Consider the following 72089-nt stretch of genomic DNA (forward strand, 5'->3'; position numbering starts at 1 on the left):
TAGGATCGAAAAGTGGCGTTTTAGCACGTCGGAAAGCCCAGGAAATCGAGTTTCCCAGGGCTGTGCACGACTGGTGCACGACCGTGCACCAAGTGCACGATCGTGCACTAGCCTGGGTGCACGAACGTGCACCCAAGGTGCACGAACGTGCACCAGGCAGCACGACCGTGCACAGGGTTGCACGATCGTGCTGCCATGGCTCGAAGGGGGGAGTGTTTTGGGGCTTTTTGCCCTAACTTTCGACGGAAGTAATCGTCGAACTATGGATGATTTAAATGGACTTTAAACCTTAAACCTGGACGTTTAAAGGATTAAAAGAACTAGGACAATTAAGGGAGTTCGATTAATTAAAACATAGAGATGTTTTAATTGAGTCCTCTATTAATCAAAGTGATTAATAGTTAGAGGACTATGAGTTGATATCGAAAATGAGTATAGAATAGATATGTTACATGTTAGTAATCTCAATAGAAAGTCTACTCTTTAGAGTTAGAATTCTTGTTTCAATTGTGTTTAACAATTGTTTTCTAACTAGATCCAACGAGCAAGCAAGCTACTGGACCAGGAGAGTAGAGGGTGAACGAGAACTGTTTTGTGGATAACGGTTTTGTGAGTTCGCATATTTACTTTTGAATATTGATGCCAAAACATTTATAACTAAAAATGTGTTTGAAATTGCATTGCATAGAGTCGATTTGAAACCAATATATAGATCCACTGGAACGTGCTATCTATTGGGCAACAATAGAACTGTGTGATCACCAGTATTAATAAAACATTGCATTGCATACTAGTTGGGTTCTTTGGCCAGATGCTTGCAAAGCGACCAAGACCTAACAGGTTATCCTGGGGAGCCAGTAATTTGATTTACGGCCCAGCAAACCTTACACAGAGATAAGATGATTGTGATAACGTGAGTTCACATTTCATCCTGTGTTAAACAAGAGAGCACGAACTGTGACATTAATCACAGTTAACCAAATGGGGTTTCTCTTAGGGTTTCATTTGGATCGGTTATTTGGCTGCACAAAGTGTGTTTACATGTGATTTCTGCTTTTATTAATATGCTTGAGTAACTATGTGAATTCACTCATATTTGACCCCCGTTGATTTCCCTTTTTACAGGTAAATGATATTTTGACGTGACAAGACTTCCAATTCTTTCTCTGGAAGTTGTAACCAAATAAAGGTCACTCTAGAGCTGCAGAGTAGTTCTAGCTCCGAACAGTAGTTCAATTGTAAATGCTTAAACTCTGATATGAAACTACTGTTAGTATCATTTTGGGACAAAAAGCATGTTTTTATAAAAAGGGCTTTTGCCAGTTGTTTATAAGAAACTTGGTTTTGATAAAAGTTTTGTGATTAATTAAATGGCATGCTTAAACCAGTTACTTGACGCGATAACTGGTTTGCACCGCTGGCATTGTTTTTGGACAGGGTTGTGTCAAGGTGTGTGCAGTATACATGTATCACCCTGAGTCCAGAAATGCGATTGCATGGTTTTATTACACGTTTATTTGAAGGTTTCAAATACTTGCGAAAAGAAATTGAGACCTTTTATGTTTTCAAAACGCGAAAAGTTTTTACTGTTTTTCCTAGGCTTGCTACGGGTTTCGGAACAACCATTCTCATTCCCTAGCGCCGGTCTCGACACGAGTTTCTAAGCGGAAATCGGGTCGTGACAAAGTTGCAGAAATGAGAAGTTAAAAATAATTGCTTAAAAGAAAAAGAGATTCAATATATACCTTTTTATAGTGATGAAATGAAAATGGAAACTTTTTTCTTATATAGCAAGTTGGAAATTAATTTGGAAAAATCGTGGGACTACAATTAATACCTACTATAGTAATCATTATATGTGAGAAAGTTGAAAGCCACTAAGAAAGTGGGAGGTCATTGGAGAAGCAAGTTCACCAGGTCTGGACCAAAATTAAATAAGCCCAAAGTTTCACTATTAGACTTGTTGGAGGTATTATATACATCGGCCCATAAAAAAGCCCACAAGATATAAGTAAAAGAGAGAGAAAATTAGAGTAGTTACGGGCTTTGACCATTTTAATTAGAATAATACAGCCTCAAAAATGAGAATTGAGATTTACGGGGCCCTTTTAATTTATTTTAGTTAGCAATTATAGGTTTTCAAATTAGAAAAAAGCCATTATCATAAATGGTAACCTCCCTCTTCTAATTGTCGATTGCATGTTTACATTTGAAATAGATTCTTCCAAGAATATCTCCGAAAATTACTGCATAAATAACTCCACAAACAACTCCCCAATCCCACTTTCCAAATCTTTCCCATTTCTTTGATTTTAGGTAGACACAAATTATGGAATGGTGAAAATTAGGGCGTCTTCAACAAATAATTCTGATATGAAATCATCTTCATCAAAGACACCCGCAATGGAAAAATCGAAGAGGGTATCTAGCAAACGGAAAGTTGATTTTGATTATGCTCAAACTTCGAGTAAGAACCCTACAGTTCTTAGTAATCAAGAAGATAGTGATAGTGATTTCGAGACATTCACTCTCACTGATAATCAAAAGAAGAAAAAAATTGTTCCTTCTCCTCATACTTCTATTAAGGTAATTTTTATTAAAATTCTTTATTTTTTTTATCTTTAATTGATTTTTGTATTTTGTTTTCTGTGATTCAATAATGTATTTTAGGGTGTGTAACTAAATGTTGTCTATTTGGTTATTTTGTTTAGATGTGTTTAAATTATGTATTTGTTTTCTTAATTTTTCAATTTTTTTAATGCATGTTAGATGTTTTTAATCTGTTTATGGTTAATATTTAGTTGTCTGTTGGTTATCTATGGGTGAATTGAGATTAGAATGTATTTATGTGTTAGACCCTTTTTATGAACTCTGTATTGTGTTAGTTATGTTAGTTTTTATTTTTTTATGCATTTTATTTGTTTGTTAATTGTGTAAGGGTTCTTATGGAGTTATCTGATGGTTAACTATATGTGAACTGAAAGCAGTCGTTGGAGTGGGACGAAGATAGGCGAACGATGAACGAAAGCGAACGATGAACGAAGGCGCGGTGGCTGGCAGCTGTTGTATTTTTTATTGTAATTTGGATATTAGCAATGATGTAAAAATAATTAAGGTTAACTATATGTTTTCTAATGGTTAATTAATAGTTAACTAACTTTGTATGATTTTTTTTATATAAAACATGAATATATATTGATAATTTTTTTTAATTACAGTTAATTAATATGTGACTAATAGTTAACTAACAGTTATTTTTATACGTATGCTTATTTTTAAAATAATTGAAATTTGATGTTCAGTTGTTTTTTTGTTATATTTGAATAATTTTAAAAATAATTAGAGGGTAATTGTATGTTTCCTAACGGTTAACTATTAATTAACTATACTTATGTTGGTTATCTAAAACATAAATACATGATGTTAACTTTTTTTTTTATTAGTTAAAGTTAACTAATAAGTGACTACTGGTTAACTGGCAGTTAACTAATTTGGTGTACTGTTAATTTTATGATATATTATTGTTAGATTTATCTAAAAATGATTTTATGATGTTAATAGTTTTTTTTTATTAAATTTAATTTATTAATGGTTAACTACATGTAAACTGACAATTATATCAGTTTTTTTTTACAAATAAATGAATTTATATTGTGTATTCATATTTGTTGATTGTTTATGATGAGTTGATGAATTTCTCGTTTTGCTGGATTATTTTTGTTTTTCAAATGCTTGTTGTTTTCATTTTTTTAATCATTTTATTTTTTTGTTTACCCTTTTGCCGTTTATGGCATATAATTCAAATTACCGGTAACTATAATTAAGGATTATTAAAGATTCTTAAATATTAATTGTTATATATTTATGTTTTGAGATTTTGTAGAAGATTTTGATTCTTATAACCACTCCTTCCTTTTTTATAGTTGACAGTAATTCTCAAATATCATAAAGTTATTTGTGCAATTTAAAAACTTAAAAAGTATGTCATTAACTTTTTTTTGGTCAACAGTAAAAATCTAATTAATTATAGTCATGTATGGCATTTGTCAATTTTTCTCTAAAAGAGAGCATGAGCTGAGTTTGGGCGTTTAGCCAGTTTAGCCAATTAGATTAGGATTTCATTATTATTCTTATATAAAAGTTTATGTCTTATTAGAATAGGATTTTCTATTTTAGAGGGAGTTTTGTCTCTATGAATAACTTAGTAATTTTTATTAATAAAGACACAGTCATTCATCAAACAAAAAGCTGATTTTTTTTTATCTTAATATTCGGATTAAACCTTAATTTAGGAGTAGTTATGCTTAGACTTAATAGTTTCCGAATTAATACCGTAAATTTTGATAGTGATCCCGCTCGGATTCTCAAGTCCCTGGATTAGTACGGTACTTGATGTATTTATGTGACGTTATTTTAACTGAACTGATTAAAACATCAAACCTTAACGGTACCCATTATAAATTTAAAGATTCGAGCTGCTAGATATTTTCCACGCAAATAAATAATCAAATAGTAAACCTTTTAAAGTTTAATTTTATGAGCGTAATCTTTTTTTTTTGAGGGGAAGATTGTCACTTTATAAAACTCAAGGAAACAGAGTTACAAGCTCATTGACTGGAAACAGAATATTTCCATCAAAAACACAATCTTTGCCTATAAACATACCCCATTTTGCTAAAGCATGAGCTACCCCATTACCCTCTCTTCGCAGGAAATTAAAAGCAACTTCCCTTCCGTGACACTCTGCAATACAGTCTTCAACTAAGAGCTGATTTGAATCCAATGTATTGTGAGGAAAGCGAAACCTATTAATCACATTTAGAGAGTCTGATTCGCAAACCAACTTGGAGAAAGGTAACCCAACTGATAATCGCAGCCTTAAACCGATAGCCTCAGTTTCAGCAGCTTCTACGTCAAACATTCCATGCAGCACAGCAGTACCACAGCGAAGAACAGCACCGGACGAGTCTCTGCAGACTGCACTGATCGCAGCCATCTTCTTTTCAACTGAAATGGCAGCGTCGGTATTGATCTTAAGAATACCAGCTAGAGGAGGCTTCCAGACACGAACCGTAGCAGGGCCTATTCTTTGTTCATTTGTTGGGGCCGGAATAATCATATCATGGAGTCTACTAAACAAGAACTGGGGAGGGGCGCGGCGATTCTCGAAAACTATATTATTCCTATCGTTCCAAATAGCCCATAGGCTAAGGATAAAATAGTTTGCCTCGTCTCTTTTCAGCGCCCCAATCATAAACGCTACCCAATCACTTATCGATCTATGAAAAACCCGATCAACCCTCAGGTTAAGTGGCGATAACAGCCACAGACCACGCACTTCTTCACACTCTTTCAGACAATGGAGCAACGATTCCTCGTGGTTATTACATCTAGGACATGTATCTGCCATTGGAAGTTTTCGTTTTGCCAAGTTTGAGTTACAAGGAAGCGAATTATGACAAACCCTCCACAGAAAATGCTTCACCTTAGGCGGCACAATAAAACTCCAGATCTTACTCCAATTCCCATTCTCAGAATTGACACTTGACGAACTAGCTTGATCTTGTTGCAGCAGACTTATAGCTTTAAAGTATCCTGACTTCACTGAAAAAAACCTGACTTATTGAGAGGCCAAAATAACTTATCTGGTGGGAGTCTACGGCTGATGGGAATTCTCACGATGTCGTCCACCACCTGAGAAGAGAAAGCTCCATTTAACTTAGCTTTATCCCAGCATTTCAATTCGGTATCTATGAAATAATTCACAGAGAGGTCTTCATCTGCGTTAACGGTACCGACTGGTTTCATATTATGAGAGGTCGCGATCCAGTTATAATTCCTAACGTTGACAGAGCATCCATCCCCTATCCGCCATGCTATACCTGCATCTAGGACCCTTTTTCCAGCTAGCAAACTCTGCCATACGAAAGAGGACTTGCGAGAAGATTTGACGTGCATGAACTCTTGGTTTGCGAAATATTTCTCTTTAAACACCCTACTACAAAGCGAATCTGGAAATTGAAGCAATCGCCACGCTTTCTTAGCTAACATGGCTAAGTTGAATGCCCTCATGTTACGAAACCCCAAACCACCATACTTCTTCGCTTTACAGATATTAGCCCAACTAACCCAAGGGATTTTGCGTTTCTCATCCGCACCACTCCAGAAAAAACGAGATATAGAACTACGCATCTCATTACAGAAGGAGATAGGTAATTCAAAGCAACTCATTATATAAGTGGGTATCGATTGTGCTATCGATTTAATCAGGACCTCTTTCCCCGCTTTCGACAGAAATTTCTCCTTCCACCCAGCGATTCTCTTTTGAAGTCTATCGCAAATGAACGAGAAAATGGGTTTTCTAGCTCTACCCACAAGAGTTGGCATTCCCAAATACTTTTTAAATTTCTCCACCAGCCGAACACCAAGGACCTGCTGAATAGAATCCTGAATAGTCTGCAAAACACCTGAACTAAACATAACTTCAGACTTATCAAAGTTTACATTCTGGCCCGAAGCTATCTCAAATTCCCTTATCGTATCCCTGAGGCTTTGGCATTCTGCTACGGTGGCTCTAGCAAATAGGATACTGTCGTCGGCGAAGAATAGGTGGTCCACTGTCGGTCCTCCTCTACTTGCCCTATACCCTGAAATACTTCCTCTCTGACTCTCTCTCCGAAGAACCGCTGACAAGCCTTCCATACAAATGAGGAACAAGTAAGGCGATAGGGGATCTCCTTGACGAAGTCCTCTTTGAGGTTTAATGAAACCACATGGAACCCTATTAATCAAAAAAGAGAAAGACACTGAAGTGATACAAGCCATGATAACCTTAATGAACCCCGCTGGAAACCCCATGTGACTCATGGCCTTCTCGATAAAACTCCACTCTACGCGATCATATGCTTTGCTCATATCCAGCTTGAGAGCTACTGTACCCCTTCTGCTTTTAGAACGTTTAGTCATCGAATGGAACATCTCAAAGGCAACAAGAGCATCATCCGTAATAAGTCTGCCCGGAACAAAAGCGCTTGGCGACTCATGGATGATAGACGGGACAACAGATTTTAGTCTATTTGCAATGACTTAGAAATTAACTTGTAAGCCACGTTACACAGACTAATCGGACGAAGGTCCTTCATAGACTCAGGAGAAGTGACCTTAGGGATTAACGCAACAAAAGTATGATTCATATTATCTGGCATAACCCCCGTCTCAAAAAAATGTAGGATGCATTTTACCACGTCGTCTCTCACAATTTCCCAATAAGTGCTGTAAAAAATTGCAGGCATCCCATCTGGACCTGGCGCTTTAGTTGGACCCATCTGGCTCAGAGCGTGCCGAATTTCATCCTCAGTATACGGCATATTTAAAAACTCAGCCTGCTCTACTGAGATAAACGAATTAATGCTTGAGATAACCGCCTCCTGGTTCTGGGGATTGGTTGTGGAAAAGAGATTCTGAAAGTACTTAATCACAACACCTTGAACAACATCTCCTTTCTGCCAATTACCCTCCTCGTCTCTTAGCTGATCAATAGTATTGTTTTTCTTTCGATTAGACGCTTTCTGATGGAAAAACTTGGTATTTCTATCCCCAGACTTCAACCAGTCAGCCCTCGACCTTTTCTTCCACATAATTTCCTCTCGGTGAAGAAGAACATCAAGTTCGGCCTGAATCTCCACTTCCTTTCTACCGTCACCCTCCTGCCCATTCTCGGATTTCAGCAATTTAAGCTCATGATTCTTCTCTTTTAATTGCTTCCGGATACTCTCCACATTCATTTGAGCCCAATCTTTCATTTTTTCTCCACAAGTAGCAAGCTTCCTCATCAAACTGTCATCATTTGAAGAGCAGTCAGCCCAAGCTTCAACAACTGCCTCCCTACTTCCCTCATGATCCATCCAAAACTGCTCAAACCGGAAAGGTTTGGCTGCCTTAGATCGATGACTGGGCTCCGCACAAAAGTTGTCCAAAAAACTAATATGAATGGGACAATGGTCTGATCTGTAACGCGCTAGATGAGACACACTCCAGGACTTGAATAATTCTTGCCACTCCAAATTAGCTAGGAATCTATCCAACCTGATTTGGATTTTTTTATCATCACCACGTCGGTTTGTCCAGGTGAAACGAGGACCCGAGAAGCCAAGATCATTAACATTGCTGGAATCGACCGCTTCTCTGAACATATTCATCTCTCTCTCATCACTATTCCGACCACCAAGTTTTTCACTGTCTGCCAAGTGGAGATTGAAATCTCCAAACACAATCAGCGGATGTTCTGCATTTCCACAAAGACGCTGCATCAACTCCCCAGTCAGATGTTTATTCGTCGCTTCCGGCCACCCATACATACCAATGCCATTCCATTTAACACCCCTCACACTGGCATCAACTATGAATTCAATATGGTTCCGAGAATGACCATAAACCTGAACTTTTAAACTCTTAAGCCAAAATAAAGCAAGACCCCCTCTACGACTATCGGGATCAACAATAAAAGAATCAAATAAAGGAAAACAACTACGAATAGAATCAAACTCACTACTAGCTACTTTAGTCTCCATCAAGAAAAAAATGCTCGAGGAATTATTATTGATAACAAATTTAAGCGCTCGCACCTTCCAAGGATTCCCCGCACCTTGGAGGTTCCAACTTAGAAGATTCATAACTTCCGGCGAGACTGCTTAACAGTCTCCGCCGATATCTCCAAAGTTTCAAAGTGACCAGTTAATCCATCTCCAACATTCTGAGAGAAAAAATTAGCTGAATCTGTTGCGTCCTGGACAGCCTCGAAGCCTCTCTTCATCGCTACTGAGCCTTCTCCTCCCTCATAGCTTGAAAATTTCCCATGCTTTTGTGCTTTGCTCCTAGTCCATGACCCTTTCTTGCTTGCTTTACCTCCCGCATTCTCTGAAGCCCCATTACTTTTCAGAAACCCCACTGGGTCCGTGACCAGATTGAGTCGGGATACTTGCTCCACATTAATTTCCACGAAAGCTTCCTCAATCTGAAGTTCATTAGACTGAACAGTTCCTCCTCTTGTTGGAATACTTCCTCCTTCCTGCACACCTGTATCACCCACCTTTTTGGATTGTTTGTTACTCCCACTGACAGGTACAAAATCCTCCATCTGCTCCTCTTGTAGGTTTAAGTGACGCCTGGTGGGCAAGTTTAAACCTCCCTCAAATACTGGTGGATTTGTATAAGATTGTTCAGCTGAGCTTTTGCTCTTCTGACTAGAGCTATCTCTTGCTCCCATCAAATGTCGTTTTTTTGGTGTAACCCGCAAATTAGGGCCATATGGCCATTCAGAGACGTCTGTATTCTCGGGTTTAACTTCACAGTCCACCACCGTGTGATCAAGCATTCCACACCAATAGCAGTAATTTTGGATTCGTTCATATTTAAAGTAAATCCAGCTGAGCTCACCCAAGGAATTTGCTATTTTGGTACCTCTCACCATAGGCTTGGTCACATCCAGAAGGACTCGAACCCTACCATACCTACCCCATTTACCTTCTTCCTCCTCTTTCCATTCAACAACTTTCCCAATCTTTGACCCAATCTTAGTGATCGCCCCTCTTCCCCTACAATTTAAGGGCAGATCATATATTCGGACCCAGAATGGACAACTAGGGAGCAACATATTATTGGGTTGCATGTTTCCATTCAAAGGTTCGAATAAGATCAGTTGCTTGTCAAAATTCCAAGGCGATTCATCAAGGATTCTAGCTTTATCCAACTTCGAATAAAATTCACAAACGAATAGGTTATCGCCAATATCCCTAATCTCAAATCCTCTCGCTAATCTCCATGCACTAGCAAGCGCATTCCTCATATGAGCAAGATTGTATGGTTTCTTCGTCAGCAATTTACCAATCAAGCTCAGGTCTGCTTTGGTATTTATCTCATCATCAACAACATCCTCAAGCGAGACTACATATTGTTCTTTATCTGTAAGCCTGAGTTGTGCGTACAGGTCATTCAACTCTCCATCCACCTCTCCCATCTTTCACAGCACAGAAAACCAATATCAATTAGTCGCAAAAACAGGCCCCAACAATCTCAAACGAGATAAGGGGAGAAAAACGGATGAAAAACCGTAGAAAATCTTCACGCGGAAGAGGAAACCCTAACCCTAGGAAGCCCTAGCGTAGAGAGAGAAAACTCGACGAGCGAGAGGTTTTTTACTTATGTTTTGACATTGAACATATTTATGAGCATAATCTTGAACGAGATATTTATGTTTAGTTTCAATAAAACATTTTACTGAAATCATTTTTAAATAAAAAAAAAGTAAAAGTAATTTTCACAATATTTACTATTGATATCGCTATTATAAAAGTTGAATTTTCACATGTTTATATAGATGATAATGGCTTAACTTATTTCGCGACTAGTTGGGGTTTGCAAAATAAAAGAGAGATTATTTCTAATAATATTCTTATTAATGCTATGCTTGCTAAATATAATGACTAATAATTTTCTTCAATGAAGATCCCTTTTTTTTTTTGAAAATATGAAGAACCTTTTTGTTTCTAAAAAAAGTTTAAATTACTACTAAAAGAAGGCCTAATGCCTTAAAACCTCCTGACCTTTTAACTTCTTTTCAATCCTATACTGACGTTGAAAACTTGTCAATTTTACCCTATTTTGTGTTTTTGTGTTTCAATTGTAACCTAAAATATTAAATTAACGTCTTTTTCATTTGAAAAAAATTTAAAAACATTCTCCATATTTAGCATATATTAATTAAATATTTTTAAAATTTATTTAAATTTAGTTAAATTAACAAAAATTTAAATTAGTGTTAATTTGATTATGGTTTTTAGTTAGTTTTTTAAAAATAAAGAATTTATTTATATTTTTTTAAACAAAAAAGAATTTAATTTCATCTTTAAATTTAGTTAATTGAATGATTTCATCATTTAAGTAAAAACATTAACAAAATTTAAAAAATGAAGGTACAATTGAAAATGGAAATTTTAAAAGTGGATAAAATTGATAACTTTTCAATGTCCGGGTGGAATTAAAAAAAGTCTAAAAGTGAATTTTTTTTGAGTGATTAGGCCTAAAAGAAAGGCAACTTAAATGGATTCATTTGTACTCGAGTTGTGCATCATCTCGATAGAATGAACATTTTATTCAATTTGATTAATAACTATGAAATAAAATATCAGTTGAAACAATAAAACAAAATAAAATAGATATTAATAATTATTTGTTTGATATAAGTCACTTGTGATAGCAAAACTAGTATGTAAATGAGTACGTAGTTGGACTTTTTTTATTATTTTAAGAGCAAGTTACTATAAAACCCTCCATATATATCATAAATGATAAGTATTTGTTAAATATCTCTTTAAAAAAACCCTGGCCGCCTTCTCTTCTTTTTTCTCTCTAACAAACCCTAACTGCTTAGAGCTTTTTTCTTAATTTTACTTTGGCAGCCGTCAATAGCTTAATTTTTCTATTGACAATAGCCACCCCTTTTGTTTATGTTATTTTAATTTTATAGAACATAATAAATAGCCAATTTTTTTTTTTATTTTTCTGACGGATTAAAATTTATCACGAAGCGCAATTCAATTATAAAGAAACGACGATAGATTGAAAATCTTTCAGTAATAAAATGGATTCGTCTATGAGCTATACTAGTTTTATTTATTTTTTATTGTTTGTCTTTTTTATGAATGTTTTACTTTGTCCTTTCTTTATGAAATGTTTGTTGTCCTTTCTCTGTGAAAGGTTTGTTGTCTCCTTTTTAGAGGAGTTGTTGTCTCTTTTTTAGAAGGAGTTATATCAAGTGTTGATTGAATCGTATGCTGTGAGTTTGCGGGTGTTTGAAGAAGTTTGAACGAAGAGTGATTGAAGACTGCACTTAATTCGCGAAACAGTTAGTAATTTATTTTTATTTTTGTAAGTAAGGTCTGCGAATCAGGCAGCATGTTGTCTGTTCCATGTCAGGTCATCGGATTTAGTTTTCAAATTATCCCGAGTTTCTTACAAATATAACTGTTTCATATTCAATTTAATGAGATCCGATGAATTCAAAAAAAAAATTAACAGTCTGATAACTATTATTTTAAAATTCTACTTAATGGTCCCTCACTTACAATTATGTTGACTATTAGGCCCTTCTATTTTATTTGGGGTACCAAATTATTAACAAAATTAAAAGTGAGATACCAAATCGTTTGAAAGTGAAGTAACAAGTCATTTAACAAAATTAAAAAATGAGGGAACAAATTGTTAACAGAATTAAAAGTAGGGTACCAAATCGTTTGAAAGTAAGTGCCGAATTAACAGAGAGGCCTAATAGTTAACAGAATTGAAAGTGAGAGACCATTAAGTAAAATTTTGAAATAAGAGATAACAAACTGTTAATTATAATATAAATAGAGGGTTTTAGAGTAATTTTCTTTTATCTTATAAAATTCTCTAACTGTTTTTTTTTTATATAATTGGAGAGGAGAAAGCGCTTGTGGGAGAATTTGAACTCACCACCTAGCAATTTGCTCTCTAGCACTTATATCATTTGAGGAATGAAGGATCACTTTACCCCTGAACTTGGCACAAAGTATCAAAAATGTCCAAATTGAGAAAAGTGGGTCACTTTTACACTGAACTTGGAAAAATTAGTAAAAAACCCTTCCTCCACACTCTCACCCAAGAGAGTGAAACACACTCTCCGGTTTTGATGGTGGTTTTTCTTCCTTATGTAGTGTTTGATGACAAAAAATTTAAAATGATCCTAATTTTTTTACATTATATAAATTAATCCATAATAATTAAAAAAATAATTTAATTTTAAAACTTTACATATTAAATTTATATTAACTAAAAATATAAAGGATCTTTTTGTATTTTTTGTAAAAAAATCAATTTTTTGAGTTCTGATGAACAGCTGCAGAAAATCTTTTCTGGCAGCTGCTCATCGTCTTCTCTTATAGAGACTACAAGCTCGCTCTGTGAGAGACGAAGCGCATCGTCTCTGTGAGAAACGAAGCACATCGTATCTGTGAGAGACGAGCTTCGTCTCTGACTTCGACAGAGATGAATTGTCTCTTAGTTCGTCTGAGAGACGAATTCAGTTCGTCTCTCAACACTCTCAAACCCAGATATGGGTTCCCAGATTTGGGATCGTCAGAGAGACGAACTCAGGAGAGACGAACTCCGTCAACGGAGACGAATCGATGGCGGCTGGTGTTTTGTGCGATTGTTGATGGGTTTGGGCTGTGGTTGATGGGTTTTGGGTGGTGGTTGATGAAGGTGGAGGAAGAGGGACAATGGTGGTGGTGTAAAAAAAACCCGATGAATTTATTGTTTTTAAAATTAGATTAAATATTTAATTAAATTAGATTAATTAAGGTTAAATGTTTAATTAGATTAAGTTAATTAGAGTTAATTAAAGGCAATTAGAGTTAATTATTTAAAGTTTAGAATCTCACTCTCAAATTAAGATGTCACATCAACATAGGGGTGTTTTTAAACTGATTTTGTCAAGTTCAGGGTAAAAGTGATATGATTTTATTAATTTGAACGTTTTTGATACTTTGTGCCAAGTTCAGGGGGTAAAGTAATTCTGCGTTCTATGATTTGAGATATAACTCATTGGTAAATATGGGTAGATAAATAAATAAAGAGTACCATCAATATTTATAATTAAATTCATCAAAAAATACTTTATTAATAAATTAATATCAAGAGAAATTTCAAAATGAATCTACTACAAATGAGCAAAACTCACCATTTTCCTTTAAAAAAGGGAGGTAATCTGCAAGGAAAGGGAGAAAGAAAAGTCTCTGGCCAAACTCTATGCTTATTTCATACTCTATTTTCTATCAATTTTTTATTTATTTTCTTCTCTCCCAAAAACACAAAGAAGAGTTCATGGTTTGTAATTTTCTTCATCAAAGAACTGGTGTTGATAAAATGTTCTCCAATCTATCCTTAGGTTTGTTAGATCTGAATGTTTGCAGCTGAACATTAAATTTCTTGTTTAAAGCATTATTTTTGTTATTCAATAAATCTAAGAATATGAAAATATTATAATGTATCAGCTAAGTTATACTTGTCAACTATTATTCCCATAATCTAGAACTTCATTCTTTTCACACCATTAATATTAAGAAAGAAAACATACCTTGATCCATGCTTAATAGAATATGGTTTCTCTCCCTTTCTCCTTATCATGATGGATACTCTAATCTTTAATAAATATAGTGTTTGCTATAATTTTGTGATTAAGGATAGAGAGAGTACCAACTCTTATTTATAAACTAATGGTGGCTTCCATCAAAGCACCAATAATTACAACCCTTTAGAGTCAGAACCTTTACCAATAGTCATAACTATTCAATTTATAACCTTTCATTAACCAATAGAATTTAATCATTAATATCTTACTATAATTATATGAGTCATTAATTTCTTACATTCTCCCACTTGGCTCATATGATTTTAATAAGAACATAAGGTGCCCAAAGTGGTATTAAATTCTCTCTTGCATTGGCTATAACATAATATTATTATTAAGTAGAAATATTAATACGGGTCATGGCGGTCATATGCTATTTTATCGGCATAGTCCCTTCCATGTACCACAACACCAATTCCCAACTTAACATGATCTTTAATAAGGATAACATTAATGGTCCAACATTAGTGTCTTTATTTCAAGACTATTCCTGTCAACATTACTCTATATCATTATGTATACAAATAGAAAACAGGAAAATCAGAAACACATTATATTAAGCTCAAAATGCCAATTGTATAAGCTTAACATAAACATTAATACAATACTAGTAATGATGTCCAATAATACACATTCTTAAAACATGTTCATTAAATGTTTTGGGCGCTAATCCTTTTGTTAAAGGATCTGCAATCATAAGATGTGTGCTAATATGTTCAATTGACACTCTTTGTTTCTGAACTTCTTCTTTAACGGCAAAGTATTTTATTTCCATATGCTTAGCACCTTTAGAATACTTGTTGTTTTTAGAGAAGAAAACTGCTGCAAAATTATCACAATAAATTTTCAGCGGCCTGGCTATACTGTCGACAATTCCAAGTCCTGAAATAAAATTCCGCAACCATAATCCATGAACTGTAGCCTCGAAGCAAGCTACAAACTCGGCCTCCATAGTGGATGCAGCAATGACGGACTGCTTCGCACTTTTCCATGAAATTGCTCATTCGGCTAAAAGGAAAAAGTAGCCAAATGTTGATTTTCTTGTATCAACACATCCAGCAAAATCGGAATCACAATATCCAATCACCTCAAGGTGCTTAGATTTTCGATAAGTGAGCATGTGATCCTTTATTCCTTGCAAGTATCTCAGAATTTTCTTTGCAGCTTTCCAATGATCTAACCCCAGATTACTTTGATATTTATCCAGAATTCCGACAACAAAACTGATGTTCGGTCTGGTGCAAGTTTGAGCATACATCAAACTCCCAACGACAGATGTATAAGGAATGTTCTTCATTTGTTCCCATTCCAATTCATTCTTAGGACATTGCATAAGGTAAAATTTATCCCCCTTCTGAATTGGAACTATGCCAGCTGAGCATTTATCCATTTTAAATCTCTGTAAAATTTTATTAATATAAGCCTTTTGAGATAAGCCCAATAATTCTTGTGATCTATTATGAAATATTTCTATTCCTATTACATAGGTGGCTTCTCCCATATCCTTCATTTCAAAATTATTAGAGAGATATTTCTTGGTTTCATGTAGTAAACCAAGATCATTAGCAGCAAGTAAAATATCATCAACATGCAGAATAAGAAAAATAAACTTGCTCCCACTGATTTTCATGTATATACACCGATCAACGATGTTTTCTTGAAAACCAAAAGAAGTAATGGTATCATTAAACTTAATATACCACTGACGGGAAGCTTGTTTAAGTCCGTAAGTTTACACACCATATGACCCTTTTCTTTAATGGAAAAACCCTCGGGTTGATTCATATAAACTTCTTCTTCCAAATTTCCATTAAGAAATGCGGTTTTGACATCCATTTGATGTAGTTTTAAATCATAATGAGCCACTAAAGCCATAATGATTCTAAGAGAATCCTTTTTAGATACTGGTGAAAAGGTCTCTTTGTAATCAATGCCACTTTTCTGAGTAAAACCTTTGGCAACAAGTCTGACTTTGTGTCTTTCGATATTGCCTTTTGAATCGCGTTTGGTTTTGAAAACCCATTTGCATCCAATTCTTTTACATCCTTCAGGCAACTCAACAAGATCTCAAACTTGATTTTGATCCATAGATTTTAACTCTTCTTTCATAGCATCAATCCATTTAACTGAATCATCACAATTCATGGCTTCTGAATATGAAACTGAATCGTTATTAATTCCTAAGTCCATTTCTGACTCTTGTAGATAAACTACATAAACATTAGGAATAGCAGATCTCTTTTCTCTTTGAGACCTTCTTACTGTTACTTCTTGTTGTTCATTTACTATGGTTTCATTATTGACATTTTCATCATGAAGCATTTCATCATTTATTTGTTCTTCTTGAATGTTATTGGGTTGAGCAACAATATTAGGAATAACAATTGCAGAAGTTTTGGATATTGGAATTTCCACCCTCACTTCTTGAATACTAACATCATGTATTCTTTCGCTCCCACTAATGTCACCATTTTCAATGAACCTTGCATTTCCAGATTCAACAATTCGTGTACTATGATTATGACAGTAAAATCTATACCCTTTAGACTTTTCTGGATAGCCAATAAAATAGCCACTAGTTGTTTTAAAATCCAATTTCTTTTCATGTGGATTTTAAATTCTTACTTCTGCTGGACAACCCCAAAGATGTAAGTGCCTCAAACTAGGTTTCCTTCCTGACCATAGTTCAAAAGGTGTACTTTGAACTGCTTTACTTGGAACCCTGTTTAGCAAATACATGGCAGTTTTTAATGCATACATCCACAATGATAACGGTAAAGAAGAATGATTCATCATACTCCTAACCATTTCCATTAAAGTACGATTACGCTTTTCCGCAACACCATTTTGTTGCGGTGTTCCTGGCATTGTGTATTGAGCACAAATACCATTTCTTTCAAGAAATTTGGCAAATGGACCTTGACATTGTCCAGATTCATCATTTTTCCATAAAATTCACTACCTCTATCAGACCTTATGATTTTTACCTTTTTATCTAATTATCTCTCAACCTCTTTAATATAAATTTCAAGTGAATTTATTGATTGAGATTTGTCATGCAATAGATAAATATGACCATAACGAGAAAAATCATCGATAAAGGTAATGAAATATTTTTCTCCAACAAAACTTGGAGCGTCAAAAGGACCACAAATATCAATGTGTATAATTTCAAGAAGCTGTGTGCTTCTTGTGGCTCCTTTCTTAGTATGTTTTGTTTGTTTTCCTTTAATACAATCAATACATACTTCAAGATCAGCAAAATCCAAACTTGGAAGTATTTCATTCTTTACTAATCTTTGTATCCTTTCTTTGAATATATGCCCCAAACGTTTATGCCACAAGTAAGCAGAACTTTCATTGACTAAACTACGTTTAGTACCAACGTTATGATGCAAAGTCATTAATGTCTCAACAAAAGAACTATCAAGTTAAACCTTGTAGAGACCATCACATAACAATCCAGAACCAATAATATTATTATTCTTCATTAAAGTTAAACATCCAGAACCAAACTTAAAATAAAATCCCGCTACATCAAGTTTCGATAACGAAATTAAGTTGCGGGAAAATGTGGGTACATAAAGAGTTTGGAATAAATCCAAATAATGTCATGTATCTAACTTTAAACGATAAGTGCCAATGTCTTCAATAGAAGCTTTCTTTCGATTGCCCATGAAGACGAAACTTTCATTTGTCTTTATAGTTTGGATCGTAAGAAATCCCTGCATTGTATTAGAAAGATGAGCAGTGGAACCAGAATCAGTCCACAAAGTATTATGCGAACTTCAATAAAATTTGATTCGAAACATACTAAAGCATAATGCTTACCTTTCTTTTCGAACCAAGTTTTACGTTTCAGGCAATCCTTCTTTAAGTGCCCGATTTTATCACAGAAGTGACATTTAACACTTCCATGTTCCTTCTTGTGAGCGATCTTAGAAGATTCATTCATGTTGTGTAAATCTTTCTTCTTGCTCTTTCCACCTTTCTTTTTATAACTCTTTCCAGCTTTTTGATTACTTAAGAGATGAACTCAATGAGATCTTTGACTCTTTAACATTGTCTCCTCTTGAACAAGCATACCGGTCAAACAGACCCTTTTTCCCTTAAAACTGAATTAAAATGAAGAGTCGCGCTCTTCTATGCGCGCAGGTTTCTTATTTCTTCAGGGTATTGCTATTCGCCGCCCCCTTTTGCTTACCACCGCACAGGCAAAAGACATTTTCTGCCCTTTTAGAAAAATTTGCAAAAAAAAAAAACCAAGATTCTCTCAACTTATTCGAACACATTCGGAAAAATATGTAAAAAGCCGAGTAAAATGACGGATAACGAGTATAATTCGTCGGGAAACGAGTATCGGCATTCGGAAACAAGTTTTTCCGGCTTTTCTGGGGTAATAATTAAATTTTTTAAATATTTTTTTAAATTTTTTCAAGGGGGACGATTGGATTTCACGTTCCCTCCGTTCGTCCTCTCCGGAAGGGGGGACGCCGAAAACGGCGTCCTCCCTTCCGGAGGGGACGCCAGCGTCCCCTGTCCCCTCCGGAAGGGGGGACGCCGTTTCCGGCGTCCCCCCTTCCGGAGGGGACGAACGGCGTCCCCTCCGGAAGGGGGGACGCCGTTTTCGGCGTCCCCCCTTCCGGAGGGGACGCCGCACGTTCCCTCCGGAAGAGGGAACGTGGGAAATCCACGTTCCCTCTTCCGGAGGGAACGTGGGATTTCACGTCCCCTCCGGAAGAGGGGACGCCGGTTTCCGGCGTCCCCTCCTCCGGAGGGGACGTGAAATCCCGTTTTCTATTTTTTAAATTGTTTTTTTAAAAAAAAAAACCGAAATTAATAAAAAAAAATACTTACCGGAGGTTGTCGATTTCTATCTCGTTCCAAATCCGACATTTTCGTAAAATATGAATTTGTGAAAAGTTGAATGAGTTGAGAGGATTTAGTTTTTTTTTTATGAATTGGTTATCTATTGAAAATGTGAAAAGGGTAAAATTGTCCTTCGCCTGTGCGGTGGTAAGCAAAAGGGGGCGGCGAATAGCAATCCAGTTTCTTCAGCACATTTTGTTTTTACGACAGTATAATATCAAGTATTAAACTAATCTTTTAACCAAACAATCATCACTATATATTTTACTGGAAAGCGTGAATGCAACAAAATGAATTCCAAAAACTGAATTCCATAAATAATTACAGAGACTTATAATTTATTAAAATTATAATTAACTTAATTATATAAGTCAAACACCGAAAGATTTTACACAAAAATTTATCAAAAACTGTCATCAATAAATTTTAAACTTAGTAAAAATAAGGCTTAATGTCTTAAAAAATCCTGACCTTTCATCCCCTTTTCAATCCTACCCTAACGTTGCAAATCTATCAATTTTACACTATTTTGCATTTTTTTCATTTCAATTGTACCCTAAAGCATAAAATTGACATTATTTTATTTGGTAAAAATTTTCTAAATTGACCCTTTTACATTAGATTAACTTTTTATATTAAATTGACCATTTTTAAAAAAAACTTATTGAACTTTTGTCAAATAAATAAAGGTCAATTTTATGCTTCAGGGTACAATTGAAATGAAAAAAATGCAAATTGGGATAAAATTGACAATTTTTCAACGTCAGGGTACTATTGAAAAGAGGATGAAAGGTCGGGGTTTTTTAAGACATTAAGCCTAAAATTAAACCGTGCAAAATTATTACTTTGATTAATATGTTCTTGCATGCATTTATAAGAACAATAATTATGAAAAAACATGATTTCTTAAACCTTTGCTTCGATACCACATGTCAACTATTATTTCCATAATCTAGAACTTCATACTTTTCACACCATTAATATTAAGAAAGAAGACATACCTTGATACATGCTTAATAGAGTATGGTTTCTCTCCCCTTCTCCTTATCGTAATGATGGATACTCTAATCTTTAATAAATATAGTGTTTGCTATAATTTTGTGATTAAAGGTAGAGAGAGGACAAACTCTTATTTATAGACTAATGGTGGCTTTCCATCAAAGCACCAATGGTTACAACGCTTTAGAGTCATAACCTTTACCAATAGTCAACTATTCAATTCATAACCTTTCATTAACCAATAGAATTTAATCATTAATATCTTATTATAATTATATGAGTCATTAATTTCTTACAATACTTTTGTATTGTTGTTGCAGTTGCAGGCACCACGGCGTGAGTTGGTTGTGGCACGGCAGCCAGCCAGCATATTTCAGAACATAAGTGAAGGCCTTGTTAATAACAGAGATGAACTCTATCCAGTTCATCAAAGATTTGCAGGACTCCATGCTTCTCAGTGCGGCTTTTTTGTATCAACGCTTGTGTGATTGCAAGTGTGATCACCGTGTTTGCGTATTTAGGGTTAAAAGACTATATAACGGCTATGAACTGAGACTCGATGATCGTCCATATTCTAATACTTGTTGTACTAACTCTGAAAATGGCAAGGGATATAGATGCTCATGCATACTGGAATTCACAGGAAAGGCTCAGCCAAGGTAAGATACACATGTTAAATCTATTTAATTCTATCCTTATTAATATGTTCTGGATCAACACTTTTTTTTCACTCAGAAGCCTTGTACTGTTTTTGATTGTCTAACAGACATTGATGAGGGCAAGGAGCCAGTTAAGTTGAAGTGAATTTGGTACGTTTGCTTGGATTTGGTGACAATAAATCTCGCAACCATCCAATTTACGGCTTCATATATATAAATAACGGGTCTTTAGACAAATGAATGTTCCATCAAACCCGAGTTCTTGATTGGCAGCAGAGAAAGAAGTTTATTCTTGATATCGCAAAAGGACTAGCTTATCTTGTTCCCTTTGTTATACTTCGGAATTGTGCTCTTCAGCCGACAACAACGAGTGGATTTATTGGTTTATTGTCTTCTTTACGTAATTTTTAGAACGTTACGGCTGATTTATGATCATAAGAAAGATTATAAACACATTAAAAATGCACTCTTACAATGATCTATAAATTCAATTTGTATTATTTATTTTTGGCAAAAAGGCTCAAAAACTACTCACCTTTCATTTTTTTTTCAATAGCACCCTAACCTTGCAAAATGTTCAATAGCACCCTATTTCGTATTTTTACGTTTTAATAGCACCCTAAATTAAAAAAATTAAACAATTTCATTATTATAAGGATGATTGCAAGTCCATGGAAGGCGAGCAAATCAGCTCGTCTTCCATGGAAGACGATTCCCGACAACGGGTCCGACGTGATTCCGGAAAAACGGGGTCGGAAGTATTTTATTTATTTAATTTATATGAAATAATTTATTTTATTTTTTTTAGTTTTAGAAAAAAGATGGTCTTTTTGTATAATTTATAACATTAAGTAATATTTAAAATATTTGATAAATTTGAAGGATATTTTCTGAATATTATCCAAGTGAAAAGAGTTTAATTTGATACTTTAGGTGCTATTGAAATGTAAAAATACAAAATAGGGTGCCATTGAACATTTTACAAGGTCAGGGTGCTATTGAAAAAAAATTGAAAGGTGGGTAGTTTTTGAGCCTTTTTGCCTTTATTTTTTTTATGAATAAGTTGTAAATCTATTTAACATTGCAATTATAATATTCGTTGCATTCTTGCATATATTTTTTTGTTATTGTAATGAAGAAGAAAAGAAAATTTGGAGTAGTTTCCATCGAGTTTGATTTTTGACTCAATCCAATGCCTATTGCTTTTATTTAAGCCACTATAAATACAAATAAGTGATCTAACCCATCACTATAACATAAAACATTTCTCATACCATATTTAGTATGATATAAAAAAATTTAAGCTGGCTTTCCATTTCGTTTCATTGATTGAAATTATTTATCAACGGCTACTTCTTATTCTTATTTAAATAAGAACTAAAAAAAGAAGCATTCTCTTCATTCTTATCACTGTGCAGTATTTAAAGGCAATGCATGGGACCATTTTTTTGCTTTTGTGATTCCCACCAACTTTAGCTCATTCGGAGCGCTACTGTTATTTACATATAAATCCTTAAATTTATAAATTATTTATTTAATTTTTGAAAAATTGGTTATAATTATTCATTATTTAATTTAATTTAATTTTTGACCTATTTACAGTAAAATAGAACATTGCTAATGGAAACTATGGAGAAAATAGAAATTTTACGTTAATTGCGTGTATATATTTTTAATTGGTTTACACTAATTTCATGACAACTAGATCCATACTCTTATGTTGAAAGATATGGGAATTATATCCTCCACCTCCATACTCTTATGTTGAAAGATCTTTTTATTTCTGTAATACCAAATCTCTCAAACCATATTAATACACATCAATTCCCAGAGCTTTGCATAACTACCTCTTGGTATAATATGCAAACATAGACGATAGAAATCTTCCATCGAGTTCGGCATAACCTAAGACACACCCATCCTACAAAGAACTTCATTCCAAACCAAACGAGCAGAAACACAGTGCATGAAAAGATGATCCTGCGTTTCTATACAATCACAAAAACAACAACTTGCATTTTCCACGCTTACAATACCACATATAACTAAAAACTCTTTTGACATAACTCTTCCATGCAAAGCCGTCCACAAAAAAATTTAACTCTTAGAGGAGCTAATGATTTCTAGAGTTTAGAAAACATACCCATTGAAACCAAAGAAATCAAATTGGACTACTCTAAACCGGCCAGACCTGCAGCTGAAACTAAGGCCTGAAGCTGCCCAGTTGTGGTCGCCGCTGCAAAAAACTATCTTACCAAAACCGGCTGCTGGACCTGCTGAACCGGCTCAACAGATGACTGCCGAACAACTCCTCCACTCCCCACATGAGCTACTACAACAGTACGAATAAATGAGGCAGTTGAATAAATTTTAAAGCTGAATTCTACCTCATAGTATCAATGATTTCTTATTCAAAGATTAGCTTATTAAATTTTGCCAAAAAGATGTTAAACACCTCCTTTACTCCACACATAAATCTACGCCTCCATCGCCACCCCTCTATAGCAATTTGCATAAGAGTGGCATTCTTTTGATTTGAAAGATTAAAAAGATCAGGAAAAAGGGAGAGAATTGTTTTCAATCCTAGCCAATTATCATTCCACAAAGCGATTAAGGAGCCATCTTATATCTTGAACCGAGTATTAGAGATAAACACATTCCAAAGGAAAATATCACCACTACAAGCTTTTTTAATGGCTTTCCAAATAAAAGAAAGTGAATTTCCATCTCCAGGAGAAAGAGCCCTCTAATTTGAAATCCCATAACACTTCGAGATGACCTGAAAGCAAAGAGAATTTGAATCAGAAAATCTCAATTTCCAAATCCATTTAAATAACAAACTTTGATTCCGGGTTTGAAGGTTGACTATTCCCAAACCACCCAAGTCAAAATCATGACAAATCACCTTCCAAGAAATCCTACATAAAGCCCTAAACGATGCATCACCATTCCAAAGAAAACGTATCATACAAGACTCCAAATTCTTGTGGATGGATACAAGCATGCGGAATATGGAGGGTTTTTGCTTGATCTGTGCCTATGGGGCTTTTCAAATTACAAATTTGTGCCTATTTCAAAATTATTCCCAATTTAGTGCCTGAGACCACGCAATCCGCGATATAAAATCGCGGATTGCGTGGTGATCCGCGATTTTAAATCGCAGATGGGGTTAATTATGTTGATTAAGTTGTTAATCAGCGACTGTAATCCGCAATTGTATATTGCGGATTACTTATAAATAAAAACAGATGCAGAAGGTGATTGAAACTATAGTTGGTTTGGTGGTTGAATGCCTTGTATGATTTTTTGTCTTGGAAGGGTCACAAGTTCGAGTCCACTATATAACAAATTAACAATCATTTATTTTTTTAATTTTTTTTTTAATAAAAGCTAAAATACTTGCTTTTGTATTAAATACGTTTTTTTTCCTAATGAAAACTAAAACTAACTATTTTTCACTTTTTTTAAGTAATATATAAATAAAAACTATTTATGTTATATTAATAATTTTTTTAATTAAAGAAAAAAATTATAAAAAATCAAACTAAATTCATTTCACGGTCCTAATTTTAAATTAAAAATTAATTTTATAAAAACATCAAATTGATTTTAAATGTCAAATATTAAATTTATAATTTTATATCAATTTTATAAAAGCATCAAATTGAATTTAGATGTCAAAAATTAATTTTTTAATTTTATATCAATTTTAGAAAAACAACAAGTTGATTTTAAATGTCAAATATTAATTTTTTCAATTTTATATTAATTATATAGAAACATCAATTAAATTGAGGTTAGATTAGGGCATAAACTAAATTAAAATTAATAGATTGTATATATTTTTATTTAAAATTAGGAGCGTAAAATAAATTTAATTTGATTTTTTTATAATCTTTTAAAGAAAGTGAAAAACAGTTAGTTTTAATTTTTTTCCGAAAAAAAGTGATTAATACAATAGCAAGTATAACTTTTTGTTATTATTAAAGAAACAGGACTAAAAAAATAAATGGTTATTAATTTGTTATCAAGTGGAGTTGAACCTATGACCCTTTCAACTTTAAAGGCAAAATAGATAGCAAGTCAGTATACCGCCAAACCAAGGATAATTTCTGTTATAATTTTGCAACCAATTCGCAATATACAATCGCGGATTGCACTAAAACGGGTTAATTTCTGATTAACCCCAGCGGATCACCATGCAATCCGCGATTTTGTATCGCGGATTGCGTGGTCCCAGACACTAAATTGGAAATAATTTTGAAATAGGCACAAATTTGTAATTTGAAAAGCCTCGTAGGCACAGATCAAGCAAAAACCCGAATATGGACATGTAATAAACTGGTACACTAAAGAGCACAGATTTCAGAAGAACTAATCTGCATGCAGGAGACAGAAGAGAACCTTTCCGTAAAGCAAATTTTGAATTAAATCACTCCATTACATGATCCCAATTGCCTTTATGTAAACAACGCCTAGCAAGAGGAAGCCCCAGATAATTAATCAGAAGAGAACCAATCTTGCAGCCAACAATCTGAGAAGCTAAAAGCAAGTCAGAATTAATCACATTAATTTCTAAAATAGAGCTCTTATGGAAATTAATCTTAAACCCGAAATAAGCTCAAAGCATCGAAGAATCCTGATCAAGTTTTGAAGGTGAGCTAAATCAAAAGGCAGGTAAATCAGAGTGGAATACGCAAATTGAAGCAACGAGATCAGATTAGAGTTAGGATCAAAAGAGTAACCCAAAAATAGACCCATGGTTTCCTCTTTCCCAGCAAACATTTCAAACCCTCCACAACAATAACAAACAAGTACGGAGAAATAGGATCTCCCTGACGAACACCTCTCTCAAACTTGATAGGATCTACATGGCTACCATTCACCAAACCGACATGCTGGCAGAAGAAAGACAACAGGACATCTGATCATTCCAGTTTTACGGAAAACCCATGCCACGCACAACCGAAAAAAGATAACTCCAATCAATACAATCAAAATCTTTATGAAAATCAAGCTTTAAGATGAGCAGCTTATCTTTCCTTCTAATGGCATTATGAATCAGCTCATTAGCTATCAGAGAGCACTTCATGACACTTCTTCCTTTAAGAAAAGCATGTTGATTTTCAGAAATCAAATTGGAGAGTAAAGGCGCCAACCTTAAAGAGAGAACCTTCAAAAGTAGCTTGTATTGACCATTCACCAAGCTAATAGGACGGTAGTCTTTGATATTCGATGATCCTGGAACTTTAGGAATAAGAACCATAAAACATAAGTTAAGCCCCAGACGCAATGAATTACTGCTACAAAAAACAGAAAAAGATCCAATGTATCTTTTTTCATAATGTTGGCGCAGCGGGACGCGAGGGTCTGGTTCGTATATTTCAATTCAAAATCAAAATTCCAACAATTCGGATCCAGAAATTGATCATATCAATAACAATCTGATCATCGTACCATTTAGTAATTAAAGCACGCATCTAGAAATCGTAAGAACAATACTAATTTCGATTCTCCAACGATTCTTGTAGTCCCGACAGTATGGCGACCTAAAGCTCGTCCATACAGGTATGCGTCTGATTGAATTCTCACCTTGAAGTAATCTACAAGAGTTACTTTTGCCAAGCAACCCTAACCTCAAACTCTCGCCGTGATTATGTCTTTGCCCTGATGTATGAAAAATATCGCCGAGTTTTCCCGTGATTGATGACTATATGAACTCCTTCAAGTATTTTCTCTTAAGTGTGGTGTCTTTTGAATGAGCAAAGGCAATCTCTATTTACAGGCAAGAGTTTGTAGGAAACTCCAACATCGCACGTGCTAGGTGTCACACACCAAGAAAAGTCAAAATTTTGGTGGCTCCTGTCAAAACTCTTTCTAAAAAGATCGAATCCCTTAAGGCTTCGTCATCTTCAGTTATCTCTGTAATACCCCGTATTATTTTACGTTCCGCCGTATTTGTTGTGTAATAATAATAATAATAATAATAATAATAATAATAATAATAATAATAATAATAATAAGAATAAGAATAATGAATATGAATAAAGGAAAGTAAAACATTAAACCTTTAGGCCCATGCTATTGTTTTAAATTTTGGCCCAAGAAATAATTTATTTTGACCATGCATTTGTTTTTCACTTAGCAGCAATGCTGTATTTTTTCTTTTTCCCTTTCTTTTGGTGCGTCAGCCTTTCTGTTCCTACATTAACGCTTAAGAGTTAATCAAGTTTCTATCAGCCCTATATATAACTTTTCTATTCTTTTCTTTCATCAACGTATTACAAAACCTAGCCATCTCTCAAACTCAGAAACGCTTTGAGATCAACACATCCTTCTCTTTGTTCATCAAGCACGCTAGCATTGGTAAGAGTTCACGTTTCTTATCGTTTTAGTCGATATCGTATGTATCGTTCTTAACTCACGTCTTTTTCGTTTTAGCACCAATCTTAGGTTTGTCACTTCGGTTCAACAATACACATCGTCTTCTATTATCATACGCGTTGGAAACGAATTTGGTACGTAAAAATCTATTTGTCCTTCGTCGTTTTGTTTCGACGTTGCTGAACATGTTTACTGCCGTATTCTTGTTCCTATTTGCTGCTGTTCTTGCTTATTTTGATAGCTTGGGTTGCTTGTGTAAACTGTCATGGGCTAACCGTGTTGCGAGAGTTGTGTTCAGTCGCCTTACGGTTCATCGTCGCTTTGAAATTGCTCACTGTCGTTTCCTTCTTATTGTTGCTTCGGTTTTCTGAGTTTTACTAGGTGATTAGGGTTGTTCTTTATTCATGAATAATGTTGAGTTTGGTTAGTATAGGTTGTTATTGAATCATTGTTGTTTGAATGCTTAAGGTCGGGTTGCTTCTGTGTTTAATGGCAGTGTATATAAATTTGTGTATATGTTGAAGATGATGAGGTGGCAGTAAGTTATTAGCTGTTTTGATTTGTGTTTGGATAAAGGTCCTTTTTAATCACTAAATTGTTGTGGGATTCAATTTAGCTGGAGGGAATTTGTTTGATTGAATATAAAGGATGGCCAATTTGCTAATATAATCACTTATTGTTTTTGTTGCAATTAATTTAATCCTTCAAGTTAAATATTACTTATCATTTTGGTAATAACTTTGAATTTCACATCAATTTATAAATACGTGAATTATGAACGATAAATATTTTACAACTTAAGTTAATATAATTACTCGGGTAATTATAATTGTTTTCGAATAGTAAAAAATGGCTAAATTACAATTTAGCCCCTGAACGTTTTTAAAACTTATTTGATTAAGTTGTTGGTTAGTAGCTTTATATTTCATTTTGAATTATAATAATTATATTTATTTCGAATATCAATTTGGCATTGAAATTGGCTAAATTACAATTTAGCCCTTGAACGTATTAAAAACTTATTTAATTAAGTTTTTGATTTGTAACTTGGGTTACTTGAATTCGAAGTTATTGAGTTCTGTTTTAATGGTATATTATTTTATCAAATTATTTTATAAATATAAATTCGGGTTTATATTTGATAACATTTTGAGTCGGGTTAGACTTGGGTCACCCGACAAGTGAGGTTAGCTTGATAGTTATTGGTAACTCGGCTAACCAACTATTTGGAAATTAATTATTATTTAAAGATTTTTAAATAATATTTGTAAATGGGATTTTAAAGCGAGAACTCAATAGACTTGTATTAATTGGGCGTTTCTACCCATTGGGTATTTGTGTTGTTCTGGATTGTTTTATTCCGACGTGTTATTTATGCTAGTCTTATATGGTGTCTAGTACTCTCTAGAGTTAGGGTCTGTTTTTAATAATTATTTTATATTGTCTAGACCCGACTATTGTTCGTGCTTCAGAGGCGAACCAGGATTAGTTGCTTGCCGGTTATCACGTGGATTAGCAAGCAGTGAGTTTGTACTTACTATTTACCGCTTTATCAAGTAAATTATTATTTTAATATTAGATATATATATATATATATATATATATATATATATATTGTACGTATATTTTGAACTGTTTTTATACTATGGCTCTCAGTTGGAACATGCTACCTAATGGGCATCATTAGGACTGCGTGCGCACCGGTAATGATCTCGGTAAGGTATATATGTAAATGTGGTAACTCGGTGCAAGCATAGCTCTCGGGACCAAATATAGTAACTCGGTGTAGCTCAACTCTCGGGACTCTGGATATGGTAAAAGTGTGGTCAGTGATAACTCGGTGTAGCTTAGCTCTCGGGACCAGGCCTATTGGATTATGTATATTATTTAGAATTGTGGATTAGGGTTCCAATTATTAATCGTAATATCGTTATTAAATATTTTTAACGGTTTTAAAGGTTTTCCACTTGATAAATGTAAATAGTGGTATAAACTCATCTCAGTATATCTGACCCCGTTGTTTTCCCAATTTTCAGGGTTATGATTTGAGAGAGTCAGCTGACCTCCGTTCTTTATTTTCGCGGAGGTTCATTTATTTTGACAAACTGTAAAACTATTTTATTCTTAGACCGCAGTAGTAACTAGACGTCTTTATATATTTTCTAGTTGTTTGTCAGATTGATTCGACTGGACTATTATTGCTTTGGCATGTTATATGATTATTCAGGATTATTTATGTTATGCCTATTTACAACTCAGTATTGGAAAGCATGTTATATTTAAATGTTGAATATTATAACTGCTAGAATTAGGCTGAAGTCTCGGTTGCCCCCGAGTATTGGTTTTCTGCAGGTTTATTTTAATTGTATGATATAAGGAAGGCTAGCTATGGGTGTTAGTACTACGTTACCCATGCCCTAGCGCCGGTCACGATTCATGAAAATGGGTCGTGACAATCTCGGAGATAGACCTACTTAAATCTGAGGTGGAGAAACTTCGTCTCCAACTGTGAGATTCTACATCTTTATTCTAGGAGATGATGTCCGAGTACCGTATGGCGATTGGGGGAAAGCTGCTAGAGCAGAATCCAGAAGTGGATCTCTCGAGCGTGAGCCAATTGAACCCTAATGACTTAGCCAAGATTGTCAAGGCGAAATTGGGGGAAAGTAAGGCTAACGCCTTGAAGACTTCTTAATAGTATTACATTTTTTTATGGGCTAATCCGAATCAATTACCCTTGTAAAGTTTTTTTTATTTTTAATGAAGAATTTTCCAAAGTTAATCTAAACTGCTTACTTTTTTTTGTCTTTTTGAGTTAATTTAAACTCTAAAGTATATTGGAGTTAATCTGAACTGGTTTATTTATTGTCTATTTATTCAAAGTTAATCTAAATTCTGAGATTTGTTAGAGTTAATCTAAACTCCTTGTTTTTGTTCTATTTCTTCAGAGTTAATCTAAACTCTAAATCTAAACTCTCTTCTTTATTTTTTTATTTTATTCTTTTTAAGAGTTAATTTAAATTATGAAGTTATTTGGAGTTAATATAAACTCTTTGAATTTGAAATTTTCGAGACTGCCGAGTCTTTCATTTTTGGACTTCGGGGAGTCTGCTTTTTGCAATTTGATATCTGGGGCAAATAATCTTTTATTATTAATTGTAATGTGTAGAAACTAATTTTAGAGAGTACAAAGTCCACTAGTAATATTTTTTCAAATGTTCGATGCTCCAGTATCTTGGTACCGGCAATCCTTCTAGCGTTTTTAGCTTGTAAACCCCTTTTTCTATAGTTTCTTCAACCATATAGGGTCTTTCCCAGTTGGTTTGGAGTTTTTTGACCCCAACGTTACCTCTTCCGATCTTGGCGTTACTTAAGACCTAGTCTCCTATCTCGAATTTCATTAGCTTAACGATGTTGTTATGATATCGAGCAGCCAATTGTTTATAGGCTTCAGCTCAGATTTCGGCTTGGTTTCTTCTCTCCTCAAACAGGTCGAGGAAGAGTCTTATTTTTTCTTCATTTGATGATTCTTCTAGGTAGTTTACTCTTATGCTTGGCATTCCAATTTCTACTGGAATTACAGCTTTTGTTCCATAGGCAAGTCTGAAAGGTGTCTCGCTTATTCCTTGTCTCGACGTGGTCCTATATGTCCATAGGGCACCGTATAGTTCGTCCCACCAAATTCCCTTTTGCTTCGTCCACCTCATTTGCATCCCTTGTATTTGGGTTCAATTAGTAACTTTTGTCATTCCATTAGTCTAAGGGTGTGCCACAGATGTGAACCTTAGATTTATCATTAAGTCCTGAATTTTTTGAATCGTTGACAGTCGAACTGTTTGATATTGTCAGTTACTAGCGTATGTGATATGCTGCATCTGCGTATTACTTCCATTTTGAAAAAAAATTCTACTCTTACTTTAGTTATTGTTGAGACTGCTTCTACCTCAACCCATTTAGCGAAGTGGTCGTTTGCTACGATGAGGAATTTCTTTTAATTGTTTCCGTTGGGAAGGGTCCAATTATGTCCATTCCCCACATGGCATAAAGCCAGGGGCTTTCCAAGGAGTCTTGTTGTGTATCGTTTGTTATGCCGTGCCTTTGGTATTTATCGTATTTTTTCACTAAACCTTTAGCGTCTTCTTTTATTATGGGCCAGTAATAGCCTAACAGCATTGTTTTTCTTGCTATGGTGGTAGCCCCTTCATGGGCTCCACATATTCCATCGTGAATTTCTAATAAAATTAGCTTTCCATTTTCAGTCGATACGCACTTCAACCATGTATGAGTAAAGGATGTTCGGTAAAGGGTCCCTTCATAGTATGAGTAATTGTCCGCTTTTTGGATGATCCGAACAACCCAGTTTTTATCTGTTGGTAGCTCATCATTTTTTATGTACTTGATAACTGGAGTAATCCATGTCTCTTCCTCATCGATCGCCATGATCTTTGCTTCTTCAGTGCTTGACGTGCTTAGCATTTCTTTCAACTGCATTTTTCTGAATAAATCTCCTAAGTCGGAGGCAGATTTAGCTATGGAATCAGCCTCCATGTTTTTCTCCCTTAGGATTTGATTGATCTTTCATTGTCCTCCCCGATTTTCCAATTTTTGGAGCATTTACTTGACTTTGGATAGATATTTGTTCATTCCGGCTTCCTTAGCCTGGAATTCTCCTTTGATTTTATTTACCACTAGCTGTGAGTCCATGTGCAATTTTAGGACCTCGGCCTTTACTTCCAAAGCCAGTCTGAGTCATGCAACTATCGCTTCGTACGCCGCTGTGTTGTTGCTTGCATCAAACTTTATGTGTTTGCCATATTCTATTCTTACTTTGTCGGGTCCTCTTAATATGACTCCAGCTCCAACCCCCTTTTCATTTGAGGCTCCGTCAACGTATAACTCCCATAAGAGGTGTACGTTTGGTTCTTTTTGCTCTCATGATGTAATTTCAGCCATAAAATCTACTAGTGCTTGAGGTTTTAGAGTTTTCCTTGGGTCATATAGAATGTCATATTCTCCTAGTTGGACGGACCAACATACAAGCCTTTTGGGTCTCTGTAGTGCTTTTCTCAAGGGATGATTCGTTTTTACTACCACAGTGTGGCTCTAAAAGTAGTATTTTAGTTTTTTCGCTGTGGTCACGACAGCTAACGCCATTTTTTCTATCTCTGGATATCTTGTTTCTACTCCTTTCAACACTCAGCTGATATAATAAATTGGCTTCAACTCTTTGTCCTCCTCTCTAACTAGGACGGTTCCGATTATCACTTTTCTTGCGTATATGTAAAAGTATAGAGTTTCCTCCGGTATTGGCCTACCTAGGAGAGATGGAGAGATTAATAACTTTTTCAATTCCTCAAACGCTTCTTGACATTCTTCGTCCCATTTGAATTTTTAGGAGCCTTTAAGGGCTTTGAAGAATGGCAGACATCTCTTAGCAGAGCAAGACGTGAACCTTTAGAGGGCATTGATTTGCCCATGAAGTTTCTAAATCTCGTTGATATTTTTTAGAGGCTTCATGTCCTTTATGGCTTGAATTTTTTTGGGTTCACCTTGATTCCCATTTGGGATATCATGAACCTTAGTAACTTTCCTTCCTCGACTCTGTATGCACATTTGTCCAGGTTGAGTTTCATACCATATTTATTCAGGATTTTGAACGTTTCTTCTAGATCTTTTGGGTGATCTTCTACCTTTTCACTTTTATTATTAGGTCGTCTACGTACACTTGTAAACTCTTTTCAATCTCATATTTGAACAGAAAGTTCATGAGTCTCTTATATGTTGCTCCAACATTTTTCAAGCCGCAAGGCATATCATTATAGTAATATGTTCCCCCATCGGTAACGACTGATGTTTTTCCTTTATCTTCTTCCTTCACTACTAGAATGTCCGGTGTTAGCGACAAATTATTCCGTCGCTAACACAAAGAATTTCGTTAGTAAAACGTTTTACCGACGGATTATGTCCGTCGGTACAATTGTCGTCGCCAACATTTGGCGACACAATAATGTCCGTCGGGAAATGTTACCGGCAGACACCTTTCGTCGGTAATACCTGGAATCCGTCGATAAGCGTCGACTGGCTTACCGACGAAGTTCCGACTTATTACCGACAGATTGTCTGTCGGTAGATTTACCGATGGAAAATCTGTCGGTAACATCCGTCAGTAAATGTTTCTCTGTGCCGACGGATTATCCGTCGGCAAAGAGCAACACGGTCATAACTTGGCCTCTTGTTAGCGACAACTAATCCGTCGGTAAAGTATAAAAATTCGTCGGTAAATAATGCAGATTTTTGCCGTTTCTCGGTAATTTTTCAGATTTTTCCTATTAAATCAAACATGTTACGTACATGCTATTAATACATATAAACACGCTGAATATGAGTCAATAAAAAGTATTATATATAATATATAGAACAAACGTTTACAAAATTATTCGGTAACATAACACTCAATCTAAAAACCTACAATCTAGTAATGTACTCGTCATCCGAGCCTCGTGGGGACTGCGGCGGGCAAAGACCTGGCGGCAGAGAAGTCATCATCTTTGCCAACTCCGAACGGACTCTATCGGCAATCTGCTCGTCCACAGTAGCCTCTATGTCCCTCTGAACCTGCCCGCGCGCCCGCTCCTCCATCCATTGCACCCGTGACTCGACCTCTCTCTATATCCTCTCCTCAATTTCCTTGGGCGTCTGAGTCTGCTGGAACGACGAGGAACTTCCACGGAAACGGCTAGTCTGTGACGATGCGATGTACGAAACTGCAGCTGAACCAACTCCGTAAACCCGCTGCTTCTTCACCCCCTCGAGCGGCAAGAACAGCTGGTTCTCGTTGATAGTATGCGGAGTCGACGAGATGCCCTCACCCGGGGAGGACTGGGTCGCAGCAGCACGCTCAGCAACGAAACGGTCCTGAAAAAATAAACGAGTAACTTAAAGTTAGTACAGTTTCGATAAACTAAAACAATTAATTATGAATATTGCTAACTAAAATTCGGCAGTATTTCCTCTATAATACGAGCATCACCCATTTTCAGGGACTTCCTGCAAACACATATGTACTATATACAATTCACAATTCACATTTAGCAATTAAATCACAGTTTTAAATTGAAATCAAATTAAAACAATTCAATTTCAAATTAAACAGACTTACATGCTTATCCTTGAACCTCTTGTCCACAAACTTGCTCTGATCCTTCTTCGCCGAGTGCATACGAACATGCAACTCAGTGTAGGTCGGTGTACGACCGAGCTCCTGACCCTGAGAAACAAAAGCGAATATTAAATTTAATTATAAGTACATAATTAATAAACAAACAGTATAATTGCTTAAAAAACAATAGAAAGAAGATTTACTAGAACAGTCATATGCTTCACGCCCGAGCGAGATCCTACAGTGTGGCGCACCGGTCCTGTCCCAGACCCTGACGGCTCACTCATCCGGTTAGCCCGGGCGATGTCGGACTTCTTCTTTGCTTCCACCGTAGCACACTCCGCCTACCAGGCATCTCAAACAGTATCGTTGACGCATCATATCATAAAACATATGGGCTTCTTTATTCGGAGGCTCTTCACTAAACATATCTAGACCAACTGCATCGATAACCATTCTCTAATTAGCATCAAAATCATCTCCCTCACTTCCATAGTCAAACTGATCATAAGTAGCAGGCGGAAATGCCCAGTCAGGAGGATTCAATACACTACCCTCACCGTGGTGAACCCACACTTGGTAATCTTGAATAAACCCAGACTCCAACACATGTAATTTTACACCTTCGGGATCTCGGTAATTTGTGTTTCTGCATTTTTTTCTAGAGCACGGACACTTGATTTTCACCCCTCTCATACACTCAGGATGTTGTAAAGCAAATTCGACAAACTCCTCAACCTTATCAAAAAATCCTTCCGGTAGCAAGCCATTCATATGTCTAGTATACATCCAACTACGGTCCTGATTTATGTCTGTTGCACTAACAATTAGGTGGTTCACAGACTCGACGGTAGCAAAGTCAATGTAATGCTAAAAGGTATGGACATATCCCATTAGCAAAACTGGCGCTCCGTAACCCGACCACGATATATGCGTAAAAACAGAGAATAATATTAGGCAGCCTTCCAGCGCCGTTCTCCTTAAATGCGCTATCTAATATATAGCAATAGCCACCCGAAGAACAAACGCTAGAAAACCACCAAATATGTTTCAACCGTAATTACACATATATGTTTTTCGTGATCAGATTATGAAAGCACGAGTTTTGCGAACTGTACGAACTGTACAATCCCGTGTCGTTCAAAGGATTGAACACACGGGACGAGAAATCTATGGCTAGGAATACGATTTTTTATTGAGTGGGAATAAAATCGAGGTTAATATATGTGAATTGCATGTTTTTAATCTAACTACAAAAAATGAATTACAAAAGGTGATAAAACCTACTTGTTATAAGACAGAACCGCATGCGAACGCTGAATCCGGTCACACAAGTCGGAACAAATGTCTACCGCTCTCACCGGCTATTAGGAACCTACAACGAATAGAAGTCCAAAATAAAAACTTAATTAGTTTTCAATTGCAAATTATGTAATTCAAACAATATAAATTCTATCTCTAATCAAATTGTTATTATTTTTTTAACAAAAATCTGGCAGCATTTTCCCTAAAAATGAGCATCACCCATTTTTTAGTGAAAGCCTGCACGCAAACAATACATATTCTAACAAATAACCAAACCAACAAACAAACCATTTCATCGCAATTTTTTCAAATTAATAAATTAATTCTAATTATCATAAACTAAATAAAATATTTTTATTCAAACTAACAAATATTTTTATTAAAATTAACAAATATTTTTTCAAACTTATATTTAATCAATTAATATAATATATTACTAATAAATTAACATAATTAAATACTAATAGAATAACCTAATTTAAACAAAATCCTAAACTAAACAAGATTAAATTGACTAATTTAATTAAATAATTTTGTTAACAATTAAAATATTTACTATTTAAAATAATAAAATATCATTTTATTAATAATTTAATTCTAACAATTAACCTAATATAATGTAATTCAAACATAACCTAACGATTAATTCAAACAATTAACCCTAAATTACATTACATAATTTAATTAACTCTAATTAACAATAAACCGTATATAATCTAATCCCATTAACATTTAACCTAATTATAATCTAATCTAATTAATAATAAACCTAAACATAATAAACCCTAATTAACAATTAAACTAATATAATTTAACCTAACTAACAATTAACCTAATTAAATCTAATATAATTAATAACATAAATCTAATAAACCCTAGCTAATTTAAACTAAACCAAACTATTAGAATTTTAAATAAATAACAAATTAATAATCAATTACTTGGGAGGAGGAGTGCTGGAAGAGGGCTACTAGACGGCGAACGGCGGGTACAAGGCGGAGGACGGCGGTCGGCGGGTGGAAAGGAATGGAAATTGAAATTGTTAAATAAAATTAATAAAACCCTAACTATTAAAAAACAATTAAAAACTTAAAGAAATAAAGCTTACCAATTGGCGGCAGAAAATTGGCGGGCGGCGGGCGGCAGTTGGAAAGGGAAGGGGAAAGGTGGAAGGAGAAGAGAAAAGGCAAAGGGGGAAGGAGAAGAGAAAAGGGAAAGGTGAAAGGAGAAGTTGCTGCTTCATTTATTTAATGAAGTTAGCGACGGATTGTAAAATTCATCGCTAACTTATTAATGAAACGTTGCGTTTTTTTTGGTCACTGAATTTGGCGGGATGGCTCCCGCCAACCAGTTTTAGCATATTGGCGACGAATTCACTATCCGTCACCCTTCGTCGCTAAAACATGAAATTAGCGACGGACATCCAATCTGTCGCTAATTTCGGTCGCTAATAATCTTATTTTTAGTAGTGTTTCATGAGTATTTGGTGATAGCATTGTGTCGCGTTAACCAGGCTTAACATAACGTGTCCTGCAGTTGAGTCTAAAAGCATATATATGTCCGGTAGCGGATAATTATCCTTCTGACATGCTTTATTTAGATCAGTGTAGTCTATGCACATCTGATTTTTTCCGTTTGCTTTCTTTCCAATGACCATGTTGGCTACCCACTCGGGGTAGGGAATTTCTTTAATGAATCTCGCTTTCATCAATTTTTCTACTTCGTTGGCGATTATTTGTTGTTTTTCTGCTAAGAACTTCCTTTTCTTTTGTTTTATTGGCGTTGCTCTTTCATATAAATTAAGCTCGTGGGTTATGATATGTGGAAAATCCCAATAATTTCTAAGGCTTTTGAGGAAAATGTTCCCGTATTTTTCTTCAAGATTGCTATAATTCCTTATTTGATTTTAGAGGCTATTCTATCCCCTAAGTTTTCTTTTTTTTCCCTCGCCTAACTCCAGTTTCAACATCAGGCTTTTAAGTTCACAATCGTTTTCTTCAATGTCAAGGTCAAGATTCATCAATCGGTAGAGTCTCAAAGGATTCTTTTACGGATTTTTCGTAACATTTTTTGTCTATCGCTTGGTTTCCTCTTATTGTGATGATTGTTTTTTTAGTTGGGATCTTCATGGTGAGCACTTTCACGCTGGTTACAGTCGCCGAATCGTGGAGAAAAGGTCTCCTTAGAATGGCATTGTATGGAAGGTCAAGATCCACTATATTAAACAGTGTCACCAATTTTTTTATCTTTTTCTCCATTACGAATTCTTATTGTTAGAGACATAATCCCCATCGGGATGATAAGCGGTCTCCCGAACCCCGAGAGCGGGATTGTGACTCGGTCCAATCTCGCCGGTTTCTTTCCTAATCCTTCGTAAGCCTTTCTAGTCATCAAGTTTATAGCGCCTCCTTCATCTATTTAGAATTCTTTCCATGTTCCAATTTTCCACAATCATCGTCATCACAAAGGCATCATTGTGCGGACTTTTTGTGTTCTCGAAGTCCTTCGTGCTGAAAGTTATCGCCGATAAAATTTGTTATGTTTCTTTTGGTGATGATATGCACTCGATTATGTTCCACAATTTCCATGTTCTTCTGTTTTATGTTTCTTTTGGTGATGATATGCACTCGATATCATATTGGTCACTCTTCCCAGTGGTCATGGGACTATGTTCGTGTTTTCAACTCTTGCCAATCGCTTGTTCTTGGGGTTAGTCCCATCGAAATTCATCTTGATCAATGAAATTTGTTGGTTCGTAGAAAGCTCCTTCTAATGAAGTGTTTGTAAACTTTCTCACAGATGGCGCCAATTAATGTATTATGAGCTCCATGAAGGTCTGAACCTGCAAAATAGTGTAGATGGTTGATTAGATGGTAGTTGTCCAATTAGCTCTCCGATATTTAAGTCAATATTGAGCTTAATGGAGAACAATTGTATTGAATTGCATGTAGGCATACCGCAATCCCTTATATAGTGATGAGGGAAAATCTGGTAGAGTCTTAATAGGTAAGTGATTCCTTTAGGAAGTTTAATCCAAATAGGAAAGGGATTCCTATTTAGAGTGTTTCATGTTTAGAGATGAGCCCTATTTAGGATTGAATCCTAAATATGGTGATCTTACTGTATTGTAGTTTGCCTCCGAATAGGAAATTATCTTTAACTTATCTAGAAGATCTTGATCTTCTAGAATCTTCCTTATTTATCGATATTATAGTTGGCTTTGGATTCAATCTCTTAATGAGATTCGTGTCCAGATTTCAGTTATCTTTAGTTGCTGAGTCCTAGGGGATTCAGTCAACATCTCCTTCGGCGAATCCGTATGAACTTCGTTATTAGCCATCGAATCCCGTAGAATTCAAATTTGACGATACAGTTCGTTAGTGTTGATCATACCTTTGGCTTATTGTTTTTTGGCGAATCCTGGGATGGACTTCGGTGGGCGAATCCTCTTAGGACTCGATTTATCGTTACTATATGTAAATTTTTGTTTCAATCAGTTATGATAAAGTATGTAAAATATTTCTACGTTATACGATTATAATAATAGTATGATTATGGTATAATTATAGTATGATAAAGTTACGATAATTAATAGGTATGGTTATGATAATATATTATGATAAGGTTATACTGGTATAATATTGATAATAGTCTAATAAGGTTTTGATAAAGTACATCATGATAATGATATGATCATATTCAGGCACGGATGTAAGGTAGGGCCAGGCAGGGCCTGGGCCCTACCTCACATGAGAATTTTTTTTTAGCCTAAGTTACATGATACAAAGGGTTGATTACATAATACAAAGGATTGGCCTAAGTTACAACTAATATGCAACGTTAATACATTATTTGTGTTTTGGCTAACCTGGGAAAAAATTCGTGGGATTTTGTGAAATTTTCTAAGGCTTACATAGATCCATTTCAAACTTTCTTTTTACACAACCTCTATCTAAATTAAATTGTAATTTAAAAATTTCAAATATTTTCCTATTTAAAAACATACTCTTAATTTTCTAGTTTTTTTATAAATTTTATTTCTATAAAACACTTAATATGCATTGACAATTCAATTGAAGAGTTTTCTTACTTAACTATGAATATTATCAAGATAGAATAAGATGAAAAATCAATTTATAAATCTTTAAAAGTAGTGATGATGAGGATATTTTATAACAATTTTAGAAGATGAAGACTCGCAAAATATAATTGCCTCTAATTAAAAAACGATGATTCATGTTTGTTTTGTCATGCGTTTTTTTTACTTTTCATTAATATAATATAACATTAAAAATTTGATAATAATATATTTTAGTCATATTTTTTGTGGGAAATATTTTTAGTTTTATTAATTAAATTTGTGCCCTACCTCAATTTTCGGGCTAGCTTCGTCACTGATCATATTTATAAGATTGTTATGATAATGTAAATTATGATAATGCTATGATAATTTTTATGAAAATAGATTATGATAATAGTATGGTAAGGTTATAATAATAGTATGAAATCATAAAATAATTTTACAAAAAGATTATGATACCGATATGATAATGATACTTATATGATAACAGAATAAAATTAAAATAATTTTACAGTTAACAATATGATAATGATACATCTATGATAACGGAGTAAAATCATACTTATTTTAATTATCGAGAGTAAAAGTATGAGATATTTTTGATAAATACATAAACTTTCAAAAAAAACACTAAATTTTTTATTAGATTTTTATAATTAATTAAGGAAACTTTCTAAAATTTAAGTCCGTTCGGTTCCTGTATTATTATTTTTTTCTTGTGACGAGGACTCACTCTATTGAGCCGAAACTCAATATCATTGTCAAATTCCGAGATGTAGACCGCCCGCAAGCCCACATACCTGGTAATTCCGTACTATAATGGCCAGCAATCCAACATCAACCACTCCATATTAAGAAAGGGCGTAGCCGGGTTTAAACCCGCGACCTTTGACGTCCAGATGGCTGAGACTTACATCACTAGACCAAATCCGTGAGGGCGTTCCTGTATTATATACACCCCTTGCCTTCCTTTCCAAATTCTATTTTTTTCCTGTATTTTATTTTAAAGATTCCCTTTGAAAGAGGACAACGGCCTTATTCAATGGATTGTCTTACCGTGAATGAGGGTCCTATTATACCACATGCTTCGACTCCCAAAACTTGTCTGCTTCTAAACATTTCCTTTTCTTTTCCTAAAACACTACAAAAAGTATTTGTTTTCTCCGATGCAGCTGTTCATACGCATTATAAAAGTTGATCATTAACTACAACTTCTCACTCAAATTCAATAAATTCATAGTTTTAGATTAAACGGGTTGCAATTTTATATTATATCATCTTGATTTAGCACTGTTTGATTTTATTAAAAAATATTAGATATATATAATTGGAGTAACCTTATAAAAAATTTACCAACTTTATACGTTTTCTCACTTTAATCACACCGTTTAAAAATCGTCATTTTCATACACCAATTACCAATTTTTCTCAAATCCATATACAGTTCAAAAATCCGGCAAAGATTAATGACGTGTGACTTTCTGGTTGCCAACTCATCAATTTTCATTATTAAATTTAAATGTAAGTGTTTGAATAGACATGCATTATTAAAAATTTACAACTACTCATGTATGCAGCCGTTTAAAGCTTGGGGCCAGAGCTTTGCCTCTCGCAAGTGATCTACCCGGCTCGAATGGAGATTAGTCTGAATGCGGAAGGTTTAAAGGTGCCGTTTTATAGTTGGAATCCGTTCAGAACATCTCATGATCAGATAAAAAAAATTACAACTACTAGAGGAGGAGAACATTATTATTAAACTCAAAGTCTTGATATTATACTACAGTAAGTACAAATTGTATGGTCATGCGCTACTTGATTGGCATAAATGCTAACAAAGTCACCCACAAGAATTCTTTTGTCTTCATTTGTATGACTGGAGTTGTATATTATTATGTAGGCTATATCTGTCCTTTATTGTGTATTATTGGTTAGAGAATGTCAGTATATGTATAACTTTTAGCTTTAATTTCTTTGCTCAATTACTATGACTTCCTTACACAAATTACTCACTCAAGAAGGATATGTGCATTCAAAGTTGTTCAAAGGTCCAAAACAAGCAAAGTTTATAGATGAATCCATAACATTGCCCATTTATGTTTGCCATGACCAAACAAATTTAAAGACTAGAAGTTCTTCAATGTTTTCATCTAAAAGAGTCGGTTCGGATTCAGGGAGGACGAAGAGCGATGAACTTGCTATCGACCAAGTTGCTGTCAAGGCGGTTATTTCCATACTCGGTGGGTATATAGGCAGCTATGCAAAGGACTCGAGTTTCCGGAAAAAGATTCGAGACAAATGCAACTCTTGCTTGATAGGAAGAGAGAACGATATGGACAACCGCGTTTTCATTGATATGGAATCCGGAATGGAGAGCGTTGAGATGTTGGTTGGAGAACAATGTACGAGCAGGAACGAATTGAGCTTCAAGTCACTGCACAAGTTCTTTCAGAATGTTGCTTCTGAAATTAGTGAATCTACTTGTGGAATTCCGAAATCCGATATCTCAGCTATAGCTCAATTGTACTTATCAATTATTTACAAGCTTGAGAAGAATGATCTCAGTTCCGCTATGCATCTACTTCAAGTATTCATCGATTCGCCTTTTTTAGCAAGAAACCACTTGCTTCCTGATCTTTGGCAACATTTGTTTCTTCCTCATCTGCTTCATCTTAAGATATGGTATCATAAGGAACTTGAAACCCTCTCAAATTCTCACAAGGAAAACAGAACGAAAGCTCTAAGTAAAGCATATAACAGGCAGATAGACTTCGGAACCATGAAGTTCGCTCTCTATTACAGAGAGTGGCTCAAAGTTGGGGGCAGAGCTCCTAGTATACCTCATGTTCCTCTGCCATCTCGGCCTAATTCTATACCATCAAGACGGAGATCATCGGATTCTTATAGTTCATACTCATCTATCAATAGAAATTTGTAAGTTATTGTATCTGCAAAATTGTAGCTGATATTGATTTTCAGTTTACTTACAACAAAGTTGCATATTAATCTGTCTACTACATTGTTAAAATGGCTACTATTATAGGTACCAAGCTGTGTTTGGACCGACACATGAGCATCAATCGGTAGCGCTTAATGGTAAAAGAAGAGCTTCAATGGATGATTGGGTTCAAACAGCAGAAAAGCTTCGCATAGCAGAAGAACATTGCAAGAATTTTAATTATTCTAGTGTGAGTATCTTTTGTCCTATAATGAAAAAAAGGCCTAATAAAGCTTCAAAGAATTTTTTTTTATTAATTAGGCCTAATAAGAAAATGTAATAAGTATTCTGAATTTGACAGAATAAGATGACTACTCCTGGAAGGTCATCAAGCCAAGATCATAGAATTTCAAGAAATGAATTATTGCCTGAAAGACGGAAATCATCGGATCGTTTCATGTTGTTTTCTTGCCAGAGTGTAGTTTCAGAATGCTTGGTAAAAGGAAATCACATAATCAGAAATAATTCGATCAGCCATGCTGACTATAGTACTGACCAACCTATGAGTGATTTAAGTAGAGCCATTAGTACAATTTGCTTATCGGATAATCTAAGCGACTGCGAATTTTCTGTTCGTGTCATTGCAAAATCCTGGCTGGAGTCTCATGACAATCCTGTCATTGTAAAAGCTTTGGCAACAACATCTGTTATAGAAGGACTTTTAGAAGTCTTGTTTGGTTCGGATGATGATGAGATTCTAGAATTGGCAATATCCGTTCTTGCTGAGTTCGTATCAAAGTATGATGCTAATCGATTGATAATACTAAACTTCGATCCACAGCTTGAAATTCTTATGAGATTATTGAAAAGTAGCAGTTTATTCCTAAAAGCTGCTGCTCTGCTCTATCAGTTGAAGCCCAAGGCGAAACAGATGATATCAATCGACTGGGTTGCGATAGCTCTTCGAGTTTTAGAATTTGGAGATCAGGTGCAAGTCTTATTCAGTGTAAGATGCATGCCTCAAAATGCAGCACTTTATTTCCTGAGTGAGCTATTAACCGGTTTTAGCGAAGATAAGAACTTGGAGAATGCGGGTCAAGTGGTGGCGCTTGGCGGATTGATGTTTCTTGTTACGATTATAGAGAAGGGAGATATTGATGAGAGGAATAAGGGTGCTATGCTTATGTCCTGCTGCATTCGTGCCGATGGAAGTTGTAGGAATTACTTGGCTGAAAATGTTAACAAGACTTGTTTGCTTGAGCTTATTGCTCTTGGAATGCAGCAAAAGCCTAATGCATCCGCTTTCACATTACTCACTGACTTATTATGCCTCAACAAGAGAAAACAGATCATAGAGTTTCTAACTCAACTCCAACTCGGGTGGGGCGGCTTGAACGCCATGCATATATTTCTGGTATATCTTCAGAGGGCTTCCCCGGAAGAACGCCCACTCGTTGGAGCAATTCTGTTGCACCTCGATCTTCTAGTAAGTCCATTCCTCAATCTTCTAGCTCTAAATAAAAATTTATATTGCACGGAGAGCGTAATTTGGAATAGTAATGTTGCAGGGAGATCCTTTAAGAAGTAGTACATATAGAGAAGATGCAGTTGAGGCAATTATAGAAGCTTTGGATTGCGAAAAATGCAACTCCAAAGTTCAGGATCGATCGGCCAAAGCCCTGTTGATGCTCGGAAGCTATTTTTCGTACGGTAGTGAGGCAACACCACAAGAATGGCTATTACAACACAGATCAATGGATGTATTTTTCAGCAATCATCATGTCACTCATTTTAACTTGGTACGCTATCATATCCCGCGTTTTAGGCCTAATCATCTAAAAATTCCAAACCATATCGACTTTTACCAATTTCTAATGTCATTAATCTTAGTCTAATAAAGTTAAAAGGTTAGACTATAATTGACAAGAGTCGATAACGTTTGAACTTTAAGAGCGACTAGGCTCACGGTTTATAATGTTATTGAACTTCCCGAATTTATGATTGGATCGCGTAATTTGTGTAACTAGAATGAAGAGGAAAAGGCAATAGAAGAGTGGCAAAGAAAAGTAGCAATAATGTTATTAAACAGTGGGAGCAAGAAATTGGTAGCAGCTCTTTCAAATTGTATAGCCAATGGCACCCCAAATTTAGCACAATCATGCCTCTTCACTGTTGCATGGATGAACAAAGTTTTACATTCAGTGGACCAAGAAATCTCTAACTATGACACAATTTATCCTTCTGCTTCATTGCACCATCTCATCAAGAGTTCAGGTATGCTACAAAATTGTCTTGTTCAAATAAATTGATAGAACTTTGTTTGTCTATGTGAAGTGGAAATGAAAATGCTGAAAGAAATTTTTTAGAATTTTTTTTTTCTTCACAAAATCAGGTCATATATGCAAAAAAAATTGGAGTTTCAAAAGAATTTTTGAAAATGAAAAAAAAAATGTGGAAAAGTATGACCAGATTTAATAAGTTTCGTGCAATATCTCATCGGTCTTTTTTTTTTCCTCACAGAATGTGTTTCTATACTATCGTCGTTGAATAGAGAGTTGATAGAGCCTCTTCGAAATCGATTTTGACATCTACAGCAACAGCTGAATATTCAAGTGGAAAGTGTTCGAATAATTTATATTTCAACATTTGGATTTACATATGTAATTAACAATCCAATTGTATAATATATTAAGTAATCAAATTAAAAAAGTTAAAGTTATGAGGCATTATTATATACTCTAATATGGTTTATTAATTACTTTACTATATATAGAGAAATTTAATTGCACAAGTATAATTTTATGAAGGATCAAAATATTATAAGTACTACTACTGTACTACATATGTGTTTTTAAAAGATATAAAAAAAATTCAAACACTTGATATATGTACATTTATTTCGTCAAGAGTAAACACAAAAATTTGTAAGTGTTGGTTGAATTTGAAGAACTGAATGGAAATTTTCAAAATCAGTCAACATACAATTAATAAATGTATGTTTCTACTAATTTTGATTTATTAATAAATGAATTGATATAATCTTGCCTTATTAAATTTTATGAAAGTCTTATATAAGTAATTACAATGGGAAGAAATAATTAAGTGATTAATGAGTTGAAGAATTGAAGAGAAGGGTTAGGACTTAGGATTCATGTTAGACAGGTATGTGATATGAACTGTTGTTTTATTGCATTCAATTTTATTTTATTTGAGAATATTATTGCTTTCAATTTTATGTGTATATAATGCAGCATTTACATGTAAAAACATTATACTCTGACATTGATTGCATAGATAACAAAGAAATGGATATATAGGGGGCCCAGGCTTTGTCGTTACCATTGATATTTTTCTCCTTTGCTTTTCATTTGTACTAGCAAACCACCCGCGCTACGCTGCGGATTTTTAATATATAATATGGAGGAAATTACACCATTTACTAAAAAAAATGAAAATAATTACAAAACTAAATGTTGACTTTTTTCATTTACAAAAATCTTAATAATATTTACAAAAGTATAAAAAAATAAAAAATAATATCAAATATACGGTTTATACTGTGGGTATAATGTCAGTATACTAATAAACTAACATTATATCAACATTATATCAACATTATACCAAAATTATACCAATATTATACATACTGACATGTTATTAATATTTTAAATAAAAATTTACCAAAATAACATCAAATCGTATACTAAAAATTAAATTAATAATATACCAAAATTATACCAACATTATACCAAGAGTGTACACATTAAAATATACTGAAATTTTATTATTACATCAACATTACACCACATCGCGTACTAAATATTAACCTAACAATATACTAAAAGTATACCAACAATATACAAATTTTCTAGTTCATTACCAACTATAGCGAAAAATACATATAAAAAAAATATACATGTTATCAACTAGAAAATATATATAAAAAATTATAATCGATATACCGAAAATATACTGAAATTATACCAATAATAAACCAAATATTATTTTTAAATTATCTGATTTATAGTTTTAATATTCCAAAATTATACCATAATTATACTGACATTATACAAGTCGTATTTTTGTATTTAATTTTCATTTTTTTGATACTTTTGTAATTAATTTTAAATCAGTCGTATTTCTGTAAATAAAAAAAGTTTACAGGTACTTTTGTAAATATTTTTAAAATTTTAGGTATTTTTATCATCGTCCCATATAATATATAAGCGTATATATTACATCAAAACAGTTTAATTAAATTTATTTATACAACAATACATATAAACAAAATATTTTATAAACAGTAAAATGGGTAAAGCTGCAATTTATCAAAGCTAAGTTGCACTTGGAATTATTCAGTCTTTGTGTTCTTTTCTTTTAAGACAACTCTTGCTTGTCTCTTCTTTTTCATGCTTTCCGTCTTCTTTTTCTTTGTTTTCTCCTTTGTCATTAAAGCTTTTTTTACACAACAATAATATAAATTGTATTATTGTTTAGTAAATGAAAAAGATAAAAATATTTCAATATTTTAATTATCTTACCTTATCTTTAGTCGCTTACTTGATGATTCGTTTATAGATTCAGTGCATATTGGAATAAAATTGAGGAGTTGGCACTATTACTTGTTCAGAATAATCAACAAATTCATTATTCGGAAAAACTTCAGTAACTTTAAATGTAAGATTTGTAGCATCTGCCTGTTATCTGGTGATGATCATTTGAAATATCTTTGTCATGCCAATTATGTTCTGAAGTGCTCTCGGAAAAAGTGTTTGTTGTTCATGTTGTTCATTGATCATTTGTGGAAGTAGTAACTGAATAGGAAGACCAATCAATTCCTCGACAATTTTTCTAAATACTAATAAAAATGTTGAACCGTTATCGTCTTTCACTATTAAGTTTAACTTGTACCTGCATGTAATAAAATATGATATTATATTCTTTAAAACTATTATTAAAAATAATAATATATAAATTATTTTATAGTAATTTTTTTAAAATTATAAATATAGTATTCAAAATATAATATAATATATATATATATTAAATTTAACAAATTTCATATTTTTACCAGCTGATTGGATCACTTTCTATACCAAATTTGATGCACAATGTTTTGTCGTGATGCATTCTTATACCGCTATAGCATTTTGGACATGCTCTATACTACCATCCAGTAGTTGTATCAACATCAATGATTGTTGCTTTACATGTGATTGAATTCCGTGACAAAGTATAGAACACATTAGTAAAATTTAGTTATTTTTAACATATAATTTATTACATATATGAGACATAGTTATACGTTATGTTCATTTGCGTCCATGTTATACAACTCTATCAAAGTTTTTCTATTTAATTTTGCTCTTTCTTGTGGACTGACTGTCGATATTGTTGGATTGATAATTAAAATTGCACTTTCTTCAGAAGGTAGTCTGCATTATAAATATCTATATAAATATGTCATAAATTGTAAAATACATTATAATCGTAAACATAACTTACATGTTTTTAAGCTGAACGACTTCGGGGATATCCAAATTCACATAATATGTTGTAGCTGAGCATGCCGATAATGTCAAATCACCTTTTCATAATTTATAGAGAAATTAAATATAATTCTTTTTAGGCTTATTCACCAAAAAATGTCAAACCTATACGTTTTGTGTCAATTATAGCCAAACCTTTAAAAATCACCAGATTTAGCCAAACCTTATATGTTCTGTTTCTTTTTAGTCATTTTTGAATCGAACCGGTTTTTCTGACACCATGTCGTCCACGTCACCGCCAACTAAGCAATTGGCTGACATGGCAGCTGAAATATTTAAATAAGGTTTGGCTATAACTGACATCAAATGCATAGGTTTAGTATTTTTTGGTGAATAAAACTAATTTTAAAATTAAATAATTAAATGATTAATTATATTATAATAAAATTCATATATCTCTAAAAAATAATATTTTTATTTAACGCTAATTAAAATTAATTTATTTTTTACTAAATTTAAATAATTCTAATAATTGTTTTTACATATTTGATGGATATATAATTAATTTAAATTCTATTAAAAACAAAAAATGTCATGTTCATCTTAATTTTTTTTTTAAATTTCTGTCGTCGGTTATTTGATACCGCCGCCGTTTGAGATCCAATTGTTTGTCTTCCGACGAACAATCTGAGAGTAATATACACAACAAACATACGATAATGTTCATAATTCAACTATACACACATCAACATAAAAATATCACTGAATAGACTGCTTATTTAAAGGACGAGTGTAATTATTTCTCTTTTTTTTTCTTTAAAAAATGAAGCTCACTGTGATGTAATCAATATATATCATGATGTTTATAAGCATAAACGCATATGTCATTTTACTCGGCATAGCCAAAAACTTATCTTAATTTACACATAACTATTTTATTTATTACCTAAACTCAGTCATAACAAGATCTCAACAACATTAAAAATAATAAATCAAGTTCAAAATCATCATGAACATTAAACCATTTCACCAAATTTAATTCAACATTAATTCCTAAATAATACATTAATTCATTTTTTTAATTACATATTCATTATAATATATTATAATATAAATTTATTAGATTTAATTAGGTTTAATAAAAAATTAAAACTAATTTTAATTAGTATTAAATAGGAAATATTAATTATTTTTAAATATATATAAATTTCATAAATTTCATAAATGATATAATTAATTTATTAATTATTAAATTTAAAAATTGGCTTGAATTTAAAATTAGGTTTATTCACCCAAAAAATAAGAAACCTATTTTTTGTGTGTCAGTTATAGCCAAATTTTATTTAAATATTTCAGCTGCTATGCCAGCCAATTGCTTAGTTGGCGGTGACGTGGACGATACGGTGTTAAAAAAACCGATTCGATTCAAAAATGGCTAAAAAAAACATAACATATAAGATTTGGCTAAATCTGGTGATTTTTAAAGGTTTGGCTATAATTGACACAAGACGTATAGGTTTGGCATTTTTTGGTGATTAAGCCTTCTTTTTATCGGATAAATAAAAAATATATTTAAGAAGTAGGAAATATAAAGTTATAAATTACTTACCACCATAAATTCTAACAGCAACTGCAGCAATGACTATGACAACAGGACCCTTTTTTTGTTCAGAAATAATGAAATCTTCATTAAAGTTGTCTGCTGTGGTTCTCCATAAAGTAACCATAATTTCATTTTTCCTGTTTACAAAAAATAATAAATCGTATTAATTATATATTTATTCAAACAACACGTGAAAATATATTAATCAGAAGATAATATTTTAAGTGATTACCTTTCGTCTCGAATTCTCAGATCACGCTTTTTTGTCATTTGTTTCTTTGTGTATGTATTAGTTGAATGGCTCATTGTTATTAATTCCCCAACGTAATCTGTCATTTTTATAATTTTTTATTATATAATATTTAAAAAAAATATAAAGTTTATTAGTATATATGTATTAAATTATTTATAAAAAGATAAGAAATATACCTGTGAGATATAAGTCCTGGTCAACTCTTTCTCTTAAACTTTCGTATTTAACAAATTGAAACTTTTCAAAAGGTATAGGATCTTGACAGTTTGGAATGTGTCGCACAAATGTGTTTCTTGCAACTTGAATAGCATTAGAATGTTCAGAACATCTATGCGATTTTTTCGGCGGAGTAACTCTAAATCCCGAGATAGTATAAATTTCATTCTTCTGTAAGATATCTCTGAAATATGGGATATCTGCTTTCCAAATTGTGCCTTGTATAGTATTCCCCTGCACATAAATATTTTAATGTTATATATAATAAAAATATTATTAATAATGTATATATATGAAATAATTTGGAAAATAATCGTACCTTTTCATCAATAAGCAGCATGTCCAGTCCAAACGAATCAACATCATTTATATTTTGCTTGAATTCCCATATCCGCAAAACGCGAGCTTTAATTTTCCAGTATTTTTTCTCACTTGTTAATTCTGATATCATATTATATGCCATTTTTTACTCTGAAAAAAAAATTATTATCATCTTTATTTATATTATAAATTTTCTAATATTTCTTTATATACAACGTTTTTTGTATATTGTTTATATGCAACATCATTTTCTTTAATCATTATCTTCGGCCCTTTAGGTGATGAGACTCTTGAAATAGCAACGTATAATTGTCCATGCGTAAATACAGGTCGTGGTAAATATAAGCCAATTTTTTTAAGTTTGACCTTGACTTTTATTTATTGTCATTGCATAGCATATATTTATTGGATATTGTCTTCGCTTAAATATGAATGGTAATTTCTTATCTGTTACAGTCATTGAGATTCGGGGTATTTGGGTAATTTCACCTACATTAGAACCCGTAAGATTTCTTACTTCTATAATTTTTTTTCCTAATCGAGTTATTATTAATCGAGATCCATTACATAATCCTAATCTTGGATTTAAATTTTGTAATAACATAATTGGCGTATGAATTTTTAAATTTAATTCATGATGTGGTATTCCGCTAAAATTTAATGAGTTTAAATATTCAGGAGGATATTGTAAATCAAGCTCTTTTGATGCATTACAGTTTTCGCAAATATTATCATAGCTATAGTATGTTTTTTCAGTTTCAGATATTTGTGATAATAAATATGAATTTATCTCATCGACGGCATTATTTGTTGGAGTAACTATCGATCTTTTTATTAAATAATTTGTATTGTAATAATTTGTTAAAAAAATGTCATATATAACATCTACTAAGTTTTTATCTCATTATTTGTATTTAATATTAAAAGATCATCAGGTATTTTAATCCAAGTAGCCTCTTTTTCGTTACTATCTCTTTTAATAGCCAGTGCATTTCCATTTCCGACACTCAACATCCATGTATTAAATACTGATATTAAATTTTGTTTATTAATATTTTTAGTTTTTTTTTCAATCGCATATCAATTGATAGATTATATATTTGAAAATTCTGCCATAAAAAAGATTTGACAATCGATGCATTTATCATATCTATCTCCATTATTTATTACAGGTAATATTTGTCTAAAATCTCCACCGAGTACTAAAATTTTGCCGCCAAATAATTTGTCTTTTGAATTTTCATTTTCATCACTCATAATATCTTGTAAGGATTTATTTAATGCTTCAAAACAATGTTTATGAGTCATTGGTGCTTCATCCCAAACAATCAAACTTGTTTCAGAAATAATTTTGCTAATTGCGTTCTTTTTTTTATTTCACATGTTGAAAATTCGTCAATATTCAAAGGTATTTTAAATCTAGAGTGAGCTGTTCTACCTTTTGGTAATAATAATGAAGCAATTCCAGAAGAAGCTACTGCTAAAACAATTAATTTTTCATATCTTAATTTTGTAATAATTGTTTCATATAAAAATGTTTTCCCTGTTCCGCCATATCCATATATAAAAAATAACTCATTTGTATTATTTTTTACTGCGTTAACAATTTTATGATATATTTGTAATTGTTCAGTATTTAAACAATTATACATTTCATTATGTTTTTTTTCTAATTCGATTACATCATAATCTAGTTCTTCATATAATAATCTATTTTCTACATTAAGAATTATATCTGAATTTGGAATTGGTAAGTTATGTTGACATAATGAAGAAGAATTATTATTAAATTGTATTTCTAGTTGAGATAATACATGATTTTTTAATTCATTGTTTGAAAGTTGTAAGTTTTTATTATATAACATTTGTTTTAATTTATATGTAATATCATCCGTAAGTTTGTTCCAATGATCTTCTAACAATTTGGGTGGATCGGCTACTTCACAATAAATAATTAGTATTGTAAATAATTCTCTTAATTGTTTTGATGTTGCCCAATAAGATGCTTCGTCAAATGTTTCACTCCATTTTTTATCGTTTCTCAATAAACCCAAAGCATTACATGCTGATTTAAATGTTGGATGCGTTATATTAGCAATTGTTTTTAACGATTCAAAACTTGTTGCTCTAATTATATTTAATAACAATCTCAAATAATAAAGTTCTTCAGCGTTTGGATGTATATATGCTATTCTCCCAATTGATCGGCGTTTTTTTCTTTCTGTCCAAATTGTAACGCCAGGATTCCAAACTCATTTTGTACAAAATTCTAAATATGTTAAATTACGTGCATTTTGATGTAATTTATTTGTTTCCATCCACTCAGTAAGCATTGTTTTTGTAATTCCTGGTTTTGCTAAAATATCTTTTATTTCCGAATTTTCACTAAAAATTATTGTATTCATATCTGGTATATGTATTTGTAATCTTTCAACCGAAGGAATTCTATGATGAGTTGGAAATTGATAAATTCTCCATGCAGCTTCACACGCTGATAAATATCTACAATCTAAATATATTTTTATTTCGTCTATAATTTCATGGTCATGTGTTTTGCTTGTACCTTCATTTTCATTATGTTCACTTATGTCATCTTTTGTAGAAGTATTTTCAATCAACGCTCTAACTCGATTTGGTCTTTTACTTGTATATTTGAATAAATATTTTATCAGCATTGTTTTACTACATGCTTCGACATTAATATGTGCTTGATATTTCTTTATCAAAAATTTGTTATGAGGTACAACATATGAATTATTGATTTCTTCACCATTTTTCATGACATAAGTATATTGATTACGTCTTCTATATGTTATATAATCTTATTTGTCAATTGTCGTTTCATTTTGTATTTTTTTCGGATAAAATTTTGAACATTTAGAATTTTTCATACATGGAGATTGTTGATTAAAAAATCCACATGGTCCATGAATCATAAATTTTCCTACAGTTTCGTAACCAATTGGATCACTTTCTTTATTAGGAATTTCAGCTGATATTATTGTATCAATATTTATAGGAGTTAAAATTTGAAATTATTTTCTAACCATAATAATATATGTGCATGCGGCAATCCTCTTTTTTGAAATTCAATAGTATACAAAATTGCATCATTTTTTTCCAAAAATTTCCTTTTTTGTAAGATCTTTTATTAAATATTGCAATTTAGTGTTAAATAACTCTACAAATAATTTATGCAGCATTTTCTTTTTTTTTATTATTTATTAAGTTTGATAAAGTTAAAATTTCAGGGTATTGAGGATTAGCTGTAAAAGTTATAAATAAATCGGGATGCCCATAATTTTTACAAACAGCCATTGCATCTAAGTAATTTTGATACATATATCTTGGACCTCCAGCATAAGTGGATGGTAAAATAATTTTTCCAACATTTTTTGCCGTTATGTCATTTCGATATATAGCATCTTTAATGCCTGAATAGATTTCTGATCTTAAATTTACTTGATTTCGTCTAATATAGTCAAGTCTTTCTTGTTCTATGCATGTAAATGCATCAACAATATATTGTTGTAATAATTTTCCGCCTCTAAGTAGTGTTTTTCCTTCGTTCATACGTAGTTGTAATCTAAATGCATAAAATTCTTTCATAGTAACAAATTCTTTTTTAATTTTTCTTTTAGAAATATTATATGGGATATTAATATAATAACCATCTTCACCATAAGGAAATAAAATAGGATATTGCATAGACATAAATAATGGGTGTAAATCACTTATTCTTCGTAAGCCTTCTATTTTATGTTCAATAATAATATCTCTATTTTTACCTTCATAACCAAAATCTCCAACAATTAATCTAGCAATTTCATTTCCTGTTAGAGTATTATATTGTGTTGTATCACTATCTCGTTTTCCTAATAATTTCAATCGTATTGGTATAATATCATTTTCTTTAAATTTATCTATAGCCGCACGAAAATGTTTAATAATTTCATTATATTCATCAAACATTTTTATTAAACCTTCTACTATATGTTTATCTATAGTTGTTGTTTCTTCCGAATTTAAAAAAATTGATATTCTATTATTTATTTCATTTTCTGTATCATATATATATAATTGTGCAAATTTAGGTCGATTTTCTTGTAATGGTAATAAAGATCCAATAAAATGATAATTTTGTCCACTTATTCAAAACGTATATAGTCCATTTTTTTTATTTATTTCATGATCAATTTTTGCACCTGCAGATGTTATTGCAAACATAGAATTATACATTCTAATATCTTTTTGAAATTTTAATGTCATCGTATCTTTATTACAACCTAACATATTTTCTAAAAATTGAGGAGCTGGTTTTAAAAATGGTAATTTAACTCGCCCATTAAAGAAAATTGTATTTGTCGGTCTTTTCCGGTTTTCTCTTCTTTCCAAAATATTGCGTTACAAAATTGACATTTTTCTGTTGTCTGGCCAAAATCTAAAATAATATTTTCTTCTCCTACACAAAAAAAAATATATTTTAAATATCATTTGATATCTATATTTATTTTATATTTTTATAGATTAACTTATGTACCTCGTTTTCTTTTCGATATTCCAACTCTTGCCATAAGTGTCTGTCTTTTTTTTAACCGCTGATACCTATTATATGATGATAAAAACAATTAGTGGGAATATTATAGAGTGAATTTGTTTTCCTTAAAACGTGTGATCAGGTATACATACAAATTTATAAATTTAATATAAATATTTGATTTACTAATATTAATAAGTTTAAATATACTAATAAGATTTTATTTCTAATTTTCTAAAAGAATATGTTTATTTGTTCTTTTTAAGATTGAGTGTTATTAAATTAAGTCACTATTGATTACAATATACAATTATTATAATATTTTCATCATTATGTTAAATACATTTAATAATAATATAATCTAATTAGTATTATATATATTAGACTATTAAGTAAGTAAGTTAATATTAAGTATTTATTAATTTTATTGTTAGACATGTAGATTTTTTTTTAGGAAAAAGAATTATTTTTTAAAATTCAGTTTTTTATGTATATATTTTAAACTTTATTAGAATTATGTTATATATATATATATATATATATATATATATATATATATATATATATATATATATATATATATATATATATATATATATATATATATATATATATATATATATATATATATATATATATATATATATATATTACTAAGTGATAACTTTCAAATTCAGAGAAACCCTGGAATTAAAAATGGGCAATCCTGAGCCAAATCCGGTTTTCCGAAAACAAACAAAGGTTCATATCATAAAGACAGAATAAAAAAGGATAGGTGCAGAGACTCAATGGAAGCTGTTCTAACAAATGGAGTTGACTGCGTTGCATTAATAAAATCCTTCCGTCCAAATTGCAGAAAGGATAAAGTAAAGGATAACCCTATAAATACATAATACATACGGAAATATACATATGGAATACATATGGATACGTACTGAAATAATATCTCAGACGATTAATTAATAGGGGTCAAATCCATATTTTGTATCTTTATATGAAAAAAGAAAAAGAATTGTTTTGATTTGAATTGATTCCAAGTTGAAGAAAGGGCATATATATATATATATATACTTATTATTATTAATTTATCTGTTATACTATTTATCAATATAGATTGTAATCTAAAAGTTCAACATTAAATTAAATTTGTAAAAATAACTCTAAATATATACAATAAACAAAAGAAGCTTAAGATAATCAATTTCATAATTTCAAAAATTACAGTAAACTTTTTGTTTCGAATAACATTGTGACTTTGTTCGTTTTTTTATTTATTTAATTTTTTTGCATTTTTTTTAAATTCCTTAATTATGATAATATTTTGTGAAAAATTAATATGATATCTTTCTTGTAAATTTACACTTTAGTTTAACAAAACAATTTAAATATTTATTAAATTATAATATTCCATATTGGTTTTAACTATATTAAACATGAATGTTAGTTGCTATTAAATTTTAGTCTATTTATATTAGCTGACAATAGTTTTTTTGCTAATTTATTATTTGTCAATATAAATTATAATATACACACTTCCATAACATAAAGTAATTGTGTATAAGTAACCATTTTATTTAATTTTAACAACACACCATTAATAAATGAATAAAATATCTAACGTATTTAACTTTAAATTTTCTAAATTACATTAGCAATAAAAGTCATGTTCCTTATTTTTACTAAGTCGAAATCTCTAAATTTTAATAACTTATATAGACTAAACATGTTATAGTTTAACTTGTAAATTTTAAATTTAATCTAATAAAACTATGAAAATCTTTACACTAAATTATAAATACGTAATCTTCAGTAAATATTACATACAACATTAAATTCTATTATAAATTATAAACGAAGTAATAAAATTAAATACTAACTTCAATTAGCTAAAACGATGTTCTTTACGGAAAAGCAATTCAAAATCGCTAAAAGAAAACACCAACGATTTCTAAGTATTTTTCTGTAAGTTTTTAAGAACGAAAGAAGAATCTCTTGTGATTTGTATTGTTAAAGATTAACATGGCAAAAGATCCATGTAATCATTGTTCACGTGCTATTGTTTGACTTTATGGTTTCTAATTTACTGAACATTATTAACTTCTTCTATTTTTTTTTTTGTCGGAAGATGGTTTCATCTATAGATTAGAAAACGACTACGAGAGTCTCAAATCTAGCCACGTAAATGGGACTAGAAAATTACAATATAGAGGCTATTTGACTACATAATGTGTCAGCCAAAATAAAATACCAAAAATCTAGATCTAAAAATAAATCTAGATAAATAGGTACAAATTTATAAATCTAAAAATTACAACAAGAAATCCTTAGATTTACACATATCGTCGGGAGTAATATTCAAGCTGTAAAAATTAAATTTACAAACTAATCTTGCAAAAGGAAGCACAAGAAAATTCAAATTTTGTCGGCGCTTGTTCTGATCGGCTTCTAAACGAAGAACCACCAAGCGATTGAAGGATGCAAAATTCGGATTATAAGTGTTAAGATTTCATGTTGAAATCAAGAGCAAATACCTTGTAAAGCTTCCCATTTGAAGAAGAATGACCCATTTAGGGTGAATAGAAACCCATATAGGGTAGATGAAACCATAAGGGAGAAGAGAATAAAAAGATAAAGATATAGATATATGGGGATACCATTTATTTATTGAAAGATAAAGAAATTTAGAAGGTGGGGAGGTGATTTTTGACCAAAAATTGGTCAAAGAATCACCTCCCATGAGATGTGCGGCGGGTGGAGCTTTAGGGTTTGTGGGGGGAGCAGTTTGAGAGAGAAGGGTAATGCTCCATTTTACAAGAAAGATATCATATTAATTTTTCACAAAATATATATATACTTATTCGAATAACATTGTGACTTCTTCTATCATTTAACGTTTCTATGCAAAAGTATTCATTAGTGTCGTCTTTCATTTTTGACGTTTTGGCAATGTCGTATAAGATCTCATGTCGTTTTTGTTTCAATTTAATGTATAGTATAATGCTCCATTTTAGTAAAACAAAAATTATTTATATAATATTTTACTTTAAATTTTAATTTCATCTTTTTAAATTATTTATTATAATATTTTTTATCTAAATTTGAAATTTAATTTCAAAAATACCCACTGTATATTAGGGTTTCAACTCATTTTATATTATTTTATTATTTATAGCCGTAACACACTTGTTGGCAAATAATCGCAAGTGTACGATATCGCGCAAGTAATATAACTTGGAAGACCAAGTATCGATCCCACAAGGAACAATGAACTAAACAACTAATTTCTAATATTATTTAATTGGCTAGTAAGAAAATAAATGGATTTGTGTAAACTAATTATAATCTAAAGTGAATTAACTCAAGTAATTAGACTAGAAATCTGAAATTAAACAAATAAATCGAAGTTTAAACAATAATGGTAAAAAGCTCAAGGATTGATAATTCCAAGTAAACTAGTAGAAGAATGGATCAAAATTTATCTAGTGATTTTATTATGAATCGAGCTATTCTAATGCACCAAATCCCGCTCTCTCAAGCCTCAAAGATTCAAATAAAATCACAACCTAATTAGTTAATCAATTATTAACTTGCTCTCACAATATTAAAACTGAATTAAATAACTAAATTGTAATTATGAAGCAAACTCAACGACTACCTAAATTCCAACCCGCTCTCACGGTGTTTTCCTCTAAGTTTTTAATTACCTATGTCTATTTAATTAACAATCTCTCAATTAATTAATTAAACACAAAATCATGAACTAAGTGATCAAATTAATTCAAGCATTAATCTTAGTAATTAAAACACAATTTTACTCACTTAATAAATCCTAATCCAATTCGAAAACTAATCTAAGTGTTCATATCAATCCCCGAACAAGGGATTTAGTTACACATGCTTAAGCTTAAATTAAACAAAGAAGAAGATGAAGAATTAAACATAATTAGAACAATAAATACCGGAGTTGTCAATTTCGGAAGAATCGTCTAGATTAAACTTGAAATCTTCACAATCGTTCTTTGCAGAAACTAATAATAAACTACTTATAAACTGCTGAGAAATAGAAGCTAAAACGCTATTTTAAGAGAATGAAAATAAAACTAATGTAGTCTAAATTATTCTACATATTAAATTGAGTCTAGTACAAGGTCTTTATATAGTAGGAGAAGTTCCGGAGTCTTCTAATTCGTATTACAAATCAATTTGTAATAGGAATTGTAATTGTATTTGGAGAAGGAATTTAAGTCCAATTCAAAGTCTGCTGCACGCCAAATTCTCTTCTTTCCCGTTCGGGAAGCCAGAGTTCCGTTCGTGACATGCCCAATTTTCTTCTTTCCCGAACGGAACAAACCATTCACGTTCGAAAAAACTGTAGACCGAAAGCTTTGAGATCTGATTCCTTCTTGAGTCCCGAACGGGACAAGGCTTTTTTTCGTTCGGGACTCATGCTCACTCTGCATGTTTTCCGTTCGTGAAACCTCTTTTTCGAACGGAACAACCCCTTTTTTTCCTCAATCTCGTTCGTGAACTTCAATTCCTTCGTCCGCAAGCTACGCTTTTTACTCGTACACGCAATCCACCATAATTTTGCCCCAAATAGTCGGTTTTCACCTAATTTCCACTGAAACACTAACAAACACTATTAAACGTAAAAACGCCAAATAATGTATAAAAACAATACTACACATGATGAAAACCGAGTAAAATCGACCCTAAATATAGGAGTAAAATACTCCTATCAACACTCTCTCCTCTCACAATTTTCTTTCTCTCTATTTATTTGCCTTTCAAATTTCTCCCTTTCTCTCTATTTCTCTCCGTTTTCCACTTTCTCTTTCTCTCTTTTTCTTCTCCGATCATTACATTTTTTCTATCTCGCTGTCGCATGTTTTTCGGTGAATTTTTATAGTTTTTTCGCCATCGCGTTTTTTCAGTTGATCTTTTGTCGTCGCGTTTTTTCCGCAGATTTTTTTGTCACTGCGTTTCTTTGGATAGATTCCTGGACGTCATTTTCAATTTTTTTAGATTTTTTGTGATTTTTTTAAATTTTTTGTTCACAAATTATCATATTTATCGATCTCTTATTAATACTATTATTGTATTGTTAATATAATTATTTTATTGTTCATATAATTATTCTCTTCTTCATTCTCTTGTTTTGATGTTACTGATTTCGTATATAACAAATAGATTTATGTTTTTGTAGTGTTTTTATGATATTTTCGCTAATAACTTCGTACATAATGAATGTGGTAATTTTCCAAAATACATGTTTTGGCATTTTATTTACAACTTTACATTGCAAGTTTTGACTTTTTTTCCTGACTTTTTTCATTTACGAAAAATACCTTTTTTCGGTTTTCAATTTCGGTACTCGATTTTTTTGGTTCGGTTGACCGAACCGACCGGCAGATTTTTTATATAGTGTAATATTAGTGTATATATAGTGTTACTTTTTATTTTTTATAGATTTTTTCCTGAAATTTTTTATTTTATTTTTTATAGACACTAGTGTATATATAGTGTTTATATAGTGAAATTAGTGTATATATAGTGTATAAGTAATGTATAAGTAGTGTATTTATGGTATTTTGTAGTGATTTTTGTGGTTTAACCATGTAACACTGCAAATACAACATAAACACTGCAAATACACCATAAACACTGAAAATGCACCATAAATATACTAAAATTGGCAGAAATACACTATTAATACACCAAAAATACACTAAAACGTAAAGATATTATAAAATTATTACAAATGCACCATAAATCAATATTTTTTTTACAAAATCAGTAGCAATAAACAAATATATGAATAAGAGAAGACAAAATAAATAAATAATTATATGAATAATAGAACAATTTTATAAACAAAAAATTATAGATCTACAATAATTTATTTACAAAATATTTAAATCATTAAAAAACCTAAAAAATTACACAAATCTAAAAACGAGTCGAGAAATCCATAGCGCGAACGGAAGAGACGGACAGACTAGCGCAAACGGAAAAGACGAACGGAAAAACGACCGGAAATGACGAGAAATCCATCGGAAGTAGACGAACGGAAGCGCGGCCGGAAAGACGAACGGAAAAGACGAACGGAAAAGTAATCGGAGGAGATAAACTGAAAATTAAACGATAAAGAAGAAGAAAAGAAGAGAGAGAAGAGAGAGAACAAAAAGGTGGCTATGTAAAAATTTAATCTAAAATGAGATAAGGCTTATTTATATAGTGGGTATTTTTGGTAAATAAGTTAGCTTATTAGGTAACGTAGGATAAGAGGAAAAGATGGGCAAAAATGGTGTAAATATTTTACTCAAAACAGGTATTTGGAAAATAACCTCATAATGAACTGGTTTATGTTTTTATGATTTTTTTTAAATGGTTTCGTATATAACGATTTGATTTATATTTTTATGGTGTATTTACACTAAAAAAAACTCATGCAAATACACCATAAATACAATATAAAAGCACCAGAAACACACTTTAAAAACACCACAAAAAATACAAAAAATAAAATAATCTTTAAAAAAAAAGACATAAAACATAAAAAAAAATTGAAATTAAAATTCTAAAACAGATATGACATGTAAATAAATTAAAATAAAAAAGGTGTTGAGATAATTATGTTTCAAAAAGAGATACTCTAGAAAATTTCCTAAAAAAAGAATAAAACTTATATTAAAAAATCATAAAATATAGCAAAAAAAATATTTATTACTCAAAAACGAACTAATGGTAATAGAATAATATCTGGATTTCTATTAAAAATTACTAAAATAAGAAAAACTCAATAAGTCCATTGCCAAAGATGGATTTTAAATCTGCCGCTAATTGCGTCAGAAAAATAGTGGGAACACTCTCCTAAGATTTAGTGACAGGTGATCGATAAAGAAAAATTAGCAACGGAAATTAAATCTGTCGCCAACTTTTTCCGCTAATTCACTATTTTTTTTAGTAATGGATTAGCCGTAAGAATTTCAAAAAATTATTTAAAAGGAGCAAAACTTCTACTCCATTGTTACCGGTCCTTATGATACTAACATTAAAAAAAAGCAATTACAATCAGTAATCTCTCCAAGTGTTAGAGAAAACCTTAGAATCTGAAATCGCCGCCAATCCCTCCAGTTATGACAGTCACGTTGAGGTTTATACTTTGATATAACTATATATTCGTTTGATTTAATATATGATTTGCAGTGTTATAAATAAAGTCTAAATAACAAATATTGACGGATTTGAGGTAAATATCAGTTGATTTTCAAGATTATTAAATGTGAGCGTTAATTAGATGAAGGTTTAAGATGAAGTTTTATTAATTGTTCGGAGAAAATTGATACTCCAGTTAATTTTTAGGTTAATGACCATTAAATATCCAATTTGTTAATTATTTTTGAAATTATGCCCCAAAATTTATAAATTCCCATTTTATGCATTATGGACTGCGGAACAGTTCCGCGGTTTATAATTTATAAATTCCCATTTTATGCATTATGGACCGCGGAACAGTTCCGCGGTTTGTGCAAGCCGCGGAACTGTTCCGCGGTCTGGCCTACGTGGCTCCTCGCTGGCCAGTCAGGGAGGAGCCACATAGGAAAGGCAAACCGCGTAACACTTACGCGGTTTGCTTTGCCAACGTGGCAAACCGCGTAAGTGTTACGCGGTTTGCTTTTGTGCAGTCAGGGAATTTAATTTCCTGACTGCACTGATTGGGAGAAAATTATCCCAAACATTTGATTTATTTTTAATGATTGGGAGGTTTCTCCCAATCATTTAAAAAAAATTAAATTAATATTTTATTTATTTGAAAATGAAAAAATCTTTGGTTAAAAAAATTGTACGTTTTAATTGTTGAATTTTTTAAATTTAAAACGTTTGAATTAGTTAATTTTTAACATTCTACAAAAATAAATTTATAAAATACTACAAAATAATTATATTAAGAAATATTCAAATATAATTTATACTTAATAACAATAACATATTTAATAAACTAAAAATTACAAATTAAAAAAGATTACTATATCAGATAATAATGTACAAAGTACAAAAAAAATCACCTAGGAGTCTTATCGTCATATCTGCTAGTTACCGGGAGGTTCGAGCGCAAGTTGTTTCTGTTACGGTTCGCCCGACGGCCTGTACTGATGGTGAGGTAACGTCGACCTGGGCGACCATCACCATCTCCCCCTCCTGCATCGGCGTCCTCGTCGTCGTCTCCGTCGTCACCCTGCTGGTCCTCGGGAATGGTCGTACTCGTCGTTGCTGGTGGCGGGGTAACAAATTCTTCTTGTTGGCGGAACATCATAGCCTCCATGCTGTCTAGACCTAACCAACTGCTACCATATGACAGAAAGTCTGTATTTTCTTTAGGCCACAGATTCATATTGACACACATGTCGTCAACATTCTGATGCGTGTACTCATGAGCAAGGCGCGACTCAAAACGATCTGTATTTTGTTCCGACTCACCACCGACATTCTCACCATGGGTGTCATCTCCATTCTCACCACCGATGTCATCATCATCATCATCCTCGTTGTCATCAGCAACGGCCCCGTAGAAGTGTTCTTCTTCCTCATCTTCATCACTAAAATCATCACCATCGTCTACATCCGCACAGTCGTCTACATCCGCACAGTCGTCTACATCCGCACGTACTTGAGATAACGGATTGTACACAATATAAAACTCAAGTACCCTCATTTGTGGCTTCCGCGAAACATTACGCCACATTGCTTCCATGTGAACATCTGTCTCCATAGGAAAACCATCATATTTTTGAAATCTTCCTTGTTCATCGAACCGAGGCACTCTTAGATAAATCTTCACTATCTCGTCAGCATCCTTCAGCCCAATTACCCTTCTAATTGCGACTTGTAGTTGTGCAAAATTCACTACACTCGTCGGCTCAACCAGTTCTGATTTACCGGAAACATAATCAACTCCACCCGGAGTCGATAATATTGTACCATCCCAATAAATTTTTAGGGCTGGCAGCTCATTTGTCGTCATTACTACATTAAAAAAATATAATTTTAACTACATTTTTAGGGCTGGCAGCTCATTTTTCAAAATTAATCGTATAAAATTTATCACATAATTAAAAAGAGGATTACTCTCATTTAAAATATAGTTCGAATAATCTACATGTCAAATTCAAATTTTTAATAATTAGCCGATTTAAATGTAAATTCGAATATTTTATGTTAACTTTTTTCACAAAGCTACAGTTATAAAAAAATTATATTTTCTCTAAATACTGTTAAAAACAAATACCTATTTTTATATTTAATTTTTTAGTATCGAATCTATTTATATGATATAAAACATAAATTGTAATATTTTCACTAATTTCAACCTAATATAAAAATATTCTAAAAATTTCATATATTCGATTTTCTAATTTTAATTTACTCTATTTTACATTTATATAAATTTTATACACATTATTCTAATTTTATTTACACATTAATCTAATTTATTTTATAATATATATTTTTAAAAAAATTAACTAAATCTAACTATATTTATTTAACTAATTACATTTCAAACACTATTTTAATCTAATTACATTTCAAACATCATTTAAATCTAACTACATTCAATAATTAAAAATAACATAAATTTAAAAAACTCACCTGATAATTCCGCCAAAAATTAATATTCTACGCCAAAAATAATATTCCGCCACAAAAAATAATATTCCACCACGAAAACCGACTCCGCAAAATCTTCTTGTCGAGTGAAATTTCTCTCTACTATCTCTACTAATCCGATTTAATAAATTTCTCTCTACTATCTCTACTATCTCTCTATCTCTCTATTTCTCTATCTCTCTAAAAAAAATGATTTGAGTGAATGAATATAAGGGGGAACGGATTCCCCCTTATATAGTGGTTGTAGACCGCGGAAATGTTCCGCGGTCTACAACCACAAATCAGAGGGAATTTATTCCCTGTCAGAGGGAATAAATTCCCTCTGTAAACCGCGGAAGAGTTCCGCGGTTTACGTCGACGTGGCTCCACCTGCGTCCAGATGGAGCCACGTCTGCAGACCGCGGAACACTTCCGCGGTTTACCCCAACCTGCTTAAGTGTTCCACGGTCTGTGTGGTATAAATTAAGAAAAAACATTGATGTAGGACTAATTTAATTTTTTTTTATTTTATAAATAAAAACATCATTAAGCCTTAATTTTTATAATACTAGACAAATCACATTTTATTTTTTTTCCATAATAACTAAGATTGGAACTTTTTATTTCAAATTTGGCCGGCATTTTATCCATAATTGCAACAAAAGAACATACAATTTACCTATAATTACATAAAATAAAAAATTTAATTTAAATTATAACAAATTGGTAAAATTTGATTTTTTTTCACCATTAGGCCTAAATATATTTTAGTCAATTTAGTGTTATTATAAATAAAAAAAAATCAAAATCTGTTTCTATAAGTATTTTTAAATTTTTAAATATTTTTGTAGAAGTCGCATTTATAAATATCAATTAGCCCACCGATTAGAGCGATGAAAAAAGTAGTAACAACAACATAATCAAAAAACTTGTGCGTTTTACTTCCATCAAACACAATACTTAAATCTAATCCATCCATCTTGGAAATGGAACAAATTCAAAAGTTAGCCGAACCAAACAGAATCATCTTACAAACATGTCCAACAAGAAAAATAAAAGAAGACAAACATGCAACCATTAGATTCACGCACAAACTCCTTCACTATTCTGCTGATGTGTGCATAGGAAAGGAGCAAACCTGCGTAAGAAAAATTCAAAAAGAGCAGTACCCATTCCCGCCACGAGAAGAGATTGGCCAACTGCCGGAGCCGACCGTCTAAATAAAGAACATAATGTTCTCCAGGTCAGCATGTAACTTGTAGAACCTGTCATCCAATGAAACTGTTGATGACAATGATGATGATGTTAGCGATGAGGATGAAGACGCTCCCGATGCTGGAGACTGCCCATCCATCAATGACTCGTAGTACAGTCTTCCTCGGTAAGCAACAAGGTCAGCATAGTACACTGGTGGAACCAAGGACACTGGCTTCGTGCACCTAGCAAATGTGTAGCACATATTATATATAATCCTCTGCAACTCGTCCGAACTGAAACCATGTTCATCCCATAGGACATGATAGTGAGTTGGCTTGCTTGTTCCAAGGCTTCCATAGTGGCTGCAGAGATAAAAATCAAACTCGAATGGATGCACAATTGTAGTGTCAACAACTGTGCCTGGAGACACATTTCCATTATGACTCCCGTCATTCCTACTTGCAGGAAACAAACGAGTCTGGTGCCGCTTTTGGGCAACAATTAGTGTAACAGTAGGCGCATAACTAATCGACTGGAATGCTCTTTTGAGGTCTATTAATTCTTCGTTGAGAACCATATCAAATTGACCCTCGCTGACACCATCACGGAAAATTACAATATTCCCTGGTCTGACTTTGTTCATCCGTGCATATGTTTCAACTAGCTCAAGACACATATCCCCAAAATTCAGAATCTTTTCCTTACGATGATCTTGAGGACGAACCCGTGCCGCATAGCGATTTGCAGCTGGCCAATTCACAGTACCAACAAGAGCAGCTATAGAAGGACTTGTGGTGTTTCGAGAGGCAGGATGATTAACATCAGCCCCTATAAACATAACATGTCCCTCACTTTCGAAGTATGGGAGTCGATCAATGAGCTCCACGTTGCTACCTCCAAGTTTAGCATTGATCTTGAGAGCTACATTAGCAAAATATTGGTCATTTCCTTTGTTGGCACAAATAGACAAACAACACTGAGTAACTATGCCAACTCTGGTCTCAGAAATCCATTTTAGATACTTGTAACCGGGATCCTTTCTGGACATCACGCAAATAAGAATTTGCAACCGGCCTTTCCCAGTCTGATATGCCCGATCAGTCACAACTTCAAGCAGATCATGCAGCACATCAATATTAGAGAATTTATGCATAGTAGTGGGATGACAAAAGAGAGGCTCTTTCATAGGCATTCCTAGACTCCCACACCTAGCCCTAAGCTTTGAAATGAACTGCTCTGGCATCAATCTGGAATGACCACGGTCAGAAGAAGTAAAATCAAGCACAGCCCACCTTTCAATTGCCTTCCCTTCCACGACACCTTTTCCAACAAGATTCCAGTGGCCCTTCTCCTTGTCAACAGCAATTTTAATCACCCTACCATTAGGAGCTCTTAGCTTCAACTCTGGTGGCCCGATCACACGGCTGACCACTGATGTCATTTTCATGTCAACATCCATTCCGAAATTCTTGACTATGTCCCCACTGAATATGTTGCATATAAAAAATGTATTAAGGTTACCAAACTGTATTCCAAAAGATTCAATTTGAAAAACAGATGATCATCCTTTGTCAAATTTATACAATTTTATAATGCTACAACTAACTATCATCGTCATAATGCAGGTCTATAATGCAACATACATTTTGGTCGTTTGATATTTAATCTCAGAAGTAAATTTTTTAGCCATATCTTGAGGACCTAAGACAGTAAGTGCATAAATTATAGCATTAACCTGTAATAGGAAGTGCATAAATTTTGGTATCGATCTGTCATACATCATACATGAACAAGCTTACACCCACAGGTTCAATCTTCTAATGTGGAATCCTAATTACCAACATTCATACAGTTCAAACAGTACCCACTAAAACCAGAAACATGTTCTTTTTTTTCGTAAAATAAAATAAACTGATAATAATGTAGAAAACAATTCAGAATATCCCTTAACGAACTTCATGCAGTTTGAGGCACTGAAATAAATTAACATCTAAAGCATGCATATCTCCCAGTAGCAATAATTTTAAGAACAAGTCTACCTCATTTTGATAGATACAGCAATAAATTGATTGCTTGATCTACAAGACTTTCAGAAGCATATGAATTCACACAAAATTAAAGAAAAAATATGCAAAAAGTTTTTACCAAATAACACCTAGAACAAACCACACCTCGTCAAGGACATATACAGTTGTACTAAAATTAGAAGCAAATCTATAGATAAACAGGGAGCTAGTGCAAATGTTCCATTTAAAAGCAAACAAATTCATAGCATATGCAACATACCAACTTAAAAATATCAATAATCAATAAAAGAAGGCTATGACGTTGATGTGCATATACATACCCAGTAGGCCCGTCTCTAGAGCGCACCATGTCGCATATAATCCTCTGTCTGTCCCTTGGTGATGCCAATGACATGTCCTTCAAGAAAAGAGCAGCATCTCTATCCAAATCCTCTTTCGGGTATATCTGACCCTCGACTAGGACGCAGAACTCCATGGGCACATAATTCCTTCGCTTGTTCTTCCCCAAATCAAGACAAGGAATATCTTTGTATTTTATATCCTTGTACTTCTGCCTGAAATATTCAACAAGGGTAACTTGCGTCGGTGGAGCTTTTCCATCAGGATCTTCAGCAAGAAATGAAAGCTTCCGTGTGTTATCCTTTGTCAGTCCAGCAACAATATATTTTTGCTTGGTAATGCGATGAGTGACTGTAACTTTTAGTCCCTTCAATGCATTCTCAACATGTCTCCTATAGCTTTTGAAATCATTTAAATTAAATCCAGGGATATACTCCATAAGAAAATCGATCACTGGGAGGCGCTTGCGAAATGCCAGAACAGAGTAGTCCAAGCACATAGCTAGGCCCTGGAAGGTGGGCTTGAGGCTATGCTGAAACCCTCTAGAAGCAGTAATGCCATATCCCAGGGAATCCTCTTCGTGCGCATCAGCAGGGTGAAAGCTTCGTCCGACAGAGACCATATGTCTAGCCGGATTCTCCTTCATAACAACATCCATCCCTTGCAAAATGTCACGCGGAATTGACATGAGCTTCCCACTTAGGTATTCCTTTAACTTGCATAACTTAAGTTCACTCACGAACTTTATCGAGAACGTATAAGTGCGAGTTCTTGTGTCTTCCCCCTCGGAGAAGTCCACCTTAAATTTTCCAGTTGGCAAAGGAACTGCACTGAAGATATTCTTCTCGCCGTCATATGCAGTCATCGACAACGGGAACTCAGAAGGATTATCTTTAAATAACTTATTCCGGATTGATGCCAAATTAAACTTAGACACTTTAGAAACACGGCCGCCCTTGGGGGTTACATCTGGTTTGACATCAATGTCATAATGAATGATGACACTGTCAGGATTGAACTTGACAGGGAAGTGATTTACATGAAGAGTGGCAGTTCGGATGGCTAGCGTGCCGCCTTTATCTGGCCGCTTAACGGGGACAAATCTATTGGAGGTGTCATTAGAATTGGAACAAGAAGCTACATTTTCTGATTTTTTTTGAAGTTTCTTGGTAGGGTCTACACAAAATGCAAGAAAATAAATCAATACCCAAATAATAACAATTTTCACAGAGTCTGAGATTAAACTATAAGCTATGGGGTTTCATTCTAAATCATTTTATTATAACATGGAAAATGGAATGGAAATGGAAATGGAAATTAAACTATAATAAAAAAAATAGGCAAGTCGTACCTGGTACAGTATTACTACTGGCAGAAGAAGGTGGCGGAGGAGTTGGTGTACTGGTGAGCCCCCCTCTTCCTCTAGGTGGGCCACGTCCCCCTCCTCCTCTAGGTGGGATAGATCCCCCTCTTCCTCCGCCGCCGCCATTATTTCCGCCCCTAGTTTTGGCTTCGACCCAAGAATCGGTGTCACGATCATTTTGATTATAAGACGAAGTTTGGTTACTGGGTCTCCAAGTTTGCTGATAATCCTGATGATTAGGCCTAAAATTTTGCTGTGGTTGCTGATAATCGTGATGATTCTGTTGTTGCGGTGGCGGACGATGACGATGAGACTGGTGGTCATGTTGTTGCTGATGATTTCCGTTGCCGCTTCCGTTGCCGCCTCTTCCTCCTCTTTGACCTCCTCTCCCACCGCCGCCACCGCCTCCGACGGCGCCTTTTGCTCTGTAACCGCCTCTCTCCATTGGACGAATCGGGAGTACTTAGCTATTACCAAACTATAATCTCACACTCCACTCGACCTAAATTAAAAATGAAAAAGACCTTGACTTATTACAAACTCGTTATAATCTTAAAAAGGAAAGATTGTAGTTAGTTACGATGGAATAATCTGGATATGTTCGATACATACAAGGAATAATTCAAAATTACTTCAGTCTTAATCCTTAACTCATTTAATTTAATTAATATAATTAAGGATAAGTGTTTTTGTGAAGAAAGTGGTGAGATATTGGCGGACCATTTCATCCCACTTTCCTTTATTTTTATCAAAATTTCCGTCCTCTTTACTCTTTGAAATTTTTCGTGTGTTATTTTGTAGTATTTTTTTGAAATTGATAATAATTCATCTAACAATAATAAATAATTCAAGTAAAATTTATTTTATAAAAAACAAAATAACCGTAGAAATTGTGTTTTAAAAAACCGAACTGGACCGATCAAACAGGTTAAACCAAAAATCGGTTAGTGATCCGATTTAAACTACAAAAACCGGATCTTTCCCGGGATGGAGTGGGTTGAATAGGATAGAACCGATAATCAGAAGTTGAATCGGTATAAAACTAGTGAACCATAAATTTTTATAGATTTTTTAAATTTATTAAACCGGTTGAACCGAAAAATGAGTCTTTCCAGTTCGATTTTTAAACAATGTCTAAAAGCACTCTACTAATTAAGTTAGATTATGATATAGGAATAAAAGTCTATTAACCCTACGATAATAATTCACACCTGCAATTCCTCATATTTTCTCTTTTCATTAAATTCTTTAAATCTAAGCGAGTATAATGATATGGTTCTTCGTTTGACTAGTTAAAAGTATATTTATTATCATCTATAAGTGTTTACAACTGCCCAAAAGCAGAGGTTTAGGAGAATCATATGAACTTATTTAGAATTGAGGCCAGTGCAAACAATTAGCTTTCAATAAGAGATTAAATTCCATTATTATTGCTTTTCTTATTAGAAATAGGAGTTAGACTTAAATTAAAACTTTGGACTATGATGATTATGAATTGATGAGCATTTATTTGCATTCAATCATTCAATCAATCAAAAATAAAAACCAAACCACTACAAGAAATCAGCCTATTAGCGACAGCATCCGTCGGCACATTTTGGGAATGAACCGTCGCCAAATTACCGACGGAATTTCCGTCGGTAATTTGGCCCGGTTCAGTCGGTAGTTTGGTCGGGCTAGCCGACCAAATACCAACTAATTAGCGACAGATTTGTCCGTCGCTAAAAAGGCGTCGCTAAACTGGGCTATTTAGCGACGGATTTTCCGTCGCTAAATAGCCCAATTTTGTCGTTTTTTGAGCTATTTAGCGACGGAGATTCCGTCGCTAATAGCTCATATGTGGTCGCTAATTCCTTATTTTTTTGGTAGAAAATTTTCGTTTTTCGGCTTTTTCGATTTTTTCCTGTGCTTTTTCGATTTTTTCTTGTGCTTTTTATCCTATAATCTCCTAATTGTTTTAATTTATAAGTAGTTTTGATATTAATTTTGGTTTGGTTTCTCAACTTTCAGATTAATTCTCGTATTTTATTGGTTAACCTTGTTAACCAAAAAATCCTGTGCGAATCTAAACACTGATCTAATTAAAAGTATCAAACTTAAACCGTACCCATTTATGAATTTAAACATTTGAGTATAAGAAATATTTTTGGGTGTTGTTTAATACCGCCCTAATTTGACTAATTACCGCACTAATTATTACAATTTTGACCTTTTACTAAAAACTGAAAAAAAAAAAGACATTCTCTCAACCTATTCGAATTTCAAAAAACGCAGGACCGATAAGACTTCAAATTCATCGGGATTTGAATATCAAGTACCATAAACATATTCCCCAGCTTCTCTCGAGGTATGTTTTAATTTTTTATGTTTTTTTTTGTTCTGTAATTTTTTTTCGGTACTGTTCACCTGTCGGACGTTCCAAAAAGGTGTCCGACAGGTAAAGGGACGTCCAAGAAGGACGTCCCAAATTATGACGGACGTCCCAAATTATGATTGACG

General features: G+C 33.0%; 3 protein-coding genes and 1 long non-coding RNA gene across 4 annotated transcripts; 1 reads left to right on the forward strand and 3 right to left on the reverse strand.

Moving 5' to 3' along the window:
- Nucleotides 1-17661: 17661 nt before the first annotated feature.
- On the reverse strand, nt 17662-18372 carry LOC126683022 (uncharacterized). The gene is made up of 2 exons (XR_007641574.2): nt 18038-18372; nt 17662-17931 (listed from the first exon to the last, which is right to left on the reverse strand). It is a non-coding gene; the product is annotated as an uncharacterized LOC126683022 (long non-coding RNA).
- Nucleotides 18373-41517: 23145 nt separating this feature from the next.
- LOC126682259 (putative E3 ubiquitin-protein ligase LIN-2) lies at nt 41518-45331 on the forward strand. Its single transcript, XM_050377865.2, has 6 exons — nt 41518-42593; nt 42703-42847; nt 42959-44083; nt 44166-44396; nt 44625-44871; nt 45118-45331. The coding sequence occupies exons 1-6, from the start codon at nt 41647-41649 to the stop codon at nt 45180-45182; spliced, it is 2760 nt and encodes a 919-aa protein (XP_050233822.1). The 5' UTR covers nt 41518-41646; the 3' UTR covers nt 45183-45331.
- Nucleotides 45332-46935: 1604 nt separating this feature from the next.
- Nucleotides 46936-50621, reverse strand: LOC126682791 (uncharacterized). Its single transcript, XM_050378552.2, has 6 exons — nt 50478-50621; nt 50119-50392; nt 49922-50018; nt 49696-49826; nt 48103-48184; nt 46936-47508 (listed from the first exon to the last, which is right to left on the reverse strand). Exons 1-6 carry the CDS (start codon nt 50619-50621, stop codon nt 47298-47300), a joined length of 939 nt encoding a protein of 312 aa, XP_050234509.1. The 3' UTR covers nt 46936-47297.
- A 14960-nt stretch (nt 50622-65581) lies between these two features.
- LOC126682197 (protein argonaute 2-like) lies at nt 65582-70190 on the reverse strand. The gene is made up of 3 exons (XM_050377792.2): nt 69579-70190; nt 68209-69403; nt 65582-67345 (listed from the first exon to the last, which is right to left on the reverse strand). The coding sequence occupies exons 1-3, from the start codon at nt 70033-70035 to the stop codon at nt 65881-65883; spliced, it is 3117 nt and encodes a 1038-aa protein (XP_050233749.1). The 5' UTR covers nt 70036-70190; the 3' UTR covers nt 65582-65880.
- Between the last annotated feature and the right edge of the window lie 1899 nt (nt 70191-72089).

Source organism: Mercurialis annua, linkage group LG5, assembly GCF_937616625.2.
Source record: "Mercurialis annua linkage group LG5, ddMerAnnu1.2, whole genome shotgun sequence".
NCBI classification, from domain to species: domain Eukaryota; kingdom Viridiplantae; phylum Streptophyta; class Magnoliopsida; order Malpighiales; family Euphorbiaceae; genus Mercurialis; species Mercurialis annua.

Excerpts from the sequence above, each read along its gene's own strand:
- LOC126682791 (XM_050378552.2), bottom strand. The coding sequence starts at position 50,621 with ATGGCATATAATATGATATCAGAATTAACAAGTGAGAAAAAATACTGG. Across the intron at positions 48,185-49,695 it reads TGCTGTTAGAATTTATGGTG|GTGATTTGACATTATCGGCA; the intron begins GTAAGTAATTTA and ends AATTATGAAAAG. Across the intron at positions 47,509-48,102 it reads GTCGTTCAGCTTAAAAACAT|GTACAAGTTAAACTTAATAG; the intron begins GTAAGTTATGTT and ends TATTACATGCAG.
- LOC126682259 (XM_050377865.2), top strand. The coding sequence starts at position 41,647 with ATGACTTCCTTACACAAATTACTCACTCAAGAAGGATATGTGCATTCA. Across the intron at positions 42,594-42,702 it reads TCATCTATCAATAGAAATTT|GTACCAAGCTGTGTTTGGAC; the intron begins GTAAGTTATTGT and ends CTACTATTATAG. Across the intron at positions 42,848-42,958 it reads AGAATTTTAATTATTCTAGT|AATAAGATGACTACTCCTGG; the intron begins GTGAGTATCTTT and ends TGAATTTGACAG.
- LOC126682197 (XM_050377792.2), bottom strand. The coding sequence starts at position 70,035 with ATGGAGAGAGGCGGTTACAGAGCAAAAGGCGCCGTCGGAGGCGGTGGC. Across the intron at positions 69,404-69,578 it reads CAGTAGTAATACTGTACCAG|ACCCTACCAAGAAACTTCAA; the intron begins GTACGACTTGCC and ends CATTTTGTGTAG. Across the intron at positions 67,346-68,208 it reads TCTAGAGACGGGCCTACTGG|TGGGGACATAGTCAAGAATT; the intron begins GTATGTATATGC and ends CAACATATTCAG.